Genomic DNA, 53,221 nt, shown 5'->3' with positions numbered 1-53,221 from the left:
TTTATCTGGCATGGTGTTAAAATGTGTACCGGTAGCACAAGTAGAAAGTAAACGTTACCATTTACCAGCATTGAAATAAATGACCAAATACAGCCAAACTACACTACCAAAGAACGTGTCACATGTTGAAGGATTTGATGGATATTTCCCACTTTTCTTCTTTTCCACACTGCAAACTAGCATCCAAATTAATGTGACCCATGTGTTTGCAATGTCATCAAGCTGCCTTTATGATAAAGTGGATGCATTATTTTGTGAAATGTAGCCGACTCATGTTCACATCGTTAAAAACTGAAACCGGATGTAGAGAAATTAGGAAGCGACTGCATCCTCTGAACTCAGAAAACCCTCGTAAAGCTTAATGAAACTCAGTGTTATTGAAAGTATTTGCAAATTGAGGACCTTTCTCCTAAAAGCTCCACACACACCAGCATGGGATTATCTATGGTATACTATTAAGCCACAAATGTCACGAAACAATTTGTTGTCAAAATGGCTTTTGGAATTAAAAACCTTCATCATTCTCTGACACTCGGTGCCCCTCCCTCTCCACTGACCTTCACCCCATCTCCTGCCATCTCAGCAGCCATTTCTCTCCATCCATGTCTCACTCCTCTTACTTTCCAGCCTGCTTTATCTCATCCTCCTCTCCGTCGTTCACCCTCACCCCGCCGATTGTTTGCATCTATTCATGAAAGAGAATTTTCCGGTTTTCTCATTCCATTTAAGCCCAGCCAGCACTAACCCATTGTGCTCTGATGTTCCTCTCAGGCAAGAGGTCTAAATCAGGCAGGAAAGACGGGGGAGGGATGGAAGGATGGAGGGAGGGAGGATGGTAGGGATTTGAGGGAGGGAAGGAAGGAGGGTGGGGTTGATGAAGGAGGGGGAGGGAGGATAAGAAGGAAAGGTTAGAAGAGGGGAAAGGCAGAGAGTAAAGCGAATGCGTGAGAGCAGCGAGGAAGAGGTGTAAAAGAAGTATGACGGAGAAGAAAGCCAGAGAAGAAGAGACATTACAGCGCCTGAGCGAGCTCAGCAGCCAGCCATATGCTCATAATGTGGACTCAAATCTGACCCATGACCTTTCCTGCTCGCCATCTTCTCCCTCTCTCTCTCTCTCTCTCTCTCTCTCTCTCTCTTTCCTCTTTCCTGTCTGCTGAAAATAAACTTGTAGAATGACAATTTTCCTTAAATAACTGCCTTCGCTCTCATTTTTTGTCATTACATTTCTTTTTCAGTCCTCACTACTAGTTGCTTCTGCTGGAGAAGAGCTGCAGCTAAGGGTCACTTTAACCGCTTAATTAAATGTGGATAAAAATCCCCTCCTTTTTATCATTTGACATCCAGCACACAGATGATATCACAAACTGTCTCACTGTGCAGCGACTTAGCCCACTTTGTAGCCCAGCGGGTACAGCACGGCCATAAAGCTGCAATGCTTACGAGGTTTAAACCCACCAGAGCTACTTATACTAATACAAGTTCACGCATTTGAATGCTCAGAAGTAGAGCATGTTAATATTAAACTAGTCCGTGCATACATGGAGATAGGAGCTGCATTTGATGTTGGCTGGTTTCTTAAAAGTGGTTTTAACAGGTTGGCAGCAGTTTTACAGAAAATAAAGAACACTTAATGCACAGCACATGGATTAAACAACACTTGTTAAAGCATTAAATATAACTACAGAAACAGAATCAGAGACTCTGTAAATGAGGTGTGTATGTAAATGAGAATATTATAGCTGCACTGCAGTTTGCAGGAAGTGCAAGTGCGGGATTGTGGGTAAGTGAAACATACAAATTAAATTAATGGCTGACCAGCAGGTTTTGAGATTGTATTGGATTTAAAAGGTGCATGAGATTTTGAGGTAAAATATACTGAATGCACACACTTCTGATTGATGAACGTTTCATTCCAGAACCATTTATGTCACTTTGTAGCTTTTATATCAGCTGCCAGTCTCTGGACCCTGGATGGAGGGTCTGCTCCCACCCAGCCACAGGAGCCTTACTGAGCTCGGCACTGATGTTGGGTGCAGTCAACATTCCGGTTCATCTCAAAGCGTTACAAGGGGTTGAGGTCAGAACTCTGTCAGTCACGTTCTTCCACACCAAACTGGGCAAACCATGTCTTCATTAAGTTCACTTTGTACATCAGGTCATGTTGTCATGTTGAAGCAGGAAAGGACCCTTCCCAAAATGTTGCCACAAAGTGCTGTTGTCTTCTAGCATGAGATGCTGTATCACTAATGACTGATGACCTGTCTTTCTAATTCTGCAGTGCTGTCACAGACCTATGTTATTGACATTTTAGAGGCAGCTGCTCAGCAATGTTTCTGTCCATTTGGGGCCTTTTTTTCTGTCCACACTCCATTTCACAACCCATTTCAGCCAATTCTCTGAACATTTGTGTTTCATCTTTCTCGCTTTTGATCTTCACATTTTTCTGCTGTGAATTCTGTCACTGAGTGTGTCTCTTAGCAGCTTCTTTTCACACTTTCAACCGTGCCAATGTGTAATTTGAATCCCAGTCTGGGTTCCTGTTTTCAGTTACTGCTTTTTACATAAATGCATTTTTTCAGTGCTGAAAGAGGCCACTGGCCCCTGTGAGGGTGTGCAAGTTAAATCTGAAGGAAATCCCAAAATACATATTCGTACTGATGTAATGACAAATACCTGGTTTAAATCAAAATACAACAAAGAGCAGACCTCAATTGGTTGGATTTATCCACATATTAATCCACTGTGATATGAAACTTGACTGACCAACCTTAAATGCCTGGATGGCAAACCAAAAAAAAATAAAATAAAAAAGTAAAGCGATCACAGCATCTTGTTAATTTGCAGCAGATTGTTGAGGTATAATAAACATGTCTAAACACTGAAACAGAGTAAGGTTGTATCTGCTGAGCACCTGCTCCAATAACAATACAGTATTTTCATAAGCAGCTGCATGCTTATCAAGTATCAACATACAAAGATGTATGTTGATGCTGCAGATACTGGCTTTACTCGCCCACATTTTACATTTCTACCTCTACTCTAATAATAGATAATAAAACACATTGGAAAAGAGGACCACGTCTCTCCAGAAACAGAGTGCCTTTTACTCTGGATAATCTTCAGTATGTTTTTTTGTTGTTTTTTTTGAACCAACCCTTTAAGGGCAACCAGGTTTCCAAGCCAGTTTAATGCAGCTTTAAATGTCAAGTTCAAAAGTTTAAATGGTCTTCTTTTGCTCTGTTGCAGGACTATAATATTCAGCTCACGAGGATGTGGTTGATGTTAGCTGCAGGGACAGTTGCCATGCTGACATGCGGTGTAGTTCAACACCTCCTAGACTGCCTGCGGGGCATCAAACCACCACTGCTGGGGTGACTCGCTTACCACCATATGGTGCCATGCTGCTGTGACCCCACCTGTCTGTTCGATATCTGCTAAGGACCTGACATAGCTAGAAGTAAATCTCAGCCGATCATCAGCCTATCCAAATGGCCTTGCATTATTTCTTGATACAAAAACTAATTTTGTCATTGCGTACACAGAGCACTTTTCACTTCTAATGGGATTAGCGTGATATTTTGTCACCTCATGAGGGGGGCACCACTCACACACTGCCTTCCTTAAAACAGGCATCCCAGTGACTCGTTAATGGCGTCATCTCCGCCTGTGTGAATATAAAAACTCCCTGAATGTGCATATTGTGCCATGGGGCACATTTGTTTGATGAGTCTAATCCCTTGTCATCCCATGTCTAAAGAAACAAAGGTGTAACACTCGGCTGCTGAGGATCAGCGAGTGTGTGTGATGGTGTACATAAACCCATCTCTCCCAATCCCACATAGGCTCCTAATCCTAGAAGATCAAGTGTACAGGCTAGAAGTGTGACTGGGTGGGAGCCATCATGATGTTTTCAGTTATGTTGACTCACACCGTGATCGCTCCTGCTTCACAACAATCACAGTATGTCAAGCTTCTGTAAGCTTTTGTTGCTTTTGGCTCAAACACTCTTTTTATTTTTAATCAAAGGCCAAAAGTTACTGTCTTACAGGCACAATCTGCGTTGTTCATCACCGTTCTACATCTGCACTGTTTGTCTATGTTGTTTATGACTTATTTTACACCACAGAGATTTTGACAAATAGCAGAGAGAACAGCGCTAAACACAGATGTTCATGCAGTAACGGAAAGTAACGTGTCAGGTTCATGTGCAGCCATGCATGGCTTTCACAGTAAACATCTGTGTGAAGGCTCTGCATGCACGTATGCCTCATATGTGCTTAACATAGACCATAACTGTTCATTTTCACAGTACAGTGAGACATCAGTCAAATCTGAGTAGGCAGTAAAATTATCTGAGCACAAGCAGGAGCCAGGAAGCATTAACATAAGCCTATTTTTAAACCAGGTACTGTGAGTAATGTTTTTTTTTTCTCCTGTATTTGACAACAAAGGTTTTATTTCAATGGCATGCATTTAACAGACAGCTGGTTGGGTCATCTTTGTAAGCGTAGCACTCAAACATATCCTGGAACAATTTTACTTATTGTGACATATTGCTTAGGGACAGCAACCACAACGGTGTATCTAATATCTTCTACAGAGCAACATTTTACGACACTGTACTGTGTTCATGTTTTTGGTTATTGGTGAAGGTGAAATTTAATGGAGCCACATTATGTATTGCCACATTATCGCTATAACTTCCCATAGGCAGTAAAATACCCTTTGATTCACTTGACTTGCACGTACTCTGAATGGAAAATGCAGTTGTGCTTGTGAATTTTGTTTTCTAGTTAACAACACACATGTTGAACTGTGCCAACCATTGGGTGAGTATTCCTATGGAAGCCAAACATTTGTGTTAATGATATTTTGACCTATCATGATGCTCTAATGTGGGTATCAGGCTATGCCACCAAAACACTACTGAGCCCTGTGACAGCGAACACCAATCTATAACCCTGACCTGACATACAGTTAAAATGCCCCAAACAAAGTACTTCTATCCATATTATAGCTTCATAGTTAATTGGCTGACCCCACTGGTTCGATTGATACCATCAATTGTATCTAGTTACTCTGGTCTTACAAGTGACCACTAGTTAGCAACTCCTCTGGTAAAAAGGTTTCAATAGAAAGTTTATAAAGTCGAGTGTGACTGTAAGAGTGCAGGCAGGTCGACAGATCATCAGATAGACATCCTCTCAGTGGTGTTTTGGTGAGTTGGGATCACGACACTGACATGGCTAAACAGTGTGTTCCAGCAATCCAGAAGTGTGCAACCGGGACTTGCTGTGCTTTTTCTGTGGCTATTCATAGGCCTGCTTCACGAGATGAGGGTGAAAACGGCTCATATATTAGTCATAAATTTGGTCGCACGTCTCTTTTAAGCCAGTATGATTGTTCTGTGAGGCTCAGTTGTCAGAACATGTCATAGTGTGACAGCTGCAGTCCTCTTTACGGAAAAGTATGAAGCCTGTGTGATCATCTTGGATTATCACCTCCTTCTGCGCACCTGCTAGAGCACCTGTAGTCAGTGGTAATCCATGAAAAAGTGAGCGCGGCCTGGGCTGGGAACAGATCAAATGTGTGAATATCAAAAGTTAAAAGGTAGAATTTCATGTTGAAACATGCTGGTTAGGCAAATTCTGTCTTTTTTATTAAATTTCACAGAGATTACAGTTCTGATCTTATTCACTGCATTATGTTTCAATCTATTCACCGGTGGCAGCTTTGAAGTTGGAGAGAGATTTAAAAGCGAGCCAGGTATAGGCTAACAGGGCCCCGCTAAGCCTGTGACAAAAAGACACTGAGACGTGCTGTGTCTCTCCGGATCCACAGGGACCGAGAAAGTAGGCCAGGCTCGGTGTCAGACTGCTGCGAGGATCAGGACGCTCAAGTTGTTGACTTGTAATCAAAGTTCCTTTTCACACTTTGGATGTCAAGAATCTCACAGAGCGCGAGCAAGGGAGAGATTGCAAATATTCCTCACACACAGGTCATATTTTTAGAAGCCAGGCTTTCCAGCTGAGTACTGCGTCATACCGTGTCATCTAGAAGCAGCCAGCCTTTTCAATAAATGATCTTTTGTGAAGGTGGAATTTGAACTATTCACCTGCATCAAACATGCAAAAAACAAAACAAAGGAAGTAGCACAGGAAATCATATAGGGGGTCTAATCAGCATAAATCACTGCTATTACAAACTCACTTGTGAGTACTACAGACATATGAGTCACTACAGGAAAATTATGGTGGTGCAATTTTAGGATGTCAGCTGCAGCGCTTGAATGTCAAGGGTAAGGAATATTTACAAGGACATTAAATGTGTGTAGAGGATTGAGTGTCTGCTCAGAATGAAAGATGAATTTACTCTCACACTGAACACACTGAGTTTCTTCGTGTACGTCAAACAGACCCTGCTGGAGAAGACAGCAGCTCATCGTTTCTAAGTGATTAGACCAAGAAACGGAACCCACGCCGTGGGTTAATAGACAACCATTTGACTAATTTGCAATTAGGACACTCTTTGTGTGTTGACAAACTGTGTTAGGCTCCAGCGCGTAGATGACCCTGAGAGAGACAGAGGCACCAAAACAGCCAGGAGACACTGAGGCTCGTCACGTGTTGTTTGTCCCTCCCGGAGTCCTGCCCGACTCCATCGTGAGTTATAATCAGACGGCGAATCACGGGAGCAGCCCACGATGCCGACGCGCGCCATGCAAGCGCACATCCAGTCCGGCGGTGCCTGGGATTGGGTGGAGGGAGTGGTGGATGCAGACGGAGTCACAGGATTGGTAGAGTTCAGCGCCAAACTTGTTGACTCATAACTGAGCAACTCCTCTCCATCTTCACGGCGCGGAGCTGTCCAGGGCCAGTGGTGCTGAAACTGCCAGCTTCCGACGCGCCGTCGGAATAATCCTGTCTTTTTTCCGGTTTGATTGCTCCCAATTAGCCTTTGAAAGTTATATGCTTTTGTGAAACACATCCAGACGTTTGCTTTCAGCGTCGTTTGACAGATATTTATCCACCGTCACCGCTCTATCCAAGAGCGCGTCAAGCTTTCAACTTCTTAGCCGATCAAACAGAGGACTCTGCGAGGCGCAGCCATGGCTTTCATGGTAAAACACATGGTGGGAGGACAGCTGAAGAACCTGACAGGCGGACTGACGGAGGAGAAACCCGAGGGGGAGAAATCAGAAGCCGCCGCGCAGGGGATGACTCAAGAGGAATTTGAACAGTATCAGCAACAGTTAGAGGAGGAAAAGTAAGGCAATGATTGAAGCTTGTGAATGTGAAGTTGTGATGAAAGCCTAAAGAATGTGTCGGGAAAGCAGCGGAAGCATGGCATATTTAAAGAGTGCGTTTTGTATGTAAATAAAGCGTTCCCAGTGCGCCGCGCGCTTTTTTACGCATCAATGCAAAAGCGCTCCACACACAGCTGCTCCTCTCGCCCAGGGAGCTCTCTGTCTCTTAGCTTCGGCAAAATGTGCAGCAATTTTTAATTTGGGGTTCCTGGAACCATTCTTCCACGGAAATGTCTACAGGGATTCTTGCCTGGGGCGACGCATGTTCCTATTACTGTGCGTGCGGCTGAATGATGACTGTGTGGTAAATAAAGTGGGTAAAGTAAAACTATTTGGATATGATCAGGGTGCAAACAACCAACAGTGTAAACTGAAATTAATTAATTAATTAATTAATAGGCTATTTCTTTCTTAGCCGACTTTCATCATTCACACAGAAGTTACTATTCAAAATGGTTGTAATTAATTTACCTTCTAAAACTACTGCAGCCTAAAATGATTGATTAATTGAATTTAGAATGGTTTGGCCTCATAATGTCTGGAAATCTGGTTTTAGTCGACCTTTATTTATCTATATTTACAGCTAATGGGTGCCTTTTAATTATTTTGTCATGCAAAGTGTATTCTTTCAATGTTCATTTATCTTAGATTACATATTTGTTATGTTATTTATTTTTTTTGTTTGTTTGTTTTTTTTTATCTCCTGAGCCACCAGAGGACAATATAAAGTAACAACAGGGTCATTTGGCAAACAGAGTTGACCCAGCAGACAGCTCTTAGAGCAGGACTCTATATTCCATATAAGATGCTGACTGTCCAGGTCATAGAATAAGTTACCATTGATTAATAATGTGAAATAAAGAATTCAGAGTTGTTCAGAAAAGTGCTAGGCTCTGATGATACGTTTCAGTCGTTACACATCGCAAGCATTACCGCATGTTCTCTGCTCGGAGGAGTATATACCATAAAGACAGAGCTATCCAGCTGTTTCCAATCCCTGGCTCATCAGCCCAAACACATTTCCTGAACACGTTTTCTCCAGAGTGTCTCACAGTATCATGTGCAGACATTTTAAGCACGAGTGGGAGGTGAACTCCCAACTCTGGCGGTATTAACACAGCTCAGCCCACTGAGCTCCACAGGAGGCATGGCAAGATGCTTAACGCTCCGCCATCCAAATGTGACCTTCAGTGGAAGTGAGTTATTAGTCAGAGGTGCTAAACATGAGCATAGATCACTGAGGAGCGTGTACAGCTCAGATTGAAGCAGAATACGGTTAGGGGGGGAATGGGGGTGGGGGCTTGCTCTCACTGACATGTCACATGTAGACATTTTATCACCCTCAGCACCCGGGCCTCAGTGACAACCCTGGTCATCTGATGGCCTTGAGAGGAGAAGACACAAAGCTCTACTCATTGGCTGCAAGTGAGCGCGGCATGGGCCTACGTGCCATTTGGTGTTTGGCCTGTTCATGTTAACACAAAGTGAGCTCAGGCTCAGCAGCATGAATGCTGCATCTCCAGATAAAACGACCTTCCCCGTGACACATTGGGTACAAACACTTTGCAAACCATGCCTGTGGTCCTCCAGTGTCCCCTTGCCTTTAGATTACGCTGCTAATTTGATCCTTTGAGGCGTACGATGCAACCTCTGCCACTGCAGCTTTGAAGAATATCATCCACACCGTTGATTTTGTTATGAGCACCTACTGTATTTCACTGACTCTGATCAAATGTGGTCTTTTCTCACTGCATTCACGGTATGTTTGGGCTCAGGCCACTCAAGCAAGTTTGTTAAACATTATGTCATGTTGTTGACTCATGATGCTGTGGACAAATTTTGCAGTTTACAAGGGATAATTATGAACTACGCTGAAGCCATAAATATTCCAGTGATGTTGAGTGGAGAGAGCATTGCCAGCAGCCGATTGCCTGCCCTCTGCTGGAGGCTGGATTGTTTACAAGAATGAGTTTTAGGAGACAACAAGCTGAAAGAACGGAAAAATATTGGATATCTCCCAGCATTTGCTTTCTCCAAGACAAATGTGTAGAATTCTAGAAATGCCTAAGCAGAGTCAGGCTTAAGGCCATTATTAAAATGGCTGGAGTGTCATCTTTCATTTCTTAGATGCTTTGCCTCAGACGGCCCTTTTTGCAAAGACAGCTGTGAAGCTTTTTTGGTGTTCAGCTGTAAAAGATGAAAACTCTCTATAAGTCAGAGTGCATGAAGGCAGTCTGCAATACTAGACAATATGAGGTAAATCAGGGTTATGTGTGGGATGGGTTGTCAAAATGGGGGAGTGGTAGTGAGTCTGCAGTTCGTAGGTTACCTTTAGTGGTTCACATCCCACGAGACCTGAAATCCCTCAGAGGAGTGCTGGACTGACAGGGTGCTGCATCTGGGGCTCCTAAACATAAACAAAATGTCTTCGCCTGCTTTTTTCCCCACGGCATCACTGCTGCTGCTGCTGCTCCACCTTCTGCTGGCTCTACTCTCTGTAGTTATGTTAAGAGAGGACCCTGCTCTCCGAGGCCTCCAAGGTCCAAATCACATGATGCTGTAACTGCACAGGGCAATAATGAGCATTGATTTTCTTCATTTTCAGATGACGTGTGTGGTGCGATCTAATATAGGAAGGTATCACCCATAAGATGTGTGGTGCTTGGAGAACCATTGTTGTTCTATTCCAGCTTTTGCTAGAAATGGAGTTCATCTAAATTGTAGCAGCACTGAGAAAATTCTGCCAAAAAGCTATTTTTCTTCCTTTCTCGCAGACAAGAACGAGAAGCCAGTTTTGCGCAGAAAAAAGCTGAGAGAGCTACAGTTAGAAGTCATTTCCGGGAAAAGTACAGACTACCAAAGGTAAAGTAACCCAGCTCTGCTTTTGTGAAGACAAAGCATGTTTGGATTCAAGGGCTGACCAAGTCATGACACACACAAAAGTGGACAGCTGCCTTGGTTAAACCCACATATTGTTGCAGTCAAATACTTTATTTCTATAAACTACAGTGTTCTAAATTTGTTGTGCTCCTTTCTTCTGTCGTGTTGGGTGTGTCTATACGGACACACATGCATGTATGTGTCTGCCTCAGAATGAGACAGATGAGACCCAGATCCAGCAGGCGGGGGATGACGTGGTGTTGCCCACAGAGCTGGCTAAGATGATCGCTGAGGACAACCAAGAGGAGACACACAAGCAGTCGGTGCTGGGCCAGCTGTCCAACATCCAGAATGTGGACATCGACCAGCTGAAGGACAAAGCCCAGGCCACACTGGAAGACCTCAAAAAGCAGACGGAGAATTGCAGTCTCATGTGATTTTGCCAATTCTAAGTCCCAGAAGATTAGAGTGTTACTTGTACAAATATTTTCCAAAGGCAGAGCTGCTCTGGAGGTAGAAATATTGCTTGGGTGGAATGTCAGCTGGCAGAGCCACATAATAACAGTTTATCTAGCTGTGCAGAGTTAGACAGAGGCCCTGCTGAAACGACAGTAAAGATGAAGACGCTGACACAATGAAACCTTACGAAGTGGGAAAGAAGAGCTATAGCCATAGTGTCATCTGGGTGAGCTAGTTTAATTAGCTTTCCTGTTAATCTTCAGATATCCTAAAAATTATGAATGTCATTCATACTTTTATTGAAAGTACCTGACTCGCACTCTGAAAGACTGTGGTTCTGTGGCTCCTCCCACTGAGATTCAACCAATGAGATTCTTTCTGCCTGCAGAGCAGCTCCACCTCTGCGAAACATCGGCCTGTGAAGTCCTGTCCTCCCTTCCCTCCCTGACCTCCCTCGCTCTGTGTACCTCACATGACCAGTGATAACACTATGACTCTGCAGCACAGGTCTCAGGTGTGTGCAGGTTTTCATTGCTTCCAAACACACAGCAGATGATTTCACTGATGAACGTGGGCACCGCGAAGAGGAGAGGATCTCTGAGATCAGCTGCTGGGTCGGAATGAAAACAAACATACGCAAGGCTGACCCTGGTTCATGTGAGGAGGCCATATGTGTGTTATGTTGAAATTGGGAAATGTGGTCGTTTAATTCAGGAAAAATAAAACGAGGGAGCCATTTGTGGGGTTGTTCAGATTCCACGTACAAAAGCACAAAATCTAAGAGCAACAAATGAGGCTGATTTTTGTCATAAGTAGCTTACTCATGTTGACCCCTGGTGCCCTGATGAAAGCTCCCTGAGAGCTACATTAATGTCAGTTTTAACCTTTTCTTAAACATATCATTATAAAAGGCTTCTTTCTTTCTTTTTCTTTGCTCCCGTGTGCCTTGGACGTCCATACAAGGCTGTCTTCTCTTGAGCTCCGATGTCTGTAAGCTACTTCTTACAAAGACTGCCTGTTTTGTTTGTCTGTTTCTGCAGGATCTTTGACTTTCAGTTTGATTAAAAGCAACAAATCATTTGCGAGCGGGTGGGAATGGTGTCTCACTTAAGGGCAGGAAAGAGTCGCTGCATTGCGTATGTTGTAATAATCTACCGTTAAGTGTGTACAATACCTGTGCTCCCAAATTGAACCTAGCATCAATAGCAACTATGTAGGGAGCAAATCTGTGTTTGTGCTGCATTTAGAGGTTAAAAAACAAAAAGCTGCTCAGATGAGAGAAATGTAAACGCGTTCGAAGTTGTATGTCAAAGCCTAAAGGAAATGGCACAAATATGTCAAACTGTGTATCTGCGATGTGAGTATAGATCTACATTCCAATAATTATGTTGTATAAGGTGTAAATGTATCTGCCGTCCGCCTATACTGTCAACAGCGGCTTGTTCTTCACTCTGTTTTCATCAGCTCGCTGCGTCTTGTAGTGTTGTCAACTGTCACATGACCTTTGACCTGTCCTCCATCTCATTGACCCTTGCGTCTCTGTGGTGCCGTTCTGTGCTGGTGGATTTGTGTTGTTTAGCTGACGTGATATGTCAAGTGGTGTCTTTGTAAAAAAAAGCTGTCATGCGGCTGAGAGGGCTGGTCGTAGCGTCACACCGCTCTCAGCCACTGTGGGCCGACTGCGTAACTCAGTATTCTGTCTGTGTTGTTTCCCAGCCAAGCGTCAGTGAAGGCATGGGAGAGTCAAGAGGGATGTTGTTGGTGTTGTGTTAAACCCATATGCGCGACATTTTGCAAGTGTTTGATTTAATGTAGCAGTGAGGGACACGTCAGCTTTGATCTCATATCTGTCCCCACTTTGAATCTTGTTAAAGCTCTACTGCCAAAACGTCTTTTTCTTTGGGTACTTCATGATTATGAGAGTCTGAATTTTCCATGTACATGTTTGATTTTAGAGGAAGCGTGGCCAAAAAGACCTTGAACGAGTGGTATTGTGCTGTAGTTGCTGTATGGTCGTAACATTTCATCATATGAAGCAGAGGAAAAGTTGCAATAAGTCCTTTTATAATGGAGCTACGAGAATCTGTCATCAGCCAATATTACTGGGTGGAACAGAAGCCATAAAGCAAACTGCTTGCTTTCTATGAGTGTGTGTGACTTCTAATAATTATTCAATAACTCAATAATAACAATAATGAGGTACAAATGTATTTTTTTGTGTTGTCATCCTGTGGAAATGATATTTCAGGAAATGGCTGCCATGACACAGAGTTCTCGTTCTTTGACTGTTTCTTTGTCTCACAGAATCTCTATCATTCTGTCTCTGAAAGTATTGCAGTGATTTTTGAGTTTTAACTGTAATAAACAGATTTTTTTGGATAATGAACTTCCTTTCTGTTTTGTGTGTTTTTTTCCTTTTTTTTTTTTTTTGCTGCTGTACAGTATGTGATGATTTGTCAGTAGTCTTACTTTTGGAGCAACCAGAACACCAGATGGAGACAAAAATACACACAACTGTAGGCTGCAGATATTGGCTTATAGATTACGTAAGTAACGGGATGTAGTGGTCAGTTAGAATCAAAACTTAAATAATACAATTAAGCATTTCATATGAAGGAACATTTTCATGTATTTACACCCAATGTCCATTTTATTAAGCGGACTTTGTGTTAATATGTTTTAGTCTTCAGGTCGTAGTTAGTGGTGGTATTGTGCTGCATGATATCCAGAGGTGTTTCTAATATTCTGTCCTCCTCATTATATTTATACCCACCAAACACAACTACGACCTGTGTGTGTGTGTGTGTGTGTGTGTGTGTGTGTGTGTGTGTGTGTGTGTGTGTGTGTGTGTGTAATACAGTACAGCCCTAAAAAAACACTACTGTGTGATACTTGAAACACAATTTCATCCGCTTTTGTGCCTATTTTAGGAGCTATTGTTTGTGATGTTGTATTGACCTTTATTATGCTCTAGTGTTTCTGCTTTTTTGTCCACCTGGTGTGCATACAGCACATAGTCTTAGTACCCACTTTTGTGTACAACAGAAGCAATGCTATCTCTGTGCATGCTTTTGATACTGCAGTTTTACCAGCAGCTATAGTTTATAACAGATCTCAGATCGGGTATCCATCTGGTTTTGTGGAACTTGTGCAAAACTGGCACAGCCTCTCAGTGGGGGCAGAGCAAAAAAAAAAAAAAAAATCAAGTTAGTTACCATTTGAATGGCAGAAAAGCCTGCGCTATTGGTAGTTTTCAAGTGTGGTGTGAAAGGGGATAGCTGTAAAATATATTGATGCTGAAACCCCTCTCTATTGATAGGCTGCAGTGCGTGGACAATCTGCAGCCCCGAAAGACATTGGGCCACTGCATGGCCAATCTGACACAATTGGGGTGAAACGGGCCAGAAAATACTATTCTCTCCCATTCTTTTCTATCAATCGGGGCTTACAAACTCTGCAGAATGAGAGGCAGGGCAGGGAGAGGGGGAAAGAGCGACAATTAGCGAGAACCTTTAAGTGAAAACCCTCAACGACGAGGCAGTTATCACAGAGGTTTCCCTCTGCTGCGTTTATGGTTAAAAAGGAACAGATTTGTTTGTCCGCGCTGAAAATTGGAGCAGTGAAGTTGCAGATGTGAGCTTCGTTCAAAGGAATGCGTTTTGCAAGCCCCCCCTGCCACCCCCCTTCCACTTGTGTTTTGCTACAAGAGAAGAGGGGACCACACAGATCCTGAGTTTCATGCAAGGAAATCATAAACATTTTCACGCAGCCTATCTCGTCATGTACGGAAAGGATTTGTGCGCAAAGCTGTGCTGCTGCTGTAGGCCTGGAAATGGGTCCCACGGCTGACTCCTCAATGACGACCAATCGGTGGCCAGGATTGTAAATGAGAGAGGGAGAGAGGGGGGAGGAAAACTTTTCTTTCTTTTTTTCAACAGAGGGAGGGGTGTTGTGGGGAAATGCTCGGCGGACCGTGAAGCGTAACAGCAAGAAGAGGGACAAAGACGCACATAGCGGGCAAACTGCGACAGTAAGAAACCTCTCCCTGCTAAATCAAAAATCATCGGAATGCGTGGATGGATGTTGGAACTGGTGGAGCTGGGAAGAGGAGTCGAAACTAACAACGGCAAGAGAGATGAGTTCACACTAAGTTGCGGACAATAACTGTGGTTAGAGTGCGCGTTAACTTTGGATAGCCGTGCGGCGCGTTTCAGTGGGCACCTCAGATCTGCAGCGGTGGCATGGAGTACCACAAGCAAGCAACTTCAGAGGATGATTTCCCACTTTTGAGCGGACATGCTTCCCGGAATAACTGCTCCTGTGCCGTTTCTCTTTTTTGCAGCCACGCGTGGTGATTTCCCTGAGTCAGATCCTGTGCCCCACTGTTGCAAAGCTCACCAGGAGGCAAGCTTAACTTACGTGCAAGTTTGTGGATAATTTAGTGTATTTTCTTCGACTGGTGAACTGGTAACAAAACGCATGTATGGAATACTTCTGAACTACAGTCTGTGAGTTTCAATGCGTAAATTGTCCTGATCCTAATGTGCCGGTGGAGAAAGTGCCCGCCACCGAACTAGAACTCCATCCAAGCATGAAATGTTGGTGCAGCGCCCTGGCACTTCTCCCATGGGTGCTGGTGGCCTTAGATGCCCAGCTAATCTGCTGGCAAGCGCTCCTTCGGTGCCACGACGAGCCCGAGTGCGACCTAGCATATAGTCAATATTTGGCAGCTTGTGAGGGAAACATCAGAGGGACGCGGAGGCAGTGTCCGAGCCACTGCATCAACGCGCTGATAAGGCTCAACCACACCCGCAGCGGGCCAGACCTGGAGACCTGCGACTGCGCCCAGGACCTGGAGTGCCTTAGCGCCAAGCGAACCATAGAGCCGTGCCTCCCTCGCAGACACCCGAGCGACGCCGGGGGGATAGGGTGCATGGAGGCCCGGCAGCGCTGCGAGGAAGACAGTAACTGCCACACCTCCCTCACGGCTTACTTGTCATACTGCGGGCAGCTGTTCAACGGCAGGAAGTGCTCCTCCAAGTGTAAAGCCACCATTCAGCAGATGCTGTTCATCCCAAATGGCATGCTGCTGAACCGCTGTGTTTGCGATGGGGTGGAGAGGCCTTTCTGTGAAGTGGTCAAGGAGAACATGAGCAAGCTCTGCTCCATAGGAGACCACAGTGTTATTTCAGACCAGCCTGATGTGGATGACATGTATGAGGATGAAGACTATGAGCCTAAAAATGACAGAGAGGAGGTGTACAGCGACCCCTCCTCTGCTTCTCAGAGGTCGTCCAGCAGCGTGGTGCTCCTGTTCCTTCCTCTAGCACGGATACTGTTCTGAGACGATGCTTGAGACGTGTTGGATTTATAAATGACAGTGTGAAATATGTCTGAGCTGGGATGGAATCGGCGACTTGCTCAAAGACACTTCAGAACAGGACTGGAAGTCAGGTCTGCTGGTGAAGGGACGCCACTTTTTCACCCCCGGGCCTCTGTGCCATCCCCTTTAGTTGCAGGGTGACAGTGAGCGCACGATGATTTGTGTAGGCTTTCCACAGTCGTACAGTTTGCATAGTAATCCTTCTTCATGCACACCTCACTCAGGAAATCTGCTTTTTTTTTTTTTTTGCTTTGTGATTCCAGTCTTCCCACAGACGGCCTTACAGCGCTCAGTTGTAGGGAAGCCTGCAGTCACAAATGGCAAAATAATACTTTGAGGTGATGATGAGAGGAAGTGAACCGGGGCAGACTTTGTTGCAGGGCATTGCCATTATGTGTGACTTTGACCAGCTCCTGTTTGTTTGGGTTCAATGGTACTTGGAGTGTGCCTTTATTAAGACTTTAGACAAACATGGGACTCGTCCAGCCTCTGTTTGCTCTGCTCTCCATTTCAGGGGCCTCTGCATTGTTGCAGCAACCACACTTCAAATATTTGTGGGAACAGTCAAAGGACAGACAAGGGTGTGGGATCAAGTACTGAAATTAAGTGAAGTGCCTCTCCAGCACTCTGTCTGGGGCCCCTCCCCCATATGAGATTGTTTTATTGGACTTTTCCTGAGACCCCCCCCCCCCCCCTTCCTCTCTACTGCCGGCCCCCTTTCACGCCTTAAAAGACCCCTGTCTTTATTACTGCTTTCACACTGCAGCAACAAGCCAAGAAAAGCTGTTTGTCGCTGGTGTGAATAAGTCAACATATCATACCTATCCACAACACTGCTCATGATGAGAAGTTTACCAGCTCAGCATTTCACGTGTGGCTGAATACCATTTAAGATTTTACACACGTGGTGTAATTCCAGTTCATCACACAAAGAATATTAAATTTTATGCTTGTTAAAGATTGCCGGACGAAGCACCAGGTCATGCTCTGCCTCACTGAGTCTGCAGTGTAGCAACACCATAATCCCTGAACGTAGCAGCATCACATCAGTGTGTGAACAGGATCAACAGTGGACTCGCTCATGAGCAGTAGTCCGGTATGAATGCTCAGACATGGGTGATGAGATGAGATTCTGTGTCCCAGAGTGTTTGTTAAAGGAGCGTGAGAGTGAAGGCAACATGTAGACACACAGGATCAACACTGACAGATAAAACTACAGACAGGACTCTCATTGAAACAAGAGGTCGAGTCCAGTTCACAAATTCCCGATGAGGTTTTTCTCCTCTGAAAATGTACTGTGAAGGCTTTTATTTTGTACGTGTTGAGACTGAAGATTTCTAAAACAATGCATCACCTTCATTTCAGTTCTGTACAGCTACAGAGCAGCAGCTAGCAGGAAAAAAGGGAATGCAAAAACAACGTTTTGTTAGTATGGATCACTTGTAGTGAAGCTGCCAATTTGTGTTTTCACTGCTTGAAATTGTGTCAAAACTAATCTCTTTGTTTTGTTTTCAAGTCTTGGAAAAATGTTGATAAATGTTAAATTATGAAGCTAGAATACGAAGAATGTGTATATATTTCACAATGATATGCAGTAAAATAAGCCAGTGTCTGCCCACTGTCACTTGCTTTTCACACAATAGAAACACACGAACGTTGCTCAGATTTTGATTTAGAGTTTTCAATTTTTCATCTCGTCTTGTGGGAACATAGCAGTAAACACTTCAGAGCAGTGGAAGGGTGACTTTTATAATAAAATGTTTATGAACTTAAGTTGTGTAGTGATGTGATTTGTCCACACAGAGATCAAGAGAGTGTCTCTAACAAGTCTCAAAGGCCCTGTTAAGCTCAATTTTGAATCCACGTCACTGAGTGAGTACAGATCTCTCAATCCTACGTTTTTCTGATTGGACATGAACCGAAAGTTCAGGGGAACTTTCATGAATGTTTTTCATGGAGTGTTGAAGGAGGTATATGCTTCAGTGGAGCTTGGGGAGGAGGCACATTAAATCCTCATTTAAAAAAAGACTTCTGAATTGCTAACAACCTTATGATTTGTTAGCAATTTGAAGACAAGCTTATTTTTCCAAATTCCTGAAAAGTCTCGGTTTTGACAATGGTTTTTTAAGCACTGATACTCCCCCATATTACACTCACTTCATAAGATATTTATATGTTGCCTTTTTTTGCCCTAAAACAGAGGTTATTGTTTGAAAACGTCAGTCTCAAGCCAGCAGACTGACTCACAGTAAGGTCTGCGTGTGTCTCACCGTCTAATATTTAAGGGATTAGGTCAGTGTAACTGAAACCTGGAGAGGAATTTTAAGTGTCTAGTCGTTGGGCAATAAATCCTCATTGGAGCAAAGAAGACAAATGAGGATTCAACTTACAGTTTAGGCTCAAGTTGTAATTAAACCACTATGGAGGAAGGCAGAGACACAGCCAGTGGAACATGTCATTTGATCCGACTGAGCAGGTATCAGAAGGACTTGAATGCTTAATTCACACTTTATTCACAATCCCTGTGACTAACCAAAACTCTAATAAATCAACGGTTTCAGAGCGAGAAACTATTTGGGGCTTGTTCCACACTTACTTTGGTATTTACAGGTCATTAACAAACTGTAAAAGAGTCATTTAGCATCACAGCTATGTAGGTGTGAGGTGTTCACCTGCTCTGCAAATGTAACTTCAGTCACGTCCAAAAGGTCCAAAAACTCAGCGGCAAGACAGGAAAATTAATTTTCCCGCAGAGCAGGGAAGAGATTTAAAGCAATCAGAGGTGTTCCACATCTGTACACACTGTCAACTGCTATCTGTGATTAAAAGACAGATGTCTATGACCCATAATTGTCAGGATGTCTCCAGCCCTGCGTGACAAAACAGAACCATGTGCGATGTCACAGGTGGAAAATTTCCCCATCTCTAAGCCCGAAGAGCTCTTCTGCACAGCTTCTCCTGATTTGTCGTTAACCACAGGAATCCTCCAGCACTTCCAACTGTCTGTTGTGTCATAAGAAACAGGGAGATAGAGAAACAAAGTGGCCTGCAGTTACAGTATAGCATGACTCCATCTAGATTAGCTAGATTGCCTTTGGTCCAATCCGTCTTAACCATTGCCATGCATCTTAAAGTCCTCCAACATAACCACTCCGTCCCCTTCAAATCCCCCCCACCCCCCACCCCGATTCTGGGAGCAAAATCAAAACAAACATGAGCAGAGCAGCCTTGGGGAGTTGAGTGTGTGGAGGGAACAGGGGCATACAGAGGCAGCACTGTGCTGGAGCCCATTTTCTAAATTATCTTTATTCAACATTTCTCTGAAACAAACCCCCTCCCCCCCTCGACCCCACTCTCTCTTCACCGCTCCAAAGTGGGAGTGACCCGGGGATTTAAGAGGCTCTTGTCTCTTATAGGTACAATGTTCCATTCATGATAAGCATCGACAGTGAACGGCTGACCTGCTCTCTGTTTTCAGTGCAGGGGTGCCAGAGTCAAGGGTTCCTTCAGGTCTAGAACATATAGACTCTTCTTTATAGGTGATGTTGATGCCAATAAGACTCGACCGTTGTCCCATTAACAGTATCCACAGAGCCAGGGAAGCAGAGAGCCTGGAAGGGGAAAGGGCAATGAGTAGTGTTGTTGGAGCTGCAGCAAAATGGAGGCCAATAACAGCCACAATGCCGTAGGTTGTGGTTAGGGGAAGGAGATGGAGGAGGGGTTGTCTTGAAGGATGAGGGTGGTGGGCTAATGTTTCCATTTCAGAATCTTCCTCTCTGGGTTGCATTACTGTCAGGATATTCTCTGCACTTTGGGGGGGGGGGGGGCTCCCACAAACAAGCAACAAAGCAAGCACAAGGGTCAAAACGGTATCCAAAGTTTTCCTGGCAGCAACCTGCTCATGTCATGATTAAAGCAGCGATGCTGAGCCAACACCATGGGCACTGTTAGCCAATTAGAGCCCCCTCTGCAGCGCAGCCACAAACGCAGCACCCGGTGGTTCTCCATCCTGTTGCTCCAGGACTCGGGGGGCCACGCTGCTCTCTGTTCTAACCATACAGTCTGGGAGTGATTTACACCTGGCGTGCCAGGTGAATGTGATTAACCAGCTGGTAGGGCAGAACACAAACATTACTTTGAGTCCTGGGCAGATTTGAAAACCACTCGTTAAACCTAAGGCAGCTACAGCCACACTCTGCATTTCACTTCAGCTTTTTTAGGAGACACATTTTTCCCAAATTCATTGATTTTTTTTCCCAAGATTTTAATCACCTTGTGAGCTGATACTTTAAAGGGAGATTTAGTGTTGCACTTTCATAAAGTTAAGGGACTCATAAGAAACAGACTAAACAGAGATATCCTGACTTTTAATTCCAAGTATGGGTCAAGCTCCAGAAACACTGGTTCCTACATTTCCCATAATGCCACTCAATAGCATCCATTCAGTAGACCCCACTGCCAAATCTACCAAACTCCACACATCCAGTTCAAAAACACAGGCTTTGTTATAAACATGCACCCTGCAAGCCTACATAACCCTGATGACATCACTGTGACGTCATCAGGGTTATTTTCTTAGACTCGACACCAGAGTGAAATCCTTGTGTTTTCACAGGTGGGACTAGTACAGCATTCCCCCACATTACTATATATTTTTAAAAAAAGCTTTATTTCCACTTCAGGTCTCTCACTCAGAGAAAGCTGCATCGAGCGTGTCAGCCATAATGCAACAGACATGGGCAATAAAAGGAACAAAGATAATATACTTGTAATGAATTCTTTGTGTAATTCCTGTAGTTTTTGAGATCTGGAAAGTTTCACTTCCCATACTTTTTCAGGCTTCAATATAAATCACCTAATTTTCGAATGTCCTTGCTTTCCTATGCCTGCCCTCCTCTCTCCTCCCCTCGTGGACATGAGCCAGTTGTTTCGCAGAGCGACCTTCCAGATGATCACGATGGCATGGGACCAGCAGCGGAGCTCCCACAATGGCACATAAATCTTTTCATAGGTTCTACAAGACAAGCGTTGGCCTTGTGCTGTTAACACAAGGTCCAGACGACAGAGACTTCAGATTACCTTTTTATTTTTAACTGGACTTCTCATTCAATAAATACATTAGATATAAAATCACAGCTGTATAAACATTCAAATAAAAAATACAACACAGCAGTGTAGAGATCTTGCCAGCAGACATATTTATCCTTTTCTCTTTGACTCCTGTTTTGGGTCTTTTCTCCGGTTGCCTTAAAAATCATATTCACAAGCTAAAGCTCCTTTTGAAACATTCAAGTGCTGCACCAGTCTGAAATCAAAACAGTCCATGTGGACCTACAACAGCGAGGATTATCGGCCTGCCACTGACTGTTAAGCTTTTTTGCCGTTTCACAGAGGCCTAGTTATGAAGGCTTTGCTTGAGCGCCACAACTCACTGTATCCCTCAAATACCCAGCCAGTGCCAAACCTAAGAAAATGCAAGTCTAGTGTAAATAAGGCAGAGGCCGCACCTCTCCAGTTTTCCCCTCATAGTGGTGGAGAGGGCTCCATCAGCGGAGAGAGCATGGTGAGCGTGTGGTTGACCCACAGCAAAGGCAGTGGGGAAGGGAGGGTGAGGGAGTATGTGCATGTTTGCAGATGCCTTGATATAACACGCTATACTTAATACTACAGTTCAAAACCAACGCGATGCTCCTTCCCGTTCGATTGTATGCTCAGGTTTTCACATGTTGTGAATGTGCTGCAAATACTGAATCTTTCGAGCTGCGGTAAATGCAGCAGTCTCCGTTTAACTCGTTTACCATGACAGTGTGGTATTGTCATACAAGCTGTCCATCATTTACATATCAATGGTGCATCAGGAGGAGGGATTTGAGGATAAGCAGCGCAACAACACAGTGTAAAGAGCAGGGAACTAACTTTCACATTCACCAGTGTGCAAATCCAAAATTTGAGAGCTAAATACTGTCAGTATTTCACCAGCCAAAAAGGTTTTTTTTCCCGTCAAAAAGAATAAACACAAGTTCTCAACCTGCCAGATCATCAACTTTCCAGCAATAACCAGAACATTGACCACATTTGGATGGCAACTGGAATATCCCACCCGGACAGCATTCAGAGTTTTTCAGAGTGAGGTGTGATGCAGGTTTGCTTTGGCCCCGACAGAAGCGTGGTCAGGTGAAGGCTGTGTGTCCAACCTGAACACTGACAGGCAGTCTGATGCTCTCTGGGGCGTCCCAGCCAGTTCCCACAGTGGCCGTCAAGCTCACTGCAAACAGCAAGCTGAGAAAACAGAAATGATTGATGTGTGTTAGGTTTCACTTTTTCAACATGGCTACACATTTTCAATGTTCAATTTCCCACCATAGCTTAAAGAATAACTCTAAGGCGCCTCCATCAGTCATCCACAAAGTATGTTGCTGCCTTCAGCCTTTCCACATTATTTTGGACACTTTTACGTCAAAAGGAAAGTTCATCTCCACATTAAACACCAGCTATTACATTTGAACTGTTGACATTTGAACTTAATGCTTTCAATCAAACAATTTTACATCAAGTACATGTAAAGATGAATGGTTGGCCAGCTAGTCCATGAACATCAGGACAACAGTCCAGAGAGTATACAGTAATATCTTTCACTGTTTTTCACTAGAAAAATGCCCTTCATAAAGAACATTTTCAATGCAAAGCCCATAATAATGTCAAACTTTTCAGAATAATATACAACTTATACCCCGAGCTTGTTAATATACAATATACAACCTCCTTTTACACATTCTAACATGTATTTATGGGCAGACAGCTAAGTAGTGGTGTAGCTGCTTTATATTCACTGTCAATCATGAAGATTCAACATACACAGAGGAAATGTCACAGTATGAGCATTGCGCTCTCCATGGAAAAACTGCCCTGAACTGTGAGTCCTTGCCCCGTGTGGCCCTCACACTGCTCATGCAGCTGATGTAACTCTGTTACAGTGTGATGGCTCCCAGTAAAACGTTGCTGCCTGTTTTGGTGTAGTCTAAGGTCACCAGACAGACTTGGGCGTTGCTGCGACCCTCTCTTGTACAGCTGCTGTTGGATCAGTGCCAGCTAGCACGGCCTGACTATGGCGTGGTTTTATCAAAACAACAGCAGTAGAATGAGAAGCCACGTTCTTAATGAAACTTGAGCGGCCTCTGGAGCCATCAGTGCCCTTCCCCCATCTCCATTTTTTCTTATTCATAATTCCCCAGGAATTTCTTGCTGAGAACAGGATATTGTCTGGGCTTTAGGTATCCACTATCCATCCAGGAGCTGAGCCCAGAAAATACTGGGAATTAGGCTGTATATATAGGTTACAGCTCAGGAAGGTCCAGTATATTAAAATGAAACCTAGCTCCATAATGTATAGCTTTTTATATAATATAGCACTTTGTTTATATAGTGTTCAGACAAGGGACTGCCAGCATATTTAATGTTATATTACTGATAATCACACTGGTTTTTGTACCGTTGTTTGGATTTGATATGTACTCAATGTGCACTGATTGTTAAAACAAAAAGCTCACTGACATGTGTGTGTGTGAAAGGAATGAAGTTAACATTTGTGTGCCGTCACTGTTTCTAGTGTTTGTGTGTTAGGAGGGTAAAACTTTGCAAGCACCAAGTCTCACTTTCACAAGGCAGGCTTTACAAGAGGGCAGAGGACAGAGCGGCCCAGGGCTGCACTGAAATGAAATCAAAAAGCCAGACAGTCCAGCGGGGTGGCCAGCGCAGCGAGAGAATGGCTCATATTTTACTAGCGGAAAAACCTTTAATGAAAGGAGATTTCGTTACATCTTCAGGCGGCCATTCCTCACATAATCCCCAACTCCTTCGTGAAGCAAACCTCCATGCGGTCACATATCGACATGGCCGCAAGGCTTTCAAAAACACACTCTGATAACCAAAGGAGCACTTTGTACAGCGCCAGCAGGGAGACTCACAGCTTCTGACAGAGTCTGCAAGAGGTTCTCGATCCAGAGAGACATCCCTCTGAGTCTCCAGCATCTGAAAAACAAACAAAATTAAGATGCAAAATGTCTTCATCTTGCCCCAATCTCTCTTTGAAATAAAACACGCTCTGTGCTCTCAGCGGCAAATTCCCTCATACAGTCTGAAGATGTGTGTCTGACCCTACAGTTGAATATTTGGAAGGAACTCATGCTTACCTTGATATTCTTTTTAATGTATTCGGCTCTGCTCATGAGGCTCTTAATCTGGTGAGAGACAGAAAATTTCAATAAATGTAATTACAATTCACACGTTCAACACAAGCGTCCCCTCATGCTGTCATAGAGAATACATCAGTTTGCGTGGCTGTAGGGAAGACACTGTGGTCCAGACTGAAACATCTCAACTACAGGATGGATTGTCATGACATAATGCACAGACATTCATGCTTCCCTGAGGATGAACCCTGGAGCCACCAGCAGGTTGACTGTTAACTGTTCATTTGGTTTATAGTCAAATGTCTCTGTTGGATGGATTGTAATGAACTTTGGTGATCTCTTAACTTTTCATCTCACAATAAACACATATTTACAAAAATCAATGAAATTAATGAAGTGAAACATTAAATATATTGTCTTTGTACTGTTTTCAACTCAGTCGAAAAGGGTTAGCAAACTATCACATTCCATTTAGTTTATGTTTTACGAGTTTTTTGGAATCAGGGTTGTACTTTAAGGGCTTCTGGCATAAAGTCACAAGATGATTGTCAGCAAATTTTTTCTTATCTGAGTTGTGCTTGTTTACTGTAAACTGCGGCGTCTTCCTGCAGCGGGAAACAAAATAAGTTTAAGATGCGTGGGGACGTAAACTCCATGGTAAAATCAGATTAAAGTGATCAGCTCTGCTGATGTGCTCCTTGCTCTTTTTCATATGGTACACATGTGCTAGTAGTAACTGCTGTCATCATATGCCTGAGGGTGCTCTTTACTGTGGTAATCAGTCTTCTGGTGATCATGAAGGTTCTTGGCTGCACCTCATACCTAGTTGTACCACCACTATATCACAGTATAAAGCAAGCCCTCTTGGGCATTACTGCAGTAACATCTGAGGGTCATAATCATGGGAGACCTAAACTGATGGCTTCCATAACTTCCCTTTAAAATACCAATCTGTTGCAGTAAATAATCATCCTGACCACAGGTTTTAGGATTCAGCCCTGACCCCAACCTTATGTAGCCACAGCACTTTAATCACAACCCCTTTAATCACCAAGTACAATAAATGTGGAAGAAATCTACATGGGTGAGGATAGTTCATGGGACGTACTGATAACTTGCAGAGTTTTACAGTACATATACTGAAACACACGTCACAGGACAACATGACCTCATGCATGTTCAGCCATAATGACACAATATCAACAACAGTGACAGATGAAAGCTGTGGCTCACCAATGAGAAGCCAGGATGCTGAATTACAGCTCTGAAAGGCTAAAGTGTGCTCTACAGTAGATATGAACACACATGGAGGCCACTCATGGCACCATGTGTTGGCTCTTTTGGGTTCTCACATACACACATGCTTTCGATCGCACCCCCCCACCCCCGCCTCTCTGATGCTGTGTTAGATTATTACAGCCGCATCTGAATTTACTTAAGACAAGCACCCATAAAACTTCAAATAGGGAGGTCTATGAGGCCCTCTCAAACCCCCTTCCCCCTTCTGGGGTTTGTTGGTGAAATACTGTTGTCTGTTGTTGGCTCAGTTGCTGGCTAAACAATGCACGAAAACAAAAGGGCTTACAGCATTAATAATAGACGTGTAATAGATGCTGAAGTCCTTCGCATATGTTTGTCTGAGTATGATATCAATGCTAGTGGCTATTCATTTAGAGCCAGCAAATTTACTAGACCATCAAAATTCAGAGTTTGTTCAAGTATTTGGGTTGATGCCCAAAAGTATGTATGTCGTCTACAGGAAAGCTCTTAAGGCAATAAGACAAGAGAAGGATGGACAACTTTGTTGGTTTTAATCCATTTTGCGTCATAGTTCTTCTTTGAAGTCACCTACGTCTGTTCATTTCAATTTCAACGTTATTTTAACTATGATGACAGTCAGAGTTTCATGTTTTCTTAAGGGAGTTTAAGTGATTCTGGAGAAAGACAGCTGATTGTTGAGCAGCATTCCTAGATCAACAATGACCTGCAATAACTGACTCTTAATTCTCCGCTTGGGAGCATCAGAAAGGAGCTGTAAACACAACACTGACCTACTATCACCTTTTAAGTTAATATGGCGAACTTGTTAGCAAACACATAGCAATACAGAGCAACATTAGCATTCATTTGGAGTCCTGTTTCTGGCCACCTGATGGTTGTTTTTAAGTTTTAACCAGCTCCTTCTTATTTATCTGACTATTTAGCTACTACTATTATTACATCCACTGTCACTGTTACTGTGACTGCATTTATTTCTGTCTGTCTGTCTGTCTGCCTGCCTGCCTGCCTGCCTGCCTGCCTGCCTGCCTGCCTGCCTGCCTGCCTGCCTGCCTGCCTGCCTGCCTGCCTGTCTGTCTGCCTGCCTGTCTGTCTGTCTGTCTTGCTCTCTCTCTCTCACCCAGCCGGGTGAGGCAGACGGCCGCCCACCCAGAGCCTGGTTCTGCCTGAGGTTTCTGCCTGTTAAAAGGAAGTTTTTCCTCGCCACTGTTGCCAAGTGCTTGCTCATGAGGGAACTGTTGGCTCTCTGTAGATAAAAGAGCTCGGCCTGCACCAGCTCTATATGGAAAGTGTCCTGAGACACAACTTCTATTGTGATTTGGCTCTATACAAATAAAACTGAATTGAACTGAACTGAATTAAACACTCTGCTATGTTCACCGACTAGTTATGAACATTGTCTGTCTGCCATTTGCTGCTGGGCACAGTTGATGGGTATAGCTATTTTGCAGAAAAGTGCTGCTTGCTGCAGCTGAAAACAACGCTAATGAGAGCAGTGCGAGTGAACCAAAATGATAAAGCTGTGGGCTGCAAAACCCAACCTAAAAGATGATATAAAACAGTGTAGAGCTGAGGGGAACTGCAGAGTTGGATGATAATTCTCTGTCACTGCGTTCGACTCTTTGGCCATTCAAGAGGCCACGGGATCCACTGTTGATATAAAAATATTACATCCACTTTAAGTATCCAATTATAAAGTGGACAGTGATCTATGTGTATGTAACAGTAATACAGATGATGGATTCCGTTATTTGGCCTTCACCACAAAAAACATGCACGTGTGGGGAAAAAAAGGCTGGTGGGTCATGTGATGGAGGGTCCACTGTGCTAGGTGATCAGCAGAGGGTTCGTTGGAGGTGACAGATAGTCATCTCAACCGTGAGCACTCAACCAGAAGCCCCTTCCTCGCCTACTCACCTCGTTGTGGAGCAGCTCTCTCCTGCGGCCCTGGGGCTCGGCTGGCTCACCACGAGAAAGAGAGAAAAAAGATAGAGAGAATAATGAGGAGGGGAAGGAAAAAGAGAAAGTCCACTACCTAATTCACCTTGTTTGTTCAAGAGGAGGTCAAGTGCCAGATTGGATTTTGCTAGCGCATACACCGGGGGCTTTTGCGTGGAAATGCTTCTAATGCAGACCAGTGTTTTCACGGTCAGTCATCCTGGAGGGGAGAGTGACAGAGAGGGAAGAGAGAGGGGAGGAGGAGGAGGAGAGCTCTCTGGTGGCAAGGCATGTTGGGAAGCTGTGCAACAAAGAGCTCTTAGCCAAACAAAGAACCAATGTTTTCTCCCCACAATGCCTCTGGTGGTATGCGCTGTGCCACACAACGAGACGCTGGAGAGAGAGGCTGGTTAGGATGGCATGGGATTAGCATCACATATTAATGCTCCACTGACAAGACGAGGTTCTGCTGAACACATCTAATTAAAAACACTCACATATCAATGCAAGTGTTAAGTTGTGTTTTTGTTTCTATGTCTGAGCTCTGTCATGCAGAGGAACATCTAGAACATACCAGCTCAAGTCAAAGAGTATCTCCTTTCAGCCTTCCTGGACGAACCTTCAATAACACTGGCTGGGTGATCAGAGCTCTTGTTTATTAGAGAGATAATAGTTTTTAGTTGTTTCTAGTGTGTAATAACACAAAGAAGTGAAGTGTGCTGGCTGAATGGGAAGCAGATGGCAGGGCTCTCATACCACACACAGGGCGCTGGCACCGGGTCTCATCCCGGCTCAAAGCCACATCTGGATCACTCTATCCCACCTCTTCCATTAGGCCGATCTGCCAGATGAGCTCATGAGCCCGGCCTAATGGACGCCAGGCCACAGAGAGCGTCACTGGAGTCTCTTCTGTAGTTCCTCTGTCTGTTTGTCTGTCTGTCACTTATTAAGTGTCCCCATCTTTCTCCAAGTGTATTGCTTCACTCTGTCTTCTTCTCTGGCAGTCTGTCGTTAACTCTTTGTAAATCACTTTTTCAGAGTTACTTTCCATCTCTGTCTTTCTCTGAGTCTTTTTATATCCGTCTCTCTCAGACTGTCTCTGTTTCTAGTTATGTCTCTCTTAAAGTATTTCTATATCTTTATTCACTCTCCAAATCACTTGTCTTGCTTTTCCAGCATCTCCCTTGAGTATCGTTGTCTCCGTTCAGCCACTTCTTGACCTGTCTCAGTATCTGGCTGCACCCTCAGTTCTAAATGAATGTCTTTCATAGTCATTGTGTCGACTCTCAAGCTCACTTTATGTGCTCCTATGACTTTTCCACCAAGGCTCTCTTATACTGTTTCTCTAACAAGTGTCTCGAAATGCAAAGTATCAGACTGCAATATGATCACCTATAAGTCACCTACTGCTGCCCTTCAGCAAGGCACTTAAACCTGAGGCTCCAGTGGACAGGACAGGATAATTGTGTAAAACCATCTTGCAGTAAAAGAAAGGAGTTTATCTACCTGCTAGGGCCAACAGTAGTTCTCCTAGGCACTGCTGGTACACATCCAGAGCCTCATGATCGTCCAATCCACTCTCCTCCTGTGACGGAACGGGGAAAATGAGGAAAAACATATTTGACTGCAGTTACACTTACTTGCATGGATTAGCTATTCCAGTCTGTTCACATTGCACAAATTATTTATTCATTATGCTTCTATTCCAACATTTTTAGGCTGCTAGCAGCAGAGACACACACACATAAAACAGTCTGTACAGCTCACACCTTGTTGGATTAGCAAAACTGCAAGATACATGTGTTGAGTTCACCAGTGATCTTAAATGTGGTTTGGAAAGCAGTCTGAGAGCAGATTGGTTTGTTTCCTGCTGGTTTGATTTTTTCTGCTGTATTACTTCAGATTGACCCTGTTTTGTGTGTGTGTGTGTGTGTGTGTGTGTGTGTGTGTGTGTGTGTGTGTGTGTGTGTGTGTGTGTGTGTGTGTGTGTCTCAACAGCAGTGGTGTTATGAAGCAGTACCCCTCCTAACCTTAGCTATGGCAGTGGAGGCCATCTCCAGTGCAGCCAGCAGTCGGGGTTGGTCTCGAGACATTTCTACATTGGAAATAAAACAGAAAACACTATTTATTACTGTATATCAGTCTACAAGCACCATCAATAATTCCTACTAGAAAATATGCATTACTTTGTAATGGGCACGTCCCCACCAGTATCTGAGGACTCCAGTATTGTGGACTTGAGATACTTCAGATTTCATAATATTTCTATTGAGGCAGCAGGGTAACAGAACACAAACCTCCTTAAGTAAAACACCAACTCCCCAAGAGACCTAGAACTGCCATTCTGTAGCTGACACTGACCTCTGACCTCTGAGGCAGAGGGAGGTAAAATTAACTTTTGCTCACAGCATTAATTCAAATGTATGTGCTTACAAGAATAATAATCGTACAGGGGGGGAAATACTTTAAATGACATTATATGATTAAAACCAAGTACAAAAACACATCCTGCATTACTAAAGTCGCCCTGTCACTCAGCTCCTGACCAGACAAGGCTCATGCCGGCATGCAGGGGCCCTGCCTCTGCACTGAGCTGTGTTCATTACCTCGGAGGACATCCCTAGAGGTCCGGGCCTCCTCAAAGCTCAGTCTGTTGTCTGAGGCCACCAGGGCTTTCAGCTCCTCGGCTCTGGACACATACTGGCTGACCTGTGGGAAGTCCTCTTACATTGACTCAACTTAATCATGTGAACCACGCCATATGCTCTCCATCCACACCATATGGTATTCATAGAGGAGAATTCACTCCAAGCGAAAGCCACTGGAGTGCAAAAAAATTTAAAATAGAAAGTAATCCAAATGTGAACGTGGGGGGTGTTTTCAGGCCTACCTTCAGCCTGAGGGCATCTTTACGTTGTCGGTCTGTCTCGACTGGAGATGGCAGAGAGAAGAGATGTTTTGGTTATACATTGAATTTGTTTACTTTGCCCATTTATTGTGGTGGAACAAAGGCGGGGCCTTGAAGGGCTTGAGCCACACACAGATTATGAGAGTGGTTGTTTCACTTACAGTCAATAGCAGGGACGAAGTGCTCAAGGGCACTGCAGTAAAGAGAGAGAGCAGCGGACCTCTCCCCCTCCTGGTCCTTCTGAACGGCCTGCAGGACCAGCTCCTTCTGAAAAGAGGAAATAGGGACTGGCATCACTGACTGCAAACTGCTACAGCTCTCCATTGCTTATGTGTGCATGCAGAGTCATGCGTGAAGGTGCATGTGGGGCAGAAATGAGCACAAGCCTACCAACACATGTGCTCAGTCAATCACACACACATTATTCACGGTCATCTCGCAGTAGACGCACACATGGCAACACATACTTCCCTTTCTTCTTATTCTCTTACTGCTTTTACGAGGCTCTCTGCACTCGGCATGTGCTCCAAATCCACAAAAGGGTGGGTGAAGAACTCTGCAAAGGTGATCCGGGCATCTGGATTTCTCTCTAGCAGCCGCAGCAGAAGGTCTCTGCAGTCCTTGGATACCCTGGCCCCAGGAGGGAGCTGATGCACAAAACACGACCTTATTATGTTACACTCAATCCACAGGACAATCCAATGGAAAAGGACAGCAGACTGTTGCCAGAGACCTTCTGGTCTCACATCACTACTTTTGATCAAAAGATGACCTTAAAACTCTCTATGTGAATCCCTGGGTAATGGACCCTGTGCTAATGCAATCCATTGAGCTCCAGCTGAATGTCTGACACAAGAATTCAAGCGTTTTGAAAGCCCTCCATCATTAAAAGTACTGTTATCCTTAATTGTTACTGTGTTGTGGTAATTAACATTTGATTTGCGTAAGAAGCAATATTAAACTCAAAACTGTTGTTGAAGTCTTTAAACATCCATTTAGCATTTCAAACCATTTTAATTACAGAGTTTTTACGGACAGATCATTAGACTGAGTTATAGATAAGACATTACCAATTTGTGTTTATTAACAGGTCATAATAAAATATATTATATAGGCCTGTTTACAAACATGAAAAGACATTCTTTCCATTTGTAGCACAGATTTTTCCATTAAGATGGGTAACCGGAGACGATCAGGGTATAGGGGAAAGTATGCCATCTAGTGGCTAATTGGTGAAAAATCTCAAACAATAACATGTTTTTATAAACTGCTAGAGGAGAAAATCAATGAAACATTCAGCAACACAGTGCTTTGATTTCTCAAGCAGACAACAGCAGGGCAGGACACACATTTAATATGAAATGCTGTTGTTTTAATTCTTGCATTTTGGGCTTTATTTGGTTTGAGGATTAAAAACTTTGTTACAAAGATGATATGCAAACTTTAGCCATAAAAAGACTACTTCGCAGTATTAAAGTTCTTTTATTCCCAGGCGATGTGAAACTGTTACACCCTAACATGCTGAGAATGAAGTATAGCACCTCATGCATTGGCAACACATCTAAAAATAAGCACTGCTGCTTTACGTGTTTCTGTTACTCTAGACACAGCAACGGTGTTTGACATTTGGAGTATGCCCAATATGTGCTTTCATTAAATGATAAGCATGTAGCACAATGTAGCACCGTTTCAGAGCACCGGGGGGAGCAGTGAGTCAGTCATAGTTTTCAGCAGGATTGATGACTGTTTTCAGTCCAGCAGTTCATTCATGAGGAACTGTTTCACTGCTCAGTGCTTACCTCAATGGGCTGGTTACTCCGGATCTTCTCCTCCAATTCAGCATATGACTTTGATGCAAACGGTGCTCGTCCAAACAGGGCCTCTACATGCACACAACCAATGTCAAATAGACTATTCCAAGAGGAAAATCTGTACAACATAATGCAGTGCACATTGTCCCTCCACACAGTTCAATTACTGTAGTGTGTATTTCTGCTATTGTTGTACAATTACTGCAACCCACTAAAAAGGGACCAAATCAGGCTGCTATTTTATGATTAATGGCACAATTTTGTGACCTACTCAGTGCCAGGGCCAGGCAACAGAGTTGCTTTTTACATTGAAAAAGAAGTGATGTTAAGATGTTACAAATTATTATTAAGGGGGAATCACGCTACACAGCACAAGACACAGTTACACAACACTGCATGGGAACATGTTTCAGTCACCTGAACATACAATGAAGCAGCATTACAGTCGACAGATCATCTGAAGAAGAGTGTAATGCATGTTGATGGTATACACATCAAAAGAGATGAAAAGGTGAGCACAAAGCACTCACCGTAAAGGATGACTCCTACCGACCAGAGATCGACCCTGGAGTCATAATGGCGTCGGCACACCATCTCAGGAGCCATGTAAAGAGGAGAACCTCTCAGGACGCTCTGCTCATCCCACGGTGACATGTACTGAGCAAAACCAAAATCTGAGGGCAAATCAGAATGTAAACAACACTGTGAGAGACTCCAGTGGACACAGAATCTCTGAAACCGTCTCAGAGTCCTGTGCAGCTCTGCCAGCTGACGCGTTTCTGATGCAAAATGCACAACAGCATGTTTGTTTGAAGCCATGCGTTTCAGTGCTGTTTAAGAACATGATGTTAATAATCCATGAACAATCAAATGTGGCGGATGAGCTGGCATGAGGTCACCTGCTAGTTTGAGGACAGAGCCGCTGAGCAAAATATTCTGGGGTTTCAAATCCAGGTGAGAGATGTTTCGCTCGTTGAGAAACTGGAGGGCGCAGGCTGTACAAATACACGATGAGTGAAACACAGCGAAACACAAACTTACATTAAATAAGATTTCTGGCCCAAGAGTGAGCTGTTTGCAATGAACCAATGACTGTAACCCAGTCTGGCATTGACTCACCTATCTGCTGCAGGAAGCGCCGGGCCACCCTCTCAGGTAAAATCCTGCGACTGCGAATGAAGCGGGAGAGATCTCCACCAGAACACCACTCCAGGATGAGATAAATATTCTCAGCATCCCACTGAAGAAAGACATCCAGGGAAAGACTGTCACTATTGTTTCAAATCATGTATTTGACACAACATTTTTAACCACTCTAACAGAAGGATGATGTTTTCCTCTAATGATGGCAAAGCCCCCTAAACTAACATACAGCTTGCATGAGCTTACCTGAAAGTCTTTTAGCTGGACTATATGAGGGTGACGCATAGTCTTGAGGATTTCAATCTCTGTGAGCAGGTTTTCTGTAGATGACTTGTTTAGAGTCTTCTTCGCAACCACCTTCACTGCCACCACCTCTCGGGTATCGCCCTGCAACGTCACGGTCACTCAACTTTCACTTTAAACCACAAAAGTGACTGCAAGTGTACCCAGTGTGGATTGTTAAAGCCTCAGACAAAGTTGGGAGAGCAGAAAGCACATTTAATAATGGCTCGTATCTTTCACAGTCGTTGAAATATGAAGTATGAGAAGCAAAGTCAAGTAAACCGCAGGGAACCGCGCTGCTGAGCATCTGAGTCAAACCTTGACCTCAAAAACAAACATGGATGTTGTAACAATTTTTAGACTGGTGTGATGTTTCCCCTCACTCACCTTTCTGTAGGCTTTGTAGACGGTGGCATAGGTACCACTGCCCAGTCGCTCTGTGAGGATGAAGTCAGCCAGTTTTGGTGGAGCAAAGCTGGAGGTTGAAGCCATATCGACGACAGCGACATCAAATTTCCCTGCTCGGTCTTGGCTGGAAAGTAAGATCATTATGCTGTTCAGAACAAATACAGGAACTGACCTTCACTCTTGGCTTTGTCTTGCTTAATAACAGGGCTACGATGACCGTTTAGTGAAGGAGTAGCCTTTATACACCGTTCCACTTTAAAGCAGCTAATATAATTCACCAGTGTTAATCATTCACAGAGTTTCGTGTTTACTGGGGCTGCATGTATCGTGGGTATATGCCGGATTTCAGACAGGCTCGTTGAAGGTTGTATTCTGACATGAACATGTCTTCCTGATGAGCAAGAAACTGATTTTGGTGTTCATCAGTTTGGGAGTTAGCTCTGAGTCCTAGCTAGCTTAACGTCGGTTAGCTAAGTTAGCATGTATACGACTACTAAAGATGTGGTGTTAGTCAACAGTTAACCAAACGTACAGCCCAAGTGGTTGAGTTGAACTTTCCGCGTTCATTCGAACGTTTTCGAGATAGATACGGAAATAGCTGACACTTGCCTGTAAGCGAGCAAATCCACAGCACATGAATGGAAAGCCAGTGTTTACGTTGCTGACAGGGTTGGTCGCACGCTGCACCGCAGTGACCAGCTGACATTAAAATGAGTTCAGAAAATATGTCACTGCCTCCTAGCGTCGGTCCTCCGTCAGTGCACATTGAATCACACCAAGTATCAACCGCTATTCAGGAGAATTAAATGGAGAATTAGTATCTAAAATATTTTAAATATAATAATTAAGAACCACGTGCAAACCACAAATGTTGGTACCTCATAGTCCGGGTATTTAATAAGCTAATAATTCATAACTTTTACTAAATAAAATAGCTTAATTTTTCCACTCGTCCTGAGAAATTTCTCTTGTCGTTTCCACTATGCAATTATGTTTTCACTGATCTGCGCATTTATATTGCGTGAATTTCGATACTGTGGATTCTTATTCTGGTTGCTTTGTTGTGGATAGTGGTTTTATTTTCAAAAACCCTCGCCGGAAGTCAGCTGTCATTGTGGCTATGGTGGTCATTTAAAGATGGCGGAATGCCTGGCTGCACGTTTGGCCGACCAAGAGCAGCAAATTCACCTCCTCTCCAAGGAAATCTCTACCCTCCGCGATGGATTAAGCCGAGGTCTAAACGCCGCCGATGCCGCGGGGGTCTCCCCAGAGCTGGAGAGCCTGCGGACCGAGAATGAGAAGCTCAGGTACCGGCTGCTGCACCTCCGGCGGGGTCTGCAGGCGGAGCAGGAGCTGGAGGAGGCTCAGGGACAGAGGCAACAAGCGGCGAAGCGCGGCAACGCTCCGGAGAAAAACACCAGCAGAGTGCAGCAGACGAACAGCCGGGCTGATAATGAGGTCGTGGTAAAGACTGGGCCAGTAAGTGTCACCCAGTTGAAATGGCTTCATTGAGAGGGTGAGGAGTGGTGGTGGTCCTGCTGCACCATCACGAGCAGCGGGCCTCTGTCCAGTGAGACCAAATGACAAACTGCACCACCTCACTTCCAGAAATAGCTGCAGCACTCACTGTCACAGTGTGTGCACACTTTGGATACTGTTCATTGACATCAATAATAGACTGATGGAAATCCGTCTGTTGTAAGATTAAAGATACACACACACATCTGTGTGTGTGTGTGTGTGTGTGTGTGTGTGTGTGTGTGTGTGTGTGTGTGTGTGTGTGTTTTCAGGTGGCAGCCCTGGAAACCAAACCAGGTGAGAGGAGCAACAAGAAGGAGAAGAATCAAGAGAAGGGACACGGAGGTGGAGGTGTAAAAGAGGTGACCACTGCTCACTTGTAGTATTTCAGTGATCACAAACACTAAAATGTTTTGGTTCTGGTCGTCTTCTGGACTTTGATTGTTTTTCGTGTATTCCGCTATAGCTGAAGCCCTGGCCTGCATACATTACAGAGCGCTTCAGCCTCTATGAGGAGCTGAAGAGGGAGAGTGATGCCCTGCTGGCAAAGAGAGCCGCAGGCGGCAAGAGCATTACTGTGGAGCTGCCTGATGGACGCAAGGTGGTGGGCAAGGCTTGGCTCACCACACCATACCAGCTGGCTTGTGATATCAGGTTAGTACATCAACAACTGGTCAGACCCACTCATGTTCAGCCGACAGCTGTATCATCAGTGAATGGCTGTCAATACGATTAAATAGAATTCAGTATTCAGCGTTTCTGAGGCAGCTCAGCACTCGCTCTTTCAGCCAGGGCCTGGCCGACAATGCTGTGATTTCTCGGGTGAATGGCGAGCTTTGGGACCTGGACAGACCTCTTGAGCAGGACTGCTCTCTTGAGATCTTGCGCTTTGACAATGACGATGCTCAGGCTGTGAGTACAAAGAACTTTGAAATGAAATGATAGAAAATATTTGAACACATGGCGAGTGGCTACAGATGGAAACCTCAGAGATGAATTCTGTCATACTGCGTTTCCTGTGATTCATTCATTGAACGTTACATTTTTTTTCCTCTCCTCACAGTGTAATCCTAACTTTGTATCTGATGTATTAAAAAGGTCCAAGCCACAGCGGCTAAACCACATTCTTGCTTTAATGTGGCTAAACTAATTCTTGCTTCTTGTCTTCATCTTGCATCACAGGTGTATTGGCACTCCAGTGCTCACATCCTTGGGGAGGCAATGGAGCGTTTTTATGGAGGTTGTTTGTGTTATGGACCCCCCATTGAGAACGGTTTCTACTACGACATGTTCCTGGATGGACAGAAGTGAGCAAGCACTTTGACTATCAGCATTCACGCCGACCTAATCTGTGTAAACTTTCTGGAGCATCGTCTCATTCTTCAGACATCATTCTAGCCTAAAAACGTTGAGAATTCCAGTCCTAATCATGTATTTTATTACTGATGATTTTGCTTTCTTGGGCCAAAAAGAGTTTTTCTCTAAAACACACCAAGTGGAAACAGAGGATCATCATGTCAATCACAATTACGTCATTACAGAAACGTCATGGTACATGTCAGAGCAGCACTGACCATGAGAGCATGTCATGAACTGAACATGTTTCCTGTTTCCAGGGGAGTGTCCAGCTCTGAGTTTGGCGACCTGGAGACTTTGTGTAAGGCTGTGGTGAAGGAAAAGCAGCCGTTTGAGAGGCTTGAGATTAGCAAAGAGACACTGTTGAAGATGTTTAAGGTGAGACAGAGTGAGCGAACGCTCCCATCTATTGTCTGCAGATCCTCAGCTTGTGTGGAAGAATGAATCGTCACATAGTTGTTGTCCAGTTTTTTGAAATGTTCAAAACTGGAGATATGTGAGGGGCTGTTGTCCTGCACCACTCCCATTTCACAAACTGTTTTCACCAACTATTTTTATTATTTGTATGCTTGGAACTTGGCAATATGGAAAACGGTCAAATCAAGATGAAAAACTTTGTGCATGTGGAGAATATTCCCTCCGTCCAGGATAGTTTCTTACTAACCCAAGGCGTTTTTATCATGCAGTACAACAAATTCAAGTGCCGCATTCTGAATGAGAAAGTCACCACCCCCACCACTACAGTCTACAGGTATGTTACTTATAAGAAAGAAGAAGATATATTAACTGGATTTCTCCATTTTAAGAGGATATGTGAGTTCTTTTTGGTTCGTTTTCAAGACTGACTGTTGTATAATTTATTAATCCTGGTCAGATGTGGGCCTTTGATTGACTTGTGCAGAGGTCCTCATGTCAGACATACAGGCAAGATCAAGGCCATGAAGATCTACAAGGTATGTGGAAAATACAAACAGGGGCCACAAGCCCCAGTCCAATTTACACTGCTCTCAGATAATGTCACTCCTGACCTTATTGGTGAATGTTTTCTAGAAAGGTAACCCTGTCCTAACCAATGTGAAAATGTCACTGTTCTACCTCTAACATCAGAACTCTTCGACCTACTGGGAGGGCCGCTCCGACATGGAGACTTTACAGAGGATCTATGGGATTTCCTTCCCAGACTCAAAGATGCTGAAGGAGTGGGAACGTTTTCAGGAGGAGGCCAAGAACAGAGACCATCGCAAGATTGGCAAAGTGAGTCACTGCAGGCAGCCTTGTCCAAGCCCACCCAGCTGGCTGAGGCCTAGAACTGGAGACTGAAACCCAGTACAAAGAGAATTTTGATTCATAATCGTCTAATGTGATGGCTGACACATCTTCTTTGAGGTTTGTGTAAAAGTTTTCCTTGTGAGCATCTAGATTTGTGGTTTTATAGATGTGGTGGAACCCTGAAAAGAGCCTGGACCGAGAACACAGTCTCCAGCCAAACATGAGCTCTAACGACACATGCAACAGTATACGCACAAATTATTTTCCTTGCGTAGCCCAGTTGGCATTATCAGAAATGCTTCGGGTCCAAACCAGTGTGGCAAAACAACATGGACATGAAAACCATGTAGTTCTGCCATAAATCCACCATTGCTGCCTTGTACCAGTTGAGGGCACTGTGTGTCTTCAAAATGGCACATTTGGGACAAGTGTGAGTCATCTGAGCACCCCAGCTGGTTCCCCAGCATGGGAGACACAGGCGGCAGCACCTCAGTCAGCAACAGTTACCGCACAGTTCCATATATAAGCGCCGTAGTCAAGATGTTGTTGTTGATGCCAGTTGGAGGGAGGTGACAAAAGTGGCATGTTGTTTTAAAGATGGTGCTCAGTGGCATGATCGAAGCCGACCCTTACCATTTGCACAGTGATAATGAAGGCACAACAGTCTGAAAACATCTAGATGCCGTCCAATTTCATCAACTGATGGAAACCTGCGCATCCCTTCAGACTGGCCTGGTCCTGTTCAGGTTAGAGTGGAGGCTTAATCAGCGTTACAGTCCTCTGTACTCATGCACTGTGAACATCAGTCACTTGGTATCAGATTGATCATCTTTTGACATAGAGCACATGTGAGCTCATATATTTCTAATAGCGGCTGTTATGTCACTTTTTAATCCAGCTGATGGAGTTAAATATCTAGAAAATAGATGACCTGGCTGGGGTCCTCTTGATATTTCCAAGGTGTTTAAAGGTCTGTTGCATCTTATACATTATGATTAAGTTGTGCTTCTCGCGGTTGCACACATCACAGTTTGATCTTTACATGTCTGTTTTTTTCGTTGTGAATTGACGCGAGCAGTGCTTGATGCCTCACCTGTTTCAGGGTCAATTCTCATTCAAGGTCATCACAGAAGTCGCAGGACCTGCTGACACCCTTGTATTAATGTATTTCAGCTTTTAGATACTGTGTGTCTCTGCAGTCTTGCAAGCAAAGTGTTTGTCCAGCTACCAGGACACACCAAACCTGTCTGTCTCCTCTTTTTCTGAGTCCATTGAGCTTTTTTCGGCGGTCAGTCGCTGACAGATGGTCTGCTCTGTGATGACTGTGATAACTCCCTGCCGCGTGTGGAGGAGGTTACTGCTGGTTGTACTTGTAGATAATAAGGATATGTGAAGTCATAGAATGTCTCCTCTCTGCTTCACAGGATCAGGAGCTGTTCTTCTTCCATGATTTGAGTCCCGGCAGTTGTTTCTTCATGCCACGCGGAGCCTACATCTACAACACACTCACAGAGTTCATCAGGGTATGAGTGGCAGCCAAATGCCCATCAGTGTCTCTTTATTCACTCCATATTAACCAGGTTTTGTGCTATTCACCATAGTAAGCTTTGGTTTGTACTTATATTTTTATCATTTCAAAATAGTTCTTCTGGGTTTTCCAGGAAGTTCTGAAATGCAGAAGCATTTCTAACCTCTCCCACGCTGAGGCCATCGAGGCGCCGGCTATGCTTAATATTTCCAGCGTACTTGTAGTGATTGCCAGCTCATTGACATGCAGACCACTCACTGTTAACTCCTGCAAAGCATGCAGTCACCAAGAAGCTCAAAGATAAGCTGCCAGTTTAGCAGCGAGCTGAAAAGCTAAGTTCTGCTCAGAGCCTCAGAAAAGCTTGAGCCCGTCCTGACTGCTGCCTAAATTCTGAATTATGGCCTGAGCTTTTCAGAGGGTCTTTCAGTCAAACACCAAATATGTGACAAACTGAACATCACAGAGTCAGAAGTGTCAAGCAAAACTGTCAAGATTTTCACATGAGCTTGTGAACATCACAGCAGTCTTCTCAAAGGTAGCGTGTCTCTGTCAGATTGGCTCCATGGAATGAGCATCTGAAACGTTCCTTTGGTTTTTAGCTTAAACGCAAACTGCTCGTGTTTGGGAAGCCACCAAATTTCCACATTGAGCAGAAGGTCTCAGTTAAGAGAAGAGCGCAGTCTCATCCAAAGTTCAGCAAACTTAAGATTTCAGAATGACTTGAACTCTTTCGCCAAGTTCATTGACTGTACAGGAAGTTGCCTCTGTGACATATTTGAAGAGCCGCAATGACATCTTGAAGACTTTCACCTCACCCACCAACACACCAGACCAAGCCAAGACAACCTCACAGATATTGCATAGAAATGGTGCAAGATCATTATCACGTCACTTCAATCTGTTACCACTGCGTTAAAAAAAAAAAAAAAAAAAAACGAGCGTCAAAACGACAGGGAAAATGAAAGATGCTGGAGGCTCGCCGGCTCCTTTTGACTGCAGTGGAACAGATGCAGTCAGTTGTCACTTTGTAGGTAGCGTTCAGGTTTTTTATTTTTTTTATCCTTACCTTCAGATAAATTGTGTTTGTTTAGGGGAAGCCGACTGAGCACACACTGCTTTTGAGCTCCTTCCTGTTTCATATTCACAGTTCCAGATATTCACAGTTGAACTCTCTCCAGTAACACCAGTCTTCTACTGCTGGCTGCTTCACAGCTCAGCTGGACATTACATGTTTTGCTTAAGGAAAACAAACGGATAAATAAAGGCCACGCAGTATGATTTCCATTGCAGTGGCTCCAGATTCATGCCAGAGGTCATGATTCATCTCAGCTCAATAAAGTACCTGTGCCGGCCAACTGGCAGACTTAGCTTGTTTTTGTGGTTTTGTTGTTGTTCTAGGATGAGTACTGGAGAAGAGGGTTTCAGGAAGTAGCCTCTCCCAACATCTATAACAGCAAACTGTGGGAGACATCTGGCCACTGGCAACACTACAGCGAAAACATGTTCTCCTTCCCTGTGGAAGAAGACATCTTTGCACTCAAGCCCATGAACTGCCCCGGGCACTGGTAAATTTAGAGCGCTGACAGTGTAAACATTTGAAGTGCTTCTCAAATGCTGTAACTCAAACAGCACATCCAGTATACGTGTCAGTCATTTGATTTGCTGCTCTCTGGTCGCCCTGCAGTCTGATGTTCAGCCACAGGCCTCGCTCGTGGAGGGAGCTTCCTCTGAGGCTGGCAGATTTCGGGGTCCTCCACAGAAACGAGCTGTCGGGAACTCTAACTGGGCTGACTAGAGTGCGGCGATTCCAGCAGGACGACGCTCACATTTTCTGCACGATGGATCAGGTGACCACATCAGTACTTTGCAGCTGTTACACATGCAATTTGCAGGTCTTTGAACATGTGAAAAACAGTTTTGAAAAACAAGTACCTACTTATTATGAGTCATTTCCTAAATTCTGAATCATCTTTTTTTCCCCGACAGATCGAGTCAGAGATGAAGGGCTGTCTTGACTTCCTCCGCTGTGTTTACGATGTGTTTGGATTCTCCTTCCAGCTTCACCTCTCCACTCGTCCAGAGAAATATCTTGGTGACATCGCTGTGTGGAACCAGGCTGAGAAGGTAAACCACATCATGCAGAGTAGCTATGGAAAATTGACTCCAGCTGCCAGCCAAATTCTAGCATATATTCAGCGGAAGATCTGACTTCGCCTTTCTAAATATGAGACACTGCTTTGGTGGCACACAGTATTAAGTGCAGGGGCTTTGCTGCACCTTAGCGCTTAGCAGCTTAATGCTCATGTTGACACTGACTTGGCACTGTTGATGAAAGAGCTGGCTCCCTGCTGTGTGATCATACAGTAGTATCAGATCTGTGAGTCATTGTGAAGTTCCCTGGATTTCTGTAGGAGGTGTGTTGTCAATAAAAAACGCTGGTCGTTTGTTTGACATGATTTCTGTTATTTCTGCCCAGTTGTAAGTTAAAATGCAAATGTTGAAGTGTCGCAGGCAGCACAAAGTGCAGACTGAACTGCATGTTCTGTCCTGAATTGTGTACCGCAGTATAACTTGGCCTGCTTCACAGCAATCACTCTCCATTGTTTAGATTGAAATTATTTCTTAACCTATGTCTCATGTCTGACAGCAACTGGAAAACAGCCTGAATGAATTTGGGGAGCCATGGAAACTAAACCCTGGAGACGGTGCTTTTTATGGACCCAAGGTCAGATCATTTTTGAATTTTTCCTGCCAAAGACAAAATCAATTTAATTCTCTGAGTTTTAGAGAGTACAGTAATTCTTTGTTATGCTGTTGCAGATTGACATTAAGATCAAAGATGCGATTGGACGTTACCACCAGTGTGCAACCATTCAGCTGGACTTCCAGCTGCCTATTCGCTTCAACCTGACCTTTGTGGGGTGAGTCACCTAATCAAAACATTGGCACACTGCTGAGTCTTTGTGCTTTACTGCATCGTGGCTTATATCTTAATCCTCTCCTGAATAAGGCATCTCAGCTTGCAGCGCGCTGTGTTGCACAGAGTTGTGTGTTTGAAGGGATGAAGAGTTATATGCAGATTAGAACTCAATAAATCAAAGCAGTAGACTGGAGGCAGTTAGTAGTATTTGCATTATTCCAATCAGCCCAGTAGGACATATGGACAGGGAAGAGGTGGCTGTGTAGATCATTGGTTGAGGTACATAGTGATTGTGGTGTTAAAGATGAAACATTGTTCTACTGTCCCCATTTAAAGCTCTTTGAACTTCATTTGTATGAAATGCAGCCATACAAATGCAACTGTAATTGAATTGAAGACAATTAACAAACACTGTATGAACAGCCGAGCTTAAAGCTGACATTCATACTGACACATTTCACAGGAACCCTTCGTATTCTTTCTGATGCAATGTCTTACAGGAAGGACGGGGATGACAAAGCCCGACCAGTCATCATCCATCGTGCAATCCTGGGCTCAGTGGAGAGGATGATTGCCATTCTCACGGAGAACTATGCAGGGAAATGGTGAGGTGCCTTTTGGTTGCTCTTGCTCTTCAGAGTCTCAGTTGCGGGGAAGAAAGGTATTAAATTCAAAAAATGAAAAAAATTGACCATCACTCAAAGAGCTGATATGGCCCATCCCTGTGATGTTTCAGCAGATAGAATTGTAGTTTTACAACACAATTTTTTGGGTGGTTATGAGCGACATGCCATCATGTTGGAATGCCAAACTTCCCACTCAGTTGTTACCACAATGTCCTCTTTGTTGTCTGACATAATTACAGATTTCAGCCAGCAGTTCGTTTTTCTCAGGGAGGTTAGTTGTGTCATTATCTTTACATCACTATGTCTGAAGATTGTTTCATCCTTCCTCCAGGCCTCTGTGGCTCTCTCCACGTCAGGTGATGTTAGTGCCTGTCAACCCCTCCTGTGAGGATTACGCCAAGAGGGTAAGTCTTCCACTTCTTGCCCACATCTAAGTATGATCAGTGCTTATCAGTGGCACTCAGATTTATGTAATGCTCAAGAATGGTGTATTCCTGCATGTTTTATTTCCTCCTGCCAGGTGTGTAAGCAGTTCACAGAAGCTGGTTTCATGGCAGATGCTGACCTAGACTCGAGCTGTCTGCTGAACAAGAAAATCCGTAATGCTCAGTTGGCCCAATATAATTTCATTCTTGGTGAGAAAAATTTACAGCCCTATGTACATTTGGAAGCACTGACATGAGTTTTTTCACCCCATTTCTGCTGCTCTGCCATCACTTCAAAAGTATATTTAACTGGTTACTCCACAGCATTCACCGCCTATTTTTAAGACAGCACCATTAGAAGCTCTGTGGAGGTTTAAAATCCTGAAAAGTGTTCAAACATCTAGAACACAAAGGAATGATGAGAAACACAAAAATAAAGAATATGTGATTTGTAGTAAATGGCCAAAACATGAAAAAACAAAACAAAACTGGGGTTGTCAGTAGACTTTCCATTAGAATAATGTGTCTTAATTGAATGAATAAAAAGCAAATAGACCTCCATCCACCCACAGCTGTTGAATTCAGTGACTCAAAGCAGGGAATGTGTTAGGGTAGCTGTGTGTGTGTGTGTGTGTGTGTGTGTGTGTGTGTGTGTGTGTGTGTGTGTGTGTGTGTGTGTGTGTGTGTGTGTGTGTGTGTGTGTGTGTGTGTGTGTGTGTGTGTGGTGTGAATTGGCCCATGTCAAGCTGTTGAGTCTTCTCGTTTCTTGGCAGTGGTTGGAGAGAAGGAGAAGATGACGAACGGTGTCAACGTGCGCACGAGAGACAACAAAGTCCACGGAGAACTGTCAGTGGCCGAGGTTCTGGCTCGCCTGACCCTGCTCAAACAATCCCGCTGTCGAAACGCAGAAGAGGAGTTCTGATCAGGACAAAGAACTGTGCAGACTCCTGCATATGAATACCTCAACTACAGTCAGATGAGCAGTGAAGGCACAAATGATGGCACATGTAACGATGGTATGGTGAAAGTGTAGTACGTAGAGCAGAAATCAGACAGAGGAACTGATGTTCTGTAAGTAAATGCAATGAATGGGGCTGCAAAACAGCTTTAAAGTGTTCACACAATCATGTGTGAATGGTAGAGAAGGACAAGTTTTGTACGTGGTGTTGGTGTTTATGTTGAAGTAACTGAAGTGTATCTGAAGGGAAGTTACTTCACCATTTAAGGATTCAATGTGATCATTGTCATCATGAAGATTATGGGAACTTGGCACTGATTTTTCTCAAAGGTCTGTCTCCATGGGGAACCCCAGAAATAAAATGAATATCCTGAATGTGAGCGATTGGTCCTTTATTTTCACACCACAAGAGATAAATGTTCTTAACCTCAACTGCTTACATTTGTCATACAAGATTGATTTTGTCACTGCAAAGCAGTAATATGAAACTGAGCTGATGCTTTTATCCAGTTGTTCCCAGTGAAGCATGTTGGTTTACAGTATTCTTAGTTAGTACAGGCAATTGTCTTCACGTATTGAGTAATACATCCACAGCCAACAAACACCACATTAAATGTGACATTGTCAAAGGAAAAAAAAAAAAAAAAATCATCAGTTTTAGGATATATGAACCACATGATTTTGTGGACGGGGCGTGATGGGAGGGGCAATATGAGTCCAGGAAGTTCTCCTGCTTGTTATGGTGCATTCACTGCATGGGAAAAATGACACACAAATCCTATTCAGTATCATATTTTCCCACACTCAAGTCACACCACTTAAACACAATGCTTTTGCTGAGGTACTCTATCCTAACAACTTCTTTATTGGTGATGCCACCACCTAAAACTTTAGATGTGATGAACGACACGCAGATTATAATTCTGAATGAAGAAAATGGCATGCACCGTCACAATAATGCACAACATTTTGAGGTTGATGTTTGTTGTAACATTTCTGCTGCAAAATCTATACTCGAACATGTCATTTTGTCAATTGCTTAGGTCTAATCTAAGACGTATCTGAATGCTTGAATGTAACAAATTATGAACAATTAGTGTGAGCTAAATACTTTTTCCGCGGCATCTCCACGGCTTTAAATAGATGATCAAGCCACCTTGGAAGTAGTGCTATACTCGCGAGCCTCCCCCTGCCCCAGACTAGCAGAGCTTTGCTGACGTCGCTTTTTCTTACAGACCTGAATGCAGCTCCAGTTAGCTCTGCAGCAACAATGGCCACTAGCTGTCAGAAATGGAGACCGGACCGAGGACGGTGCTTCAAAACCTACGGAATTGTCATGGTTTTGTTCATGGACCTGGTCTTACAGTGTGTTAACGGTATGTTTATGGGGCCGGTTACAGATTTACGCCAGTTTGGCTCACGTATATGACGAGTTTACCGGTTGTCATCCTGCTAACGTTAGCTTCCTCCCACTGTGCATTAGCTGGTTAGCTAGCGAGCTAACAAGTTAGCAACGAAATCAGTGAATAGCGGTGATTGAATTGTGTTTTAACTCAACAGACAATCCTGTATCTTGTTTGTAATTCACAACCTGTGAGAGCTAACACTTACCTAAACGTCCGTGCTGATTTGCTGGAAGAGTCTTTAACGTGAGCTAGTTAGCGTCTCGGTGAAGTAGCTAGTTTAGATCATATTTAAAATCCTGTTATTTGAGTTACTAACACATATTCTGGACGTCTATATTATATTTACGTGTTTGCCTGTCTGTCTCGCAACATGCGAATGTGGTGGCCATTACATAATATTATTTGCATAATCAACATAGATGCATTGAGGGGATTTTAAATTCATAATCGTAGCAGATGAGTGATGTATCTTTATTGTCTCTCTGCCTGTCAGGGTACCTGAGCTCTCCCCACGTTGGCCAGGAGCCTCCCTACACCAGAGATGCTCAGCATGGACCAGTCATCACCAGCCCAGTGGTCCCTGCTGCGGCCTCAGGTAAACACACCAGTCAGTAATCAGTTTTGATAACACGGAAGGTAACCTGTGATCCACTCCCAAATAGTTTTTGTAGCATATATTTACAAAGAAATACAGCATTACTGAGAGTAATAGGTAATCCAAGTCTCAGTTAAATAACTTCTTGACACACAGATTTCATCATGGAATCATAGAAACACACTCATAATGATGGGGGTGGCCTACAGTATAGAAAGGGATTTATTTATTTGTCAGTTTAATGTTCCTTTGTATAGGGCCAAGTATGTAGCCTGACCCAGTGCCACATACCACAGCATTTATTACCCAAGCTAATTTGCAATGCCCGGTCCGAGATGGGCCTGTAAAATACAAAAAAATCTCGACAACAAATATGCAAGAAACAGTACAGACAGAACAATACAAAAAACAAACTGTAGTACAGTAAAGCACGACAAACCATGAAGCATCAGATCATTTGTGACTATAAGACTGAGCCCCCTTCAAAAACTGTTTCAGTTTGAGTTTAAAAGGATCCCAGTCAGGATCCAGTTTGAGCTCTGCAGGTAAGGAACTCTGCATGTCGATCCCCCGAACAGAAAAAGCTGTCTGTCCAAACAAAGATTTACATAAGAACACCGTCCAGTTCCTGCTGGGTGCCTCACGAGTCCACAAGGTCAATAAGCACCTGAGGAGCCTTATTATAAACTTATTTCTACACGAGTTTAGAATGAGAAAATTTAATGAAATGTTCAAACATAACATAATTAATTTTTGGGAACGTGGCAATGGTGTGATCTTATCGGCTTCCTGTGCAAAATCTTTAATTGCTCGATTTTCATTTCTCATTATAAGAGGTTTCACTGTTGTAGATGCTGCTTGTGACCAAGAGGTTACATCATGATTTCAATGTGAAAAGATCAGAGTGCATGAAACTATTTGCAGCATGAAATGGTAAGCAGTCTATAATAAGTGTAAACGTATGCAGGTTTGCTTTTGCAACCCTGACCATTTTGATATGCTTCTCAAATTGTAGGTGGGAATCTAATAAAAGGATGAGATATTTTACCTCCGAAACATGTTCAACACATTTCATTTCCAGTTAACACATTTAACTCATTAGCTTCTACTGAGGAACAAGCCTTGAAAGAAGCAAATTGACACAGTTTTCTTAATGTTGAGTTGAGTGCAAAAGATCAGTTTTCAACCCACGTTGCTATGGACTATAAATGATATGACAGCTGTGTGGAAACCAAGAGTAGCTCAGTCAGATATACATATGACATCTGTGGAGCAGCACGGATGCAAAACAAACTGTAATAGGTGTAAATAATTATTTGATTCTACATCATTTACCTCTTCCAGAACTTAAGAAATACACAGACCATACTGACTGGCCTATTGTTACATGTCATTCTGCATTTACAGCCCCGGATTATAAAGTGCATGTCTACTGGCACTCTGGTTATGTCATCTCTGTTATTTAGTTTATTAATTCATTAGTTAGTGTTCTTAAAGTTAATTTGTCTATATTACAACATAAAAACAAGACTGGAGAAACAACAGCTAGTTCAGGTAGGATCACTTAGCATTTTAGATGCATTTTCTGTGTTTTATATTAGAAAATTTCAAATTAAAACTATGTTTTTTTTCTGACCCTGTATTATATCAAAGACAGTACTGTTGTCGAGGATTTAAAGAGCTGATAATAGAGCTAATTCAGTGGAGCAACAACAATGTTGTATTGCTGGCCCACAGGCAACCTTAATGAAACAATCAGGGCATTTAAATCCCACAGCCTTATTTTCTCAATTTGGCAAAGGGTATAGTCCCGAGCCCATTGCCACACTCATAAGTGATCCCAGACATAAAGTCATAAGATTAATTTGTACCAAAGCTTTGTTACATCATGTTCATTATTTTAGCTACAAATGGAAGAACTGTAACTTTCTGTGTGCTGTTTTGCAGTTTCTCCTGCAGATGAAGAGAGCTATACTTCCAAGTGTCCCAGTGGGGGTTTGTGTAGTCGTCTGCCAGCTGATTGCATTCAGTGCAATTACCAACACAACTGCACCTACAGGAAATCAGCTTCTTTCACTTGTAAACCCAAAAAAGGAGTTCACTGCATAGTGAGTAGCAGTTCATATTGTGATACATATATGCTGCATAAAGGTAAAGGTGGAAGCTTTCTGTGTAGATGTTTGTAGGTTGCTTAGCTCATTGATAAAAGGGGAAATGACACATGACACATAAAGTCATGTTGTGCTTGCAGAAACTGGAAGTCATCTAAATAAGTTTCTCGACAAAAGTCCCCAGTACAAATAGTTTTGTGTGTTGATATTATTATAGATTTCAAACAACTGCTGCGGTGCTTTGACCTGGTGTTTTTTGTGTTTGCAGGGGGAGTCAGGACAGCAGCAAACCAACTTCTCTCTCTCCATCGCCTGTCAGTTCTGCTGGCAGCTCGACCCGTCCCAGTACCGCTGCTCAAACTCTACCAACTGCATGACAGTGTCTTGCCCACGCAAGCGCTACACAGCTATCTGTGACGTGTTAGACCATGTGCATTGTTTAGGTATGATGAAGGCTCAAACCAGATGTTCTGTGATACGTATTTGAACACATATATAGTTGTTTAATCACTTTAAGGTTAAACATTAAAGTTGTGAGTATCAAGTAATACTGTCAAGTAATCTCCATGTGGTTTTCACTCCTTGCTTGCAGAACTTGGAGAACTATTAGCTTTCTGTCCTGCAGGTTTGCTAATTGCACTCTTTAAGGTCTACCAGATGTAAATCAGGCAGATCACATTCAACCTTGTAACTGTCGATTTGGCAGTTGGTCTCCAAGACATAGTGGTGTCCATTTAAAAAAAAAAAAAAGAAAAAAGGCAGGACTCTGTGAAGATTAAGTTTTGATAGAAGATGCTCTCAGCAGTGTAGTGAATAGTCTTAAAAGGACATTTTTTAGTTTGCAGCATTTAGGAAAAGTCTTATGTTGGAGTATTTATGTATTGTAGCCTGTGATCTCATCAGGTACATTGTTACACAACCCAAAGAAGAAACTCAAAACAATGGTATAATATAATAATAGAGTAAAATATTTTCTACTTGTGTTATTTTGTGATTTTAGCGTGTTCCTTTGTTTGGGAATGTTTTGAACATGTGGACCGCCACCTGTGCACTAAATGTCCTTTTCTTCTGTAGGTAAAAGACGTTTTCAGAAGCGTTTGTTTTGTAACTGGACCGGTGGATACAAATGGTCAACAGCATTAGCACTGAGGTAAACCTGCCCCGAGTTATGACCGGCTTAGGTGCTGGAAACAATCTACAAGAATCATGTTTTAGCCAGGATGTATGTTGCAATAGCATCTCTGGTTTGTGTTTCATGTGTGTTTTCTCTCATGTCTTTCTGTAGCATTACGCTCGGTGGTTTTGGGGCAGATCGGTTTTATCTGGGCCAGTGGAGAGAGGGTCTGGGCAAACTGTTCAGCTTTGGAGGCCTGGGCATTTGGACTTTGATAGATGTTCTTCTGATTGGGGTTGGTTATGTGGGACCTGCTGACGGTTCGCTCTACATCTGAAGCAAAACTCTGGAGACACGGCTTGATGGTTTGTGCCCTCTTCCGCTTCACACCGCTTCACTCTCAAAGATTGAAGATCTGAGATGCTGTGTTCTTAGCACGTTTGCCTGCTCCAGCTCGCTGTGCAACACGTCCTCATCCCATCTGCTAACAGGCAGGAAGAATTTTCCACATTACACCAATGATGACTCGACCCACACAACCATCAGATCAATCCCAATCATTCTGCATCCGTCTCCTCTTGAGATTGAACTGTGCAGGGGGATGAAGAGCCAGTAATTATGTCTGTCCGGTTGGTTTGACTCGGTGGTTAGGCTCTGTCATGCTGATATATAGATAGGTTTGCTTTCCTGTGGAGCGTTGCTGTCACAGATATCCTGTCACCTTGGAGGAGCGTGTTGCTCCTCCCTTGCTGCAAGGTAAATGCGTCAATGGGGGGTCAAATGGTTACCATGGTGACAGCAGACACCATAGACCAGCTCGGAGGTAATATTTTTGTCCTTAAAGTAAGCATGAATGTGCAGAAGGGAATAATCCAGGTGTTCTTCTGGATGAACAGTTTTTACTTTATTTTCTTTCCCTGCATTGAATCAGCAGTGCAGGCCACAGCTGTAAGAGCATTGCCTTGAGGGCTTCATAAGTGATAGCATGGCTTTTCAAAAGCTCAAGTGTTGGAAAATGAAAGGTTGATATGTTTTATAAACAGACACGTAAGAGCTGCTTCATGTTCAAACAGCAGCCGGATTAGGTAGAGAACTAGAAAGAAGTGCACAGGCAAGAACTGTCTCTGCTGTCATCACTTACTGCTGCATGTAGTCCAAGTTTTGGGATATGCACAGATAATCTCTCAACAGTGTATGCTTGTACTGTACATGATAAACATTGCAACACTTCTGATGTGTTGCACTAGCAAACTGCAGTTGTCTGCGGTTTCCTGTGTTGGAGATATTGGAGATATCCTGTACACTCAACCGATATTCTTCCCTTAACTCATCATGAGTCTCCACATTATAAGAATTCAAACCTCCGTGTACTAACACTGTAAGATATTTGCTTGAGACTGTGACACAAATGGGCTCATCTCTCACTTTGTGTACATATGATTTCTGTTTTCAGTGTGGGGTCATTTTAATCTGTTTAAACACTGTAAATGATATTTTTTATGTTATGTAAATAAAATTGTGAAATATGTGTTTATGTAATTATGGCAGCACTAGCAGCATTGAGCAGCTGAATGTTTTCGTCATCTCCTTGGCTGATGGTGGCGTTTCATGGGACCACACTGCAGTTTGGTCAGGTTATGCAATAAGACCAGTGGAGTTTGAAGGCTGAACCACCTTCATTTGAACAGACTAAACACAATTATAACTACTGTTTCTATGTTGAGAAACCACACACTAAAACAAGATATTTCAACAGTAAAATTCAGAAGAGCGCAAATTAAATGACTAATGCGGCCTTTCTTTCTGAAGCTCTATCAGTGCCTAAAAAGAGGTCAGAGGTCAGTGTCACCTCTATAGAGGGACCTTGAGAGCAGACACCTGCGGGACAGGTGCTCTGTTTCACGGGGCCACAAGCTCAGGCCCTCTGTTCTCTGCAGCCTCTGACAGGAATTCAGAGATCTATTATTAGCTGAGCTCATTCTCATGTCTGTGCCAGAAGCCTACGTTACCCACAGGCGTGTGACAGAAGAAGGAGGTCAGGACCTTGAGGCTGAGGAACACTCCCTTCTTAAACTAGCAGTGTTAAAGGGCTTTTGAGCAAGGCACCAAACACATTTGACAGAGTAACAGTTAAATGGTTACTTCAGTAAATTAGTTAAAGGTTCACAGCACTACATAATTCAACAGTTCATGTAGATATTGCAGTATCCCAGTTACATAATATGAGAGGAGGGGGTCACAGGGAAAAAAATCGTTTCCTTTCTAGTATGTTCTTGTTTTTTGTGTCATCCTTTCCAATTGGCTGCTTTCCTGAGACTTTAGTAAATTTACTCCACCCTAATTCTAGTTCCTCAAATTTGACACCACCCACCCACAGGCTCTCCAGCTCACTCCCACAGACTGATGCAAGTGTTTGTCACACACTTGGAGTTGAGGAGGAGACTTGAAATGCTCACCTACTATATTCTGCAAGATGACATGGGATTTTTTTTTTTCACCTTTTGGAGACCTGTAATTTGAATATTGAGGAAAGGCTTCGTAACCCTGCATCCACCAGAGACTCCCTATGATTGTTGCAACTGGCTACCCCAACATAACCTCAGTTTGTCTGAATCATACCATGTGATTATGTGTTGGCAGATTTACTAGCAATGCCACCTTCTATTACCTCTCAATGGGCTTAATATTTCAAGCGTACTGAATGGATATGTTTGTACCTGCGTCTTTATATACACATGCAAGTCTGAGTACATTTTCTATGGTACATCCATTTTAAACTATGACCAATAATGTAATGATGGTAGAATACTTCAGTGTAACACAAAGCTTTACAATTGTAAGCTCAAACACAAAGCTGGAAGGTTCTACTCTGTAGCATGTAATCTGATCACCACTCATTATGTTGGCGAAAAATCAAGCCTGGAGCAAATAGCTAAATTACAGCACCAAATAACTTTTTATTCATACATCAATGCCTACTGCCCAATTATAAATAATGGCCAAAGTGGGATTTGGTTTTACAATTATCTCTCTTTATGATATTCCCATTTGCTGTGAGGGTGAAACCATCCTTAATGGTAATTATATGGAACTTCATCTTAGGCGAATAATAGTTTAATTTTCTGGTACTTAGTCCAAGAAGTCACTATTCAGAGTGTTAAAATGAGCAGTCTTTGGGAGTTGAGCCAACATGTTGTCTGTCAAAGACAGACAGTATCACGACTTCCTTCTTTTGAATTGCTAATCATGTAAAGGGGAGAACAAAAGTATATTCATCCCTCTCTTATGCAATCCCACTTAGTCCCATCGCAGCTCTGAATTTTGGAGCATTGGTTCTGACCCTCTGTATCCAGTGGTGATGACAGATTTGTCCTCCTCATTGTGCTCACTCCTACTGGATATAACATATC

At 43.5% G+C, this 53,221-nt stretch overlaps 5 protein-coding genes across 6 annotated transcripts; 4 read left to right on the top strand and 1 right to left on the bottom strand.

The window, feature by feature from the left end:
• Positions 1-6,520: 6,520 nt before the first annotated feature.
• Positions 6,521-13,031, top strand: cplx3b (complexin 3b). Its single transcript, XM_070967227.1, has 3 exons — positions 6,521-7,266; positions 10,081-10,168; positions 10,399-13,031. The coding sequence occupies exons 1-3, from the start codon at positions 7,109-7,111 to the stop codon at positions 10,621-10,623; spliced, it is 471 nt and encodes a 156-aa protein (XP_070823328.1). The 5' UTR covers positions 6,521-7,108; the 3' UTR covers positions 10,624-13,031.
• Positions 13,032-14,655: 1,624 nt separating this feature from the next.
• On the top strand, positions 14,656-16,900 carry LOC139332462 (growth arrest-specific protein 1). Its single transcript, XM_070964436.1, has one exon. It carries the CDS (start codon positions 15,237-15,239, stop codon positions 15,987-15,989), a length of 753 nt encoding a protein of 250 aa, XP_070820537.1. The 5' UTR covers positions 14,656-15,236; the 3' UTR covers positions 15,990-16,900.
• A 4,197-nt stretch (positions 16,901-21,097) lies between these two features.
• On the bottom strand, positions 21,098-34,683 carry ulk3 (unc-51 like kinase 3). Of its 2 annotated transcripts, none has more exons than XM_070966359.1 (17): positions 34,602-34,683; positions 33,965-34,116; positions 33,542-33,682; positions 33,272-33,392; positions 33,052-33,147; positions 32,683-32,826; positions 32,141-32,223; positions 30,833-30,988; positions 30,503-30,608; positions 30,324-30,364; positions 30,040-30,142; positions 29,464-29,528; positions 28,940-29,018; positions 27,413-27,453; positions 24,218-24,265; positions 23,993-24,056; positions 21,098-22,307 (listed from the first exon to the last, which is right to left on the bottom strand). In XM_070966359.1, exons 2-17 carry the CDS (start codon positions 34,067-34,069, stop codon positions 22,291-22,293), a joined length of 1,410 nt encoding a protein of 469 aa, XP_070822460.1. In that variant the 5' UTR covers positions 34,070-34,116; positions 34,602-34,683; the 3' UTR covers positions 21,098-22,290. The 2 variants fall into 2 exon arrangements, with proteins under 2 accessions (XP_070822460.1, XP_070822451.1); XM_070966350.1 differs by having other exon boundaries at positions 33,965-34,109; positions 34,595-34,678.
• A 412-nt stretch (positions 34,684-35,095) lies between these two features.
• On the top strand, positions 35,096-44,960 carry tars3 (threonyl-tRNA synthetase 3). Its single transcript, XM_070966338.1, has 19 exons — positions 35,096-35,464; positions 35,776-35,865; positions 35,970-36,157; positions 36,292-36,415; positions 36,686-36,810; positions 37,120-37,237; positions 37,546-37,610; positions 37,734-37,812; positions 37,967-38,113; positions 39,553-39,651; positions 41,055-41,221; positions 41,341-41,503; positions 41,643-41,780; positions 42,304-42,381; positions 42,477-42,577; positions 43,077-43,181; positions 43,534-43,606; positions 43,723-43,837; positions 44,401-44,960. Exons 1-19 carry the CDS (start codon positions 35,123-35,125, stop codon positions 44,547-44,549), a joined length of 2,466 nt encoding a protein of 821 aa, XP_070822439.1. The 5' UTR covers positions 35,096-35,122; the 3' UTR covers positions 44,550-44,960.
• An 862-nt stretch (positions 44,961-45,822) lies between these two features.
• tm2d3 (TM2 domain containing 3) lies at positions 45,823-51,339 on the top strand. Its single transcript, XM_070958949.1, has 6 exons — positions 45,823-45,961; positions 46,485-46,586; positions 48,534-48,694; positions 48,966-49,140; positions 49,772-49,847; positions 49,983-51,339. The coding sequence occupies exons 1-6, from the start codon at positions 45,856-45,858 to the stop codon at positions 50,146-50,148; spliced, it is 786 nt and encodes a 261-aa protein (XP_070815050.1). The 5' UTR covers positions 45,823-45,855; the 3' UTR covers positions 50,149-51,339.
• Positions 51,340-53,221: the final 1,882 nt, after the last annotated feature.

This window comes from Chaetodon trifascialis, chromosome 1 (assembly GCF_039877785.1).
Source record: "Chaetodon trifascialis isolate fChaTrf1 chromosome 1, fChaTrf1.hap1, whole genome shotgun sequence".
NCBI classification, from domain to species: Eukaryota; Metazoa; Chordata; class Actinopteri; order Chaetodontiformes; family Chaetodontidae; genus Chaetodon; species Chaetodon trifascialis.
Note: the sequence above shows the minus strand (reverse complement) of the source record. Positions and strands in the feature narration are given on the sequence as shown.

Excerpts from the sequence above, each read along its gene's own strand:
- cplx3b (XM_070967227.1), top strand. The coding sequence starts at position 7,109 with ATGGCTTTCATGGTAAAACACATGGTGGGAGGACAGCTGAAGAACCTG. Across the intron at positions 7,267-10,080 it reads CAACAGTTAGAGGAGGAAAA|ACAAGAACGAGAAGCCAGTT; the intron begins GTAAGGCAATGA and ends CCTTTCTCGCAG. Across the intron at positions 10,169-10,398 it reads AAAAGTACAGACTACCAAAG|AATGAGACAGATGAGACCCA; the intron begins GTAAAGTAACCC and ends TGTCTGCCTCAG.
- ulk3 (XM_070966359.1), bottom strand. The coding sequence starts at position 34,069 with ATGGCTTCAACCTCCAGCTTTGCTCCACCAAAACTGGCTGACTTCATC. Across the intron at positions 30,143-30,323 it reads AAGATGCCCTCAGGCTGAAG|GTCAGCCAGTATGTGTCCAG; the intron begins GTAGGCCTGAAA and ends GACTTCCCACAG. Across the intron at positions 27,454-28,939 it reads ACTACTGTTGGCCCTAGCAG|CCGAGCCCCAGGGCCGCAGG; the intron begins GTAGATAAACTC and ends GTGGTGAGCCAG.
- tars3 (XM_070966338.1), top strand. The coding sequence starts at position 35,123 with ATGGCGGAATGCCTGGCTGCACGTTTGGCCGACCAAGAGCAGCAAATT. Across the intron at positions 37,238-37,545 it reads CACTGTTGAAGATGTTTAAG|TACAACAAATTCAAGTGCCG; the intron begins GTGAGACAGAGT and ends TTTATCATGCAG. Across the intron at positions 43,838-44,400 it reads CCAATATAATTTCATTCTTG|TGGTTGGAGAGAAGGAGAAG; the intron begins GTGAGAAAAATT and ends GTTTCTTGGCAG.
- LOC139332462 (XM_070964436.1), top strand. The coding sequence starts at position 15,237 with ATGAAATGTTGGTGCAGCGCCCTGGCACTTCTCCCATGGGTGCTGGTG.
- tm2d3 (XM_070958949.1), top strand. The coding sequence starts at position 45,856 with ATGGCCACTAGCTGTCAGAAATGGAGACCGGACCGAGGACGGTGCTTC. Across the intron at positions 45,962-46,484 it reads GGTCTTACAGTGTGTTAACG|GGTACCTGAGCTCTCCCCAC; the intron begins GTATGTTTATGG and ends TCTGCCTGTCAG. Across the intron at positions 49,141-49,771 it reads AGACCATGTGCATTGTTTAG|GTAAAAGACGTTTTCAGAAG; the intron begins GTATGATGAAGG and ends TTTCTTCTGTAG.